This window comes from Tursiops truncatus, chromosome 16, assembly GCF_011762595.2.
Source record: "Tursiops truncatus isolate mTurTru1 chromosome 16, mTurTru1.mat.Y, whole genome shotgun sequence".
Classification (NCBI taxonomy): domain Eukaryota; kingdom Metazoa; phylum Chordata; class Mammalia; order Artiodactyla; family Delphinidae; genus Tursiops; species Tursiops truncatus.
Genome location: NC_047049.1, coordinates 82,682,015 through 82,754,103, shown reverse-complemented (window position 1 = coordinate 82,754,103; position 72,089 = coordinate 82,682,015). Strand labels below are relative to the sequence as shown.

The window sequence follows — 72,089 nt, the reverse complement described above, 5'->3', positions numbered from 1 at the left end:
TCAGACGCTCTCACATCCCTGCCAGCCTCTGGGCCTCAGGCCAAGGTCCAAAGGGACAGCAGGAGCCTCCTGGCCACACAGAGAGGGTGTGGCTCTGGCTTGGAAATGGAGAAACCCTCCCCCCACCACGAGACACGGATCCAGTGGAGCCGGGCTGAGCCCCCGCCTGCTCTGAGGAATTCAAGCCGATTGAGAAATGCGGCCCTGTTTCTTACAGGGAGAAGCCCGTCAAGAAGCCGCTTTGAAGCCTTTTCCTCTATCAGTGCCGGGCAGCTTTGCAACAGGAGGTTATCATAGCGGCCGCCCAGCAGCCCCTCTCGGCCACACAGCATGGAACGCTTTGAACTGTGTTGGCCTCACGTCCACTCACGCCCAGATCCTCGGGGGTCCCTGGTTTTGGACCTGAGCCCCTCTGATAAGGGTGCAGGGCCTGCCTCTCTGCTCCCATCCCCAAGGGCTGCTGCCACCAACACGGTTTTCTATAGCTGAGTTAGAAGACACAAAAGGCGGGTAAAATACAACTTGCAGTGTCACTTATACGTGGAATCGAAACAGATGATACAAATGAGCTTATTTACAATGGGGAAATAGATTCACAGACATGGAAAGCAAATTCACGGTTATTGAAGGGGAAAGGGAGGGAGGGATAAATTAGGAGGTTGGGATTAACAGATACACACTACTGTGTATAAAATAAACAACCAGGACCTACTGTATAGCACAGGGAACTCTACTCAATATCTTATAATAACCGATGATGGAAAAGAATCTGAAGCAGAATAGATAAAGATGTATATGTATAACTGAGTCACTTTGCTGTACACCTAAAACTAACACAACATTGTTAATCAACTATACTTCAATTAAAAATAAGCAAATAAGTACAAACAAAATCCTAAGCTTGAAACATGAGGTATCGGGAAGAATTAAAAAGATGAAGTGATGAGTTGCTGGAGAGGAGAAATGATTCATGTTTATACTGACCCCTCCCCTCTCCAGTTACTGCACAGACCCTTGTGAACACACGGGGCTGGGGTGAAGGGACCGTGTCCGACACCGTGGCCCTGGCTGACCGCCCCGTACGACACGGTGACCCCTCCCTCCTGTGGTTTGGTTGGAGCTGCTGGGCCTGTTGTCAGCAGATGGTCACTGCGCACAAGCTGTCCACGGGCCTTCAGAACTTCAACTCTTCCCAAAAGCAGGACAGTGCACTTTGACACAGGAAAACAAAAGTCCCTTAGAGCTGAGAAGCGGGTGGCTTTCCCAGGCCTCTTCCTGTCTCAGCTCGAGGAGGCCGCCCTGTGGTGCCTGCCCCCGGGTGGGAGCTGGGAGAGGCTTCTGCTCCCGGGCTCCCTCCAATACCTGAGTTCACCCTCTCACTCTCACCTGATACCTGCTGTGGATGCCCAGGTCCCGCCTGGGTCCATCTTCATCCCGCAGTGTCCCCACTAATGCCGCCTGCGGCAGCTGAGCCAGACCCACGGCCGGTCAGTTTCTCTGAGTCTCGGGGGGTAGGGGAGGGGGCCGGGCAGGAGCTGGACGCTGGGCTTCACTACGGAAACATGTGCTGGGCTTTAGGGGAATCTCTGTTTTTCTTCCTAAGCCCGTGCTGGTGAGCCAAGAGTCTTAACCATGGCTACGTGGGGTACAAAGGGGACTGAACCCCATGCCTCAGTTTCTCTGCTTGTAAAACCAGAAGCAGGAGCCTAAGTCTCTCAGCAAGTGGCCTGGTGTCTGCATGGGGGTTGTGGTCATGAATCAGAGCCTCAGGCCCAGGCCACTGGAGAGAGACACAGAGAGACAGAGACAGAGAAAGAGAGAAAGACAGAGAAGGAGAGAGAGGGAGAGGGAGAGGGAGACCGAGGGAGAGAGAAAGAGACAGGGAAACAGGGAGAGAGAGAGAGAGAGAGAGAGAGAGAAGAGAGAAGAGAGAGAGAGAGGGAGAGAGAGAGAGAGAGGGAGAGAGAGAGAGAGAGGGGAGAGAGAGAGAAAGAGAGAGAGAGAGAGAGAGAGAGGGATGGAGAGGGAGATGTTGCTTCCTGGAAGGATCAGCACAAGTTGTTAAAACGCTAAACGACCAGGCAGACAGCAATGTCCCTTTGGTCTCATTTATGCCTTTTACTGGAAAGCTCAGGCATGAAGTGTTCCCTGAAACAATAAAAAAGATAATTTATCAACCGGATTGGTCTCCACCTTAACTCTGCTTTTTCAGGATGCTGTCCATTCCCAGAACTCCAAGAGCCCCTTTTCCTCTTTTTGTTTATTTTCTTGGCTTGACTCCCTTTCTCTTACTTGCTGTGTCCTTTTCCTTTTGATGACTGACTTTTAGCATCTTTTCACTGTCTGTAACCACATGAGCGAAGCCTCTGGGTCCCTCACTGTAATTCTAAATCTTACCGTAAATACCAATGCATTGTGTCCACAGATTGGACTGAGCAACTGTAAAGCCCAAACAAGCCTTAGGCTTTGCTTTCAAGCCAGGCATTTATCCGTGGTCTTCTGCACATAGCGGGCACCGTGCCAGCCGAAGGAGGCACAAAAGATGCGAAGTACAGCAGGGAGATAACAAAGAGTGGTTTTGGAGGGACAAAAACAGGTATTGTTGAGTGTGGATTCAACTGAGACGAGCGGCAGTGAATTTACAGAGGCCTTGCATCACCCATCAGGAATGTATTAGACCTAGTTTTTGTTTGTTTGTTTGTTGTGTGGCCGCACCATGTGGCATGCAGGATCTTGGTGTCCCAACCAGGAATCGAACCTCTGCCCCCTGCAGTGGAAGCGCAGAATCTTAACCACTGCACCGCCAGGGAAGTCCCAGGAGTGTACTAGACTTAGGAAAGTGGGAAGTGTGACTGAGGCAGGCTCTGTGTTGGGTTCAGAGGCTCAGGGATGTCAGGGCAGCATCTGGGCCTGGCTCTCAGCCTCACTCCATGGTCAGAAGGTGCTGCCTCAGTGCAGCCTCATATCTGGGTTCAAGGTGGGAAAGGGGTGCAGGCAGGTGAGGGACTAACAACAGGGGCTGGTTTGGTCCACGCTTGCCGCGGGCTGCCCTGGACCAAAGGATGGGGGCCTGAGGTGGACCTGTTTGCAGCGAATGGCTGAAAGATGGAGGGGACCAGACGATGCACAGATGACAGCAACAGGGGATATAGAGGGCAGCCGCGTCCAACAGCAACCACCGCAGAGGAGCAGTGGTTTAGGAAATGGTGGATGCGAGAGAGCAGATGCCCAGTGAGTCCCAGGCTCATAGGACAAACCGCAGTCCCTGGGCAAAGGTGGGAGAGGTGGTTGCAGGGATTTGGGGAAGAGGCACCAGACCTCTCGGGCCGCAGCTGTGGAGACGAGTCCATAGTCCAGGCTGCGGCGTCATCTTGCAATGAGGCGTTTAGAAGTTCTGAAATTCTGGAGGTGCCTGTTCCTGGGGACAGGCATTCCCTCCGAGCAGCCCTGGTCTTCTTGGTCACCTAGAAGGGAAGCATGACTTTACCTTTTTCCCTCTGCCTCAGGCCCTTGCTGATTTGCTTCGGGCAGGAGGGCGGATGCAAGAGCATCCCTGTGCGGGCCCATCCGCTCAGCCTCTGCTTAAACGGACCAGAGCCAGACTCTCTGACCCGCACACTCAAAGTGAAGGAACCACTCTTTCGTTTTTCCTGCTTTGCTAAGAGACACTTGGCCCAAAATGTCACCCCTCTCTCTAGACTCTGTAAATCAAAGCCAGCAGTACTTGTTATCTGTGCCTCAGAAAAGTGTGTTCAAGATCAAGGTTATTGCAGCCAGCCGCCTGGAGGAAAGTGGGCCAGCTTGTAATTGGCTCCTTCTGGGTGCGCTGGGCGTCACGCTGGGCGGGGGGAGTCATTTCCCTGGATGAGCAGCAAACCCCACAGTCACCCTTGTCCTGGGTGGGTCCTTCCCCCACCAGACCAGGCAGTGGGGTGGGTGGTGTCTGAGGTCCCTGGGGATTCCAGAGTGAGATGGGATGTCTACAGCTGGTGTGGGTCATAGCTGTACCAGGTGGGGCAGGGGACACAGCACGAACACAGACAGTCAAGACAGGAGTGAGATGAGAGGTAGGGTGATGCTGGACCCTCCTCTCCAAAGCACCTGGAGCCTCGAGGCTGGGGTGCAACAGTGCAGGGTGGAGGCTGGGACAGGGGATGTCACCTGGTCACTGTGAGAGTGTTTTCCTGTCAACAACTTCTTATTTGCATGTGTCATTGTTTAAAAGCCTTTTTTAAGAGTTTGTGCTAACCTATGGCTAGGTTAACTCATCAGTTTATTATTATTAGCAAAACAGTAAAATAACATTAGGAAGTTTGGAAAATAAAGAAAAAAAATCACCTACAATCCTACCACCCTACTGCAACTTGATAGAAGATTGCTTTATTTAGAACAGAGGAAATCTGTTTGTTTTCTTCCCCCCATGCATTTTTTCTTTGGTGTTCAAACGTCTGAGATTTGAACAGTGACACAGGTCACAAAATATCCAGGGCCCTCCATCTTCAGGTTCTTTCTCCTTCTGTTACTTTCTTATTCTCTTGTGCAGTATCACTTAAAACTATTTTCCTAATTGAACATTGTTGCCAGTGGACTCAAATTTTTTGTTACTTTTATGAAGTGTCCTCATCTTAGGTTCCATATTTCTTTAAATGTACTGTCCCCTTAATGTGACAGCCATGGACATTTCAGGCCACAGAAATTTCAGAACCCAAAGTCACCATGGAAGAGGCACAGTGAGCTGACTCATGTGCACCCCAGGCTGGAAGTCTCTGAAGGCCCGTCTGTAACCTGTGTTTGGGAAACTTTCTTGAGGAAGGTTATTATTTACTCATTCCCACTCATCTTTAAAGAAAAACATTGAGTTAATGGTCCACAATATTGACCTGAACTGTCTGGAACTTAACACACCCCGTTTCAGGCAAAAGGCTCCTGGGGAGTTTCACTCCTAATGACCGAAGCTGATCACAGGATGAGATACAGAGCCGCAGACCCAGGCTCCTCCCTGAGGCTGGGAGACCCCTTTGTCCCCTGCGGTCCCTGATGGGAGCTGGGGCCGTGTTGTCATCAGCATTTGAAGCTCTCCACTTGTATAAAGGGGGTTTTTGATGACCCTTGGCGGGATGTTACATCCTTGGACTTCTGGATGAGATGATGATGCTAGTGGCAACTTGCCCACATTAACATGGCCTCTACTTTTGTATCTCGGTATAAGTTTTGCCTCCTGAAAAGGAGTTACATTTCACCCTTGTTTCTTTCCCCCAGTCCCTCCTCCGTCATTTATACTGCCTTCCTGGGAGTCTGGGCAGTTATTGAGCTCTGTGGGGTGCATTTTGTTCCCGTCCTGTTCAAACATTAGGGCCACATGAGTATCGTAGGGACCCTTGGAGGGTGAGCCCTGTCCCTGGACATAGGTCATGTCAAGATGCCTCGGGCTGTGGAAGTGCTGAAACCACAGAATCAACCAAATTAACCTGGGAGGAACACTCTGGATTTTTATAACTCATAACATGTGATTTTAATTGAAGAGACCAATTATGTATTCTACACATGTGTATGTAAGAATCATCCTTAACTTTTAGAAAACCATCCAAGTTTTGTGAGAATTATCATCTATGGAAGGAATCAGTCCAGTGCTGGAATGAGCACTTTCTTTTTCTTTTCCAGTTATAGTGAAAGGTAATTGACATACAGCACTGCATAAGTTTAATGTGCACAGCATAATAATGATTTGACTTACATATATTGTGAAATGATTATCACAATAAGTTTAGTTAACATCCATCATCTTATATAGGCACAAAAAAAAATAAAAAGCAAAAAATGTTTTTTCCCTTGTGATGAGAACCCTTGGCATCTACTCTCTTCACATACATGATATATTTCAAATATACTGTATAGCAGTGTTAACTGTAGTGAACTTGTACATGATATCCCCAGTACTTATTTATCTCATGACTGGAAATTTGTACCCTTTGGCCATCTTCCTTCAACCCACCCAACTCTCACCCCCAGCCTCTGGTAACCACAAATCTGATCTCTTTTTTTTCTATGAATTTGTTTTCAGATTTCACATAAGTGAGATCATATCATGTAGTATTTGTCTGTCTCTGTCTGACTTATTTCACTTAGTCTAATGTCCTCAAGACATGCTGTCACAAATGACAGAACTTCCTTTGTTTTTTTGTTGTTGTTGTTTGTTTTTTGCGTTATGTGGGCCTCTCACTGTTGTGGCCTCTCCCGTTGCGGAGCACAGGCTCCGGACACACAGGCTCAGCGGCCATGGCTCACGGGCCCAGCCGCTCCACGACATGTGGGATCTTCCCGGACCGGGGCATGAACCCGTGTCCCCTGCATCGGCAGGCGGACTCCCAACCACTGCGCCACCAGGGAAGCCCGAGAAGATGTATTCTTGATGACTCAGAATTTGGAGGAGGAGAGAGCTGTGCAGTGAGGACGCATCCTGCAGAAATGTGGGGAGAGAGCTGAGCTCGTGGCCTGGTGGCAGGGAGCCTCACAGACATGCTCACATTAGTGTGAGTCTTAATGAATAAGAAGGATTCTTAGGGGGAAAAGGTGAGAAAGGGCTCTCCAGGCCAAAGGAACAGTGTCTACAAGGACATGTAGGGATGTGGATCAGGGACCACACCAGGAAGTGTGAGCAATTTGCTTTGATAATAGTGTGTGATACTGTGTTTGGAAGGGCACCGAAAAAGCAGTGGCCACAGCAAGGAAAGCCCTGTTGCTTGTTATTCAGGTTTTTTCATACTTGCTAATGAACAACTTACTATGGCTTTATAGACAATAGAAGCAAATAAATTACTGTAACAAAACTTTGTGGCAGGGATGCAGAAAATCCAAGTGAATTTTCCTAGACTTTTCCTAGGCAGGAATTCTCCTCCCTTGAATTCTCCAAGGCATTAAACATTAAAAAGAAAAAAAGTAGACAAATAAGATGAAAAGGCAGACAAATGCGTTCACCAAGATCTTAACTGAATTGGAGAAATGATAAAGGCAAGAGGTAGAGGGGGCCTGTTCCAGATGGCAGAAGTGGTGTCTGTTAATTAATCATCAGTGTAGTTAATTAAACATTTGGAAGAACATAATGAAAGAACATTTGAGAATCTCAGCTGAAAAGTTAGTTAAAGCTAACCTCAGCTAAGAGAGTTGGCTTTGTTCCATATAATGAGCTATAGTCAGAGAAAGTGATAGTATACTTTTCACCTTTCATTATGATTGATTGCTATTTTGGAAAACTTGACAAAGAAGAATAACCTCACCAGACAAAGCTCCTGTTTTGTTTCTCAATTACAAACATTTCTTCTAGAAATTCATAAAAGAAGGATTATAGTCAGTGAACAAGTACATGAAGAGGTGATCAACCTCACTTCCAACCAAAGCCATGCAAACTGAAATATCAGGGAAGAATCACTTTAAGCCTATTAATTGCCAAAGACATGGTTTGTACTTTTGTATACAGTAGTAAAATAGTATACTATTACTTTTGTAATAGCAACAGTTAGCAAGATCAGTGGTGGCAAGTATTAGAAAGTATTCATTCAACAAAGTTCTGATGGCCAAATTCTGTATATCAGACACTAAGAAAGACACTAACACATGGAATAACAGAAGCTTTTATTTCCTTTCATTAGTAACAATGCTTAAGAAATATCCCAGGAAAAATCTTCACCCCTACTCTACTCCAAAGAAAACGGTGCACTAAGTGTATTACATAAACAAAGACAGTCATTGCAGCATCTTTAATTATAAACAACCGAAAATCCGGAAGTCACATAATCGCCCAAGGATCTAAAAATGTGTATTAAATCATGACATCGTAGTTCATTACTGCATTTGTCAGATAGAACAGGTTATCGTCACAATAACAATTCCATAAGTTACAGTCACATAACACACCAAAGGCTTGTCTCTTGCTCATGTGATGCCCAATGTATGTAAGATGAACAACTCACCAGAGACTCTCTCCTCGAAGCAGTGACTCAGGGACCCAGGCCCCTGCACGATGGGAGGCACCATCTCAACACGTGGCTTCCCAGAAGGGGAAGAGAGAAAACACGAGAAACGCACACCACCTCTTACGTAGTGTGACTGGCAGTGATGTATCGCTTCTCAGAGCCCTTTAAGTAAAACTAGTCACATGGCCTCAGCCTAGCTGCTCACTGTGTTTTGCCCATTTTCTGACTGAATTGTTTGTTTTCTACTGTGGAGTTTAAAAAAATATATTCTGGTTATTAGTCCTTTGTCAGATAGATGGTTCAAAAATATTACATTCCACTCTGTGGCTGTCTTTTCATCCTCTGAACAGGGTCTTTTGTAGAGCAAAAGTTTTAAATTTTGAAGAAGTCCGATTCATCAGTTGTTCCTTTTCTAGATCAGGCTTTTGATGTAAAAGTCTAAGGGCTCTTTGCCTCGCGCTAGTTCTCAAAGAATTTCTGTTACATTTTTCTTTTCCTGAAAGTTTTATAGTTTTATGTTTTACATTTAAGTCTATGATCAGTTTTGAGTTAACTTCTGTATACAGTGAGACCTAAGTTGATGTTCTTTTATTTGCCTATGGAGGTCCGGTTGCTCTAGGACGGTTTTCTGAGAAAGTTATCATTCCTCCATTGAATTGCTTTCATGCCTTTGTCACAATCAGGTGAGCACATTTCTGTGGGTCCATGTCTGAGCTCTCTGCCCTGATTCATTGACGTATGTGACTACTCCTCCATCAAAATGTCACAGCTGTAAAATTCGGTAAACTGATTCCTCCCACTTTATTCATTTTCAAAATCGTTTAGCTAGTCTAGTGCCTTTGCCTTTCCATATAAATTTTAGAATAATTTAATCTATAGCTACAAAAAATCTTGGTGGGTTTTCAATAGTAATTATGTTAAGCCCGTGTATTAATTTGAGGAGAACTCACACCTTTATCATGTTGTCTTCCAATCTATGAACATGGTATATGTCTCTTTATTTAGGTTTTTTATTTCTTTTATCAGCTTTGTGCAGTTTCCAGTATACAAGTCCTGCATATGTTTTGTTAGATTTATACCTGTGTTTCATTTTTGAGTGATATAAATGGTATTCTGTTTTTAGTTTCAGTCTCTTGTGTTCATTGCTACTATACAGAAATACGGCAGACTTTTGATCTTGTATTCTGTGACTTTCCTGAACTCAATTATTCTAGAAGTTTTCTTTTTTTCAGGTTCCTTGGGATTTTCTATATAAATCATGACATCATCTGCAAGTAGACGTTATTTGATTTCTTTCTTTTTGTACTGTATGCCTTTTACTTCCTTTGCTTACCTCAATGCACTGGTTAGAACTTCCAGGACTATATGAAGTAGGGGTGGTGGGTGTGTACATCTATCTCTGCTTTATTCTCAGTCTTAGAGGGAGATCATTCATTCTTTCACCGTTAAGTATGTTAGCTGTAGGCTTTTTGTAGGTTCTCTTTACCGAGTTGAGGAAGTTCTCTCTATTCCTATTTTTCTGAGGAGGGGTATTGAACTTTGTCAAATTATTTTTCTGCATCAATATATATGATCATGCGCAATACTCCAATGCAATTCCAATGCTAATTCCCTAAAGTTAGTGTAGATGCCAGTCCCCAACCAGGCTGCCCTCATTTCGATGCCAACAACGAATTCTGGTTTTTTCAGGCCACCCAAACTTCTGACCAGCTGGCTACAAGTTCAGCCAGAACTGAACTCAGGAAAGCCCTACATTTACTATTACATTTTTATGATAAAAGATAACAAATTAGGAGCAGCCAAAAGAAGGGACCCAAAGGGCACGGTCTGGAAGGGTCCCCAGTGCAGAGGTTCTGTGTCCTCTTCCGAGGGAATCAGGATGTCTCACCCTCTAAGCACATCAATGTGTTCACCAACCAGGAAGCTCAACCAAGTTCGGTGCCCAGAGTTTTTACTGGGGTTTAATTACAAAGGCATGATGGCTTGAATCACTGATCACATGGTTGAATTCAATCTCCAGCCCACTCCCTTCCCTGGACACTGGGAATTTGGGCTGATATCATGTAGTTCAAAGCCCCAACCCTTTAAAGGCAAGGTTGGTCCTTCTGGCATAGCCAGTCCCCATTCCCAAACTATCTAGGGGCCCATCATGAGTTACTGAATTAGCATAACTCAGGCATGGTCCCAGGGCCCACAATGAATGACCAAGACACTCTTGTCACGGGGCAATTCCAAGGGTTATAGAAGCTCCTTCTCAGAAACCAGGGACAAAGACCAGACAAATTCTTTATTACGTGACATCATGTGACTTTCTTCTTAGCCAGTTAATATGATTATGTTAATATCGAATGATTTTTTGAATACTGAAATACGTTTGCATCCCTAAAGACCACTTGGTTATGTATAATTTTAAAATATATTGCTAAATTCTATTTGCTAATATTTTGTTAAGGATTTTTGTTTCTATATTCATGAGGGATATTGGTATGTAGTTTTCTTTTTTTTCACTATCTTTGTCTGAATTTGAAACCAGGGTAATACCAGCTTCATAAAATCAATTAAGTAGTGTTCCTTCTTCTATTTTCTAGAAGAGATTGTGTAGAATTGGTGTTAATTTTCTGTAAATCTTTAGTATAAATCTCCACAGAAACTATCTGTACCTAGAGATTTTTTTCTCTGGGAGGTTTTAAATTATGAATTCAATTTCCATAATATTTATAGGGCCATTTAAATGATCTGTTTTATATTGGATGAGTTGTGGTTTGTATCTTTTGAGAAACTAGTCCATTTCATTAAGTTGTCAAATTTATATGTGTAGGCTTGTTTATAATATTTCCTTATTATATTTTTGCTGCCTGCAGGGTCTGTACTGATATCTCCTGTTTTATTCTTGAAAGCAGTAATTTGTGGCGTCACTCTTTTTCTTTGTCAGTTTTGCTAGAGGTTTGTCAATTTTATTGATTTTTTTTCAAAGAACTATCTCTGTTTTATTTATTTTTCCTATTTTTCTTCTGTTTTTAATTTCATTGATTTCTGTTCTTTGTTGTTTTCCTTTTCTGTTGGCTTTGGGTTTATTTTGCTCTTCTGTTTTTAGTATTTTAAGATGAGAGCTTAGATTATTAATTTGAGAATTTTCCCATTTTCTGATGTATACATTTTAGTGCTATAAATTTCCTTCCTGGCACGGCTTTAGTTGTGTTCCACAAATTTTAATGTGCTGTACTTTCATTTGCATTCATTTCAATGAATTAAAAAAATTCCTTGAGACTTCCTCTTTGAAGTGTGAATTATCTAGAAGAGTGTTGTTTAGTTTCCATGTGTTTGGAGATTTTCTTATGTTTCTATTTCCAGATTGATTCCATTGTGGTAGGAAAACACACTCTGTGTGACTGAGATTCTTTTCAGTTGTTTGAGGCTTGTTTTATGGCTCAGGACATAGTTTATCTTGGATATGCCAAGGGCACTCAGTCTCAGGAGCACTGAGAACAATGTGTAACCTGACGTTGTTGGATAGGGTGGTGTATAAATGCCAACTCGATCCTGTTGATTGATGGTGTGGTTGAGTTCTTCTGTATCCTTGCTGATTTTCTGTCAAACTGTCCTATCACTGGCTAAGAGTGGGATGTTAAAGCCTTCAGCTGTAATTGCATATTTGTCTAGATCTCTTTTCAGTTCTACCAGTTTTTGCTTCTTAATTATTTTGCAGCTTTGCTGTTTTGGTGCATGTACATTTAGGAACACTACGTTTTCTTGGTGGATTGACCTTTTAAATTATTATATAATGTCCCTCTCTGTCACGGGTAATTTTATTTGCTCTGTGGTCTGCTTTATCTGATATTAATATACACTCCTGATTTCCTTTAATTGTTGATTACCTTTTCTCAATCTTTAGCTTTCAACCTGCTTATGTAGTTATAGTAGAAGTGAATTTTTTTATTGGAGTATAGTTGCTTTACACTGCTCTGTCAGTTTCTGCTGTACAGCAAAGTGAATCAGCCATACATACACATATATCCCCTCTTTTTTGGATTTCCTTCCCATTTAGGTCACCGCAGAGCACCGAGTAGAGTTCCCTGTGCTATACAGTAGGTTCTCATTAGTTAACTATTTTATACATAGTAGTGTATATATGTCAATCCCAATCTCCCAATTCATCTTACCCCCCTTTCCCCCTTGGTATCTATATATTTTTCTCTACGTCTGTGTCCCTAGTTCTGCTTTGCAAATAAGATCATCTATACTATTTTTCTAGATTCCACATATATGCATTAATATATTGTACAATATTTGTTTTTCTCTTTCTGACTTACCTCACTCTGTATGACAGTCTCTAGGTCCATCCACATCTCTGCAAATGACACAATTTCATTCCTTTTTACGGCTGAGTAATATGCCATTGTATATGTGTACCACATCTTCTTTGTCCATTCATCTGTCGATGGACACTTAGGCTGCTTCCATGTCTTGGCTATTGTAAATAGAGCTGCCGTGAACATTGTGGTGCATGACTCTTTTTGAATTTTTGTTTTCTCAGGGTATATGCCCAGTAGTGGGATTGCTGGGTCATATGGTAGTTCTATTTTCAGTTTTTTAAGGAAACTCCATACTGTTCTCCATAGTGGATGTATCAATTTACATTCCCACCAACAGTGTAAGAGAGTTCCCCTTTCTCCACACCCTCTCCAGCATTTATTGTTTGTAGATTTTTTGATGATGGCCATTCTGACCAGTGTGAGATGATATCTCATTGTAGTTTTGATTTGCATTTCTCTAATAATTAGTGATGTTGAGCATCTTTTCATGTGTTTGTTGGATATCTGTATGTCTTATTTGGAGAAATGTCTATTTAGGTCTTCCACCCATTTTTTGATTGGGTTGTTTGTTTATTTTAAATTTGTTTATTTATTTTTGGCTGCATTGGGTCTTCATTGCTGCGCATGGGCTTTCTCTCATTGCGGTGAGCGGGGGCTACTCTTCGTTGCAGTGTGTGGGCTTCTCACTGTGGTGGCTTCTCTTGTTGCGGGGCATGGGTTCTAGGTGCGTGGGCTTCAGTAGTTGTGGCTCGTGGGCTCTAGAGTGCAGGCTCAGTAGTTGTGGCACTCAGGCTTGGTTGCTCCGTGGCATGTGGGGTCTTCCCAGACCAGGGCTCAAACCCGTGTCCCCTGCATTGGCAGGTGGATTCTTAACCACTGCATCACCAGGGAAGCCCTGTTTGTTTGTTTTTTAAAAGATTTAATTTTATTTATTTTTGGCTGTGTTGGGTCTTTGTTGCTGCACACAGACTCTCTAGTTGTGGTGAGTGGGGCCTATTCTTCCTTGCGATGCATGGGTTTCTCTTTGCTGTGGCTTCTCTTGTTGTGCAGCATGAGCTCTAGGTGTGAGGGCTTCAGTAGTTGTGGCACGTGGGCTCAGTAGTTGTAGCACATGGGGTCTAGAGCACAGGCTCAGCAGTTGTGGCACATGGGCTTAGTTGCTCTATACCATGTGGGATCTTCCCAGACCAGGGATTGAAGCCATGTCCCTTGCATTGGCAGGTGGATTCCTATCCACTGTGCCTCCTGGGAAGTCCTGGGTTGTTTGTTTTTTGATATTGAGCTGCATGAGCTGTTTGTATATTTGGAGATTAATCCCTTGTCAGTTGCTTCATTTGCAAATCTTTTCTCCCATTCTGAATGTTGTCTTTTTGTCTTGTTTATGGTTTCCTTTGCTATACAAAAGCTTTTAAGTTTAATTAGGTCCCATTTGTTTATTTTTGTTTTTATTTTCATTATTCTAGTAGGTGGGTCTTGATCTTGCAATCATAAATTGCAGATCTTGCTGCGATTTATGTCAGAGTGTCCTGCCTGTGTTCAGCCCTGCCCTCTTTCTCCTTTCCTTCCAGGACCCTAATGACATGAGTATTAGGTACTTTGTTATAATCCCACAAGTCCCCAAGGGTCTGTTTTTTTCCCCCCCGCATTTTCTTTCTTGTAAAGATTGAGGACTTTGTATTATTCTATCTTCCAGTTCACTGATTCTTTCTTCTGTCCCATCCTACTTTGAGCCTAGCTACTGAGCTTTCCATTTTGGTTATTGTATTTTCAGTTTTAAAATTTCCATTTGGTTCTTCTTTATATCTTTTGTTGCTGAGGCTTGTTCTCTTTAAATTTGTTCCAAGAAAGCTCATAATTGCTTGATGAAGTGTTAAAAACTTTCTTAATTGTGCCAAAATACGTATAACATAAAACTTACTATCTTAACCATTTTAAAGTGTACAGTGCAGTGACATTAAGTACATTTACTTTGTAATGCATTATTGAAACAACTTATCATGGTTGCTTAAAAATCCTTGTCAGATTTTTCTAACATTTCTCTCTTCTTAGTGTTGGATCTGTTGATTGTTTTTTTTTTTTTTTCATTTATTTTGAGGTCTTCCTGGTTCTTGGTATGATGAGTGATTTTCAGTGAACCATTACATTTTCATATTCTGTTTTGAGATGGTGGATCTTATTTAAACATCTGTTTTAACTGGCTTTCTCTGACACTGCTCTGGCAGAAGAAGGGGTCCATGCCTCCGCACTGCCAGGTGGAGATGGAAGCTTTTGTGTCCCCACATGGTCTCCACTGGCACTGTGGGGAATGAGGCTTCCTACCAGCCAGTGGGGATGAGTAGACCTGGCTCCTTATTGGTCTGCTCTGACAGCACCCCAAAGTGGTGCTGGGCATTTTGTTATACTGTAATGAGGATAGAAGTCTAGGCTCAGGCTTTGCTAGTGTGGGTGGGGCTGAGGTCACAGTTCTTCTGTGGTGTTGCCTGGAGAAGAACAGTTATTGTCTAAAAGTTTTCTGTCTTGCTAGGCTGCCCTTCCTGGCCTGTTGGCTGGAAACAGCAGGCTTCTGCTGGGACTTTTTTGGTCTTTGCCCATTGTCATATCTGAGTTGCCAGCTTCTCAGCTCAAGTGATGGGTTATAGATGGTGAACAAACCAAAACCAATAAACAAACCTAGAGAACTTATCACTATGTCACTTGTCAGGTACCGAGGTCCCTGCCTTCTTCTCTCCACCTTTTGGAGTCTTTGAGGTTTGTTTCATATACACTGTCCAGGGCTTTTAGTTGTGCTCAGCAGGTATAAGAGCTTGATGGAGGTCTACGTCATCTTCCTGGGCTGTCTGCTTACTTCTTACCTTCTGCTCTGCCTAGCTTCAGGTTTTGAGAAATTTCTGGAGGGAAAGCCTGGCAGAGTGACAGATCTACTTCTCTGCCCTTTCATTCTCATTGAACTAATTGACGCTTCAAGTATGCATGACAAAATCTCAATGCTCTGCTTATCCTCTGCCCCAGCAGCACCTCTGCCTCAACAGAGCCCAGCATCTCTGCCCTTGACCTGTCCTCAGCAACTATCCCAAGGGTTAATGTAGCTGCACAAAGCTGGCTCACTCATCCATGCTTCTTCCCTCTCTGGAATCCTGGACCCTCCAGTCCTCTCTGATTCAGTGGCTCTCTGCTGTGTGGAAAATGATTTTTAAAATGTTTAATCCAGCTTTTAAAGTTATTTTTGGCAGGAACATTAATCTGCTGCAAGGTACCCACTCATAACTGAAAGTGGAAGTCTGTTTCTCAGAAGTCATGTGATAGCATCGTACGTGAATGGCTTCATGTCAAAAGCAGTTTTCCATTGGCTAATATACTCCAAGTAGTAAAGGGTAGCATCACAGACAGTGGCTAGAAATGTGGGGTCCTGAGTGGGAGGGCCTGGCCTTGAACACGGGCCCGCTTACTAAACTTGGTCATTTTTCAGACTTCTTAAGCCTTGGTTTTCTCATCTGTAAAATGAAGTGATAAAATATCCATCTAAAGTTGTCATTGTAAGGATGAGATAATACAAGTAAAGGACTTAGCGTGCTCCTTACCATGTGATAAAGGAAGGCAAAATTGTTAGCTATTATTGAATACCAGTGTTCAAAATGATAGATTTGTATCAATCAATACAATTTTATTTATCCTACAAATACATGGGTCAGTTAGCTATTTTCTTACTTGTGACTCCTCTTTATGACTTTTATTCGGACAAGGAAAATACTCCAGATATTAGGTCCACACCTCTCCTTATCCTAGAGCTGGGAGACAGCCCATCCTGTGGTCAGCATAAACAGACACAGAATAGAATAGGATTCTGTCCTGCAGACAGGATGAAGTAGACAGGACAAAGCAGGCCAAATATCACTTGTCATTCTATGAACCAAGTGTAATATTATGTGGAAAGGCATAGCTACTTAAACAAAATTAAATAGACTGGAGAAGAGAGGAGGAACTGTGTGGGTCAGAAGATCCACACAACTCCTGGCTTGATGGCAGTGGAGAATATTTGGATCCGGAGAACAGGAGAGAAGAAGAGCGTATTTCATCCGAAAGTTCTTGCAGTTCTCTGGATTGTGCTTGTGACATTTACAGCTTCGTTCGTAGAAAACAGATCAATGATAAAGGGGTAGGTCAGTGCTTGGGAAAGAACTGTAACGTTTGCAAAAAGCAGAGTGTTTTCCTTCTATCTTCTCTATCGGTGAGGATGATCTCAAAAACAGGAAAGAGTACAAGGATGATTAAGAGCAAATGAAGCCCCAGGACAGGCAGAGATCCACCAAGGCAACATTAGCTGCAGTGTGTGAATCTAGGATAAACCAAGTGAGCTGCAAGAATTTATGCTTTCAAAGTCAGTGTTTGGAAACTTTAAAAAACCACAAAAGCAGGAAAGTATAATTGTTAGGAGCTTGGTTTTGGTATGACAACGTGCCTGGAAGTCCTAGCTCTATCACTTATTAGCTGAATAATGCAGGAAAAGGAAATTTTCTCTGGGCTTTATTTCTTTGTCTCTAAAATGAGGAAGGTCTGAAATTTTTCTAAATTTTTTTTTAAAAAAGAAAATATTAAACTGGGGAAAGTCTATGAAGTCATAATGATCATCAAAAAAGAGCGACGGAGAAGTCCTCCATCATTTTCTCGTTTTCACTATTTGTTGCAGCAAAGAATCGACTTATCAACTTCTTATCAACATCTTATCTTATCTTAGTATAACTGTTGTTCATCTTACCCGACACGCTGGCCAAGTGGCTTCAGTTGGTAAAGGAAAGCTTTATTTTACAGAAAATGGCAGGCAATAAATGTAGAAGGGAAGCTAGAAAATCATTGATTTGAAATTTCTAATGAAATTATTATCCAATAGTGCCCCAAAAGGGAAAAGTAAGAAAGGAATAAATCAATCGTCTTGGCATTAATTTCCTTCTAAACTCCAAACTGTGTCATGAGTTCTTAATTTTAGGAGACGACGATAAATGAAGGTGTTCAGAGCAGGTAAACGAAGTGGTGACGATTCTATGTGGGAAACAGAATTTCTATGGCTGCAGATAGAGCCGGCTTGGAGAGGAGATTGAACGTCTTCAAGCCCACGGGTCCACTTCCGTGGCAGACAGGGTAAGTTTACCGCTGGGTGGTTTCTGAAGGCAGGACGAAGGATGCCCTTGTTACCAACCTGGGTTCTTGGACTCTTTGATCAACAAAAACTGATAAAAGGCCAACAAGGAATTCAGGTGAGGCTTTACTGGGACTCATGCTGCATCACGAGGGGGCAAGAACAAGTAGAGGTGCCCTTGGTTGCTCCTAGAGGGGGTGAGCGGGTTTGCCCCTTAAATGCGGCGAGGATGGGAACAGATGGGTGGGTTGGGCTGGAGGGGTGGCTTAGGGGTCCTGCGCACCCCCTCGGTGCTGCTTTGTGCAGGGATCATGAGCAGGACCCCGCTTTGGCTCCACGCGCCTCAGAAGTGGCTGTTGGGCTTGTGGCCTTTCTGTATCTTGTCATCCATAATGTGCCCCAACTGTATGGGCACGCAGTTATTTTTAGCCCTTTCTAGTTTCTTTGCATCCATTGCTCGAGGGGATGTTTGTCCAGGTGCAAGCCCTGCAGCAAAGGGTCCCAGGTCCCAGGTTCCAGGTCCCAACCCATCTCATTCTGGGGAGTCAGAAAGGAAAGCTTCTGTTAGTGTTGAGGAGAGAAGCAGAGGTGGAGGGAGGTATGTGCTGGCTGAAAAAAAGGAGACTGAGTCACCAACACCAAGTCCTGGGACCATGTCCTCAGACACGGAGCGGGGGCCTGACGGCCAGTCCAGGGCCCTCGGGGCTGCGGTTGCAGGGGTCTGGCCTCGATCCCTGAACACCTCAGCTGGCTGTGCGCACCAGTTTCTGCTGACTTGCATGGTTGGTCTCTGTGTTCTTCTGTGAAATCGTGTGGGCTTGTTGGCCAGGAAGGAGGGCCCTGTGGTGACACCAGGCATGGTGTCCCCACCTCCGACTGCTTCCAGGGTACTACGATCTCCCAGTCAGATGGCAGAATAAACACAGACTGAACCCAAGAGCTATGCCGTTTCTTGGTATTGGTATCATTAGGGCACACTTTTATCTTTATCCCTCTTTCTGATTCTAATCTTACTGTGCCATTAAGACTCTTGTTTGTCTTAATAAATTTTTATTTTAGAACAGTTTTAGATTTATAGAAAAGTTACATAAGTAGTACAGAATCCCCATATGCCCCCAACAGTTTACTCTGTTATTAGTGAAGTACTAATGAACTTACTAAGTGAAGTCTATGTTCTGTTCAGATTCCTTAGTTTCTATCCAGTGGCCTCACCATGTCCCAGTGGGCCACCCAGGACACCACACTGCATTTAGTTCTCATGTCCCCTCAGGCTCCTTTGGCTGTGACAGTTTCTCAAACTTTTCTTGAGTTTGATGATCTTGCCTTTTTTTTTTAATAGTGGTAAAAAAAACAATCATTAAGACCATTTTAAGGTTTGTTTTTGAAATGGCTGAAATGCCCCCCAATATTGCCAACTGCTGTGAAGGTTTAGGAGCAACTGGGGGAATTTGGACTCTTCTTTTGAGCTCTGGCTCCCATAGGTCTTGTATATGGAGGTTACTTAGACCTGGGTCGGATGAGAGGTTACAGGTGTGCCCCATCTCGTGCTGAGCACTGAGCCCGTTCAGTGCTCCTCTGTTGAGAACACCTCTCCTTTTCCTGTGTATATTTCACGGAAGGTTCACCTTGGTGTGCCTGTCGGAGGGGCATCGTGGCTCCCGGGCATCCGCCTCTTTTCTGAATTCCTACAACATTTATAACAACAGTTTGTGCTGTGCTGCCCTGTGTCACTCAGCATCTCAGTCTGCCCTTGAAATCTCTCAGTTTGGCTTCCCAACCGGACCGAAAGGTCCTTGACATCAGTCATCATGCCTTTCACAACAGTGTTATTATATTATAGACTGGGCGAGTGGGAGGAAAGGTGAAGTGGCTTGGTTGAGGCTGCATGGAAGATCCACTGACATCAAGCCTGGTGACGCTGAGGGACATCATCTCCAGGGTCCTGGGGCCAGAGCTGGGGGGGCAGGGGAGGCACCCACCTCCCGTGTAAAATTTAAGGGGGCACTGGAGAGCTCAGTCCTCAAGCAGAATAATATTTTAATGCAATATTTTAAAATGAATGCAAAACATCCATGATGAGCAAAATCAAAATTTTAAATAAACACATGAGGTTGTCAGTCTCATGACCTGTGTTAATATGCAGTAAAGCAGTGGTTTCCAGTCGGCCCTTGCACCCCAGGCCTGCGGTAAAAAGCCCCTCCCCCCAGGTAATGGACAAAGTTGCCTATGGCAACACCGGCAGGAGCTGGAGTCATGTTTTTGATGGTAGAGCTTTAATTAGCTTTTTACCTTTGGTTCAAGATACCTGAGGGCACCTCCATAGGTGCACATACGGTTACACATTTTTCTTTTCTCTTTTCCCTTGGCTCCTACATGACTCTTATGGCAGTATAATTTACAAAGAGCTTTAGCATCATCATTTCATTTAACCCTCAAAAAAAAAAAAAAAAAAAGTCCTGGGTAGATGGTGTTATCTTGATTTTAGAGAAAAAGAAACTAGGCCTCAGATTAAGTTCCTAACCAATAATACTGTGCTGGCTGGTGGTGGAGCTGGGACTCTGAGGTCCCCTGACTTGGGCAGGTGGCCTTTGCAATCACAACCCAGCCTCTGCTTCCCCTTCTCAGCTGCGCACTCACATCCAGGGGGTGTGTGCCTGCGTGTGTGAGCATGTGGGTACACATATGTGTGAGCGTTCAGAGTGTGAGAAGATGGGACACCGAAAATGGAAGATGTCCAAAGGAGGGCCAAGGATCCTGTGGCCAGACTGGCCTCGTGCCTCACAGTTGGCAAGCTGGCCCTCGCCTTAAGAGCTCAGAGAAGATTTTACTTCCTCGTCCATCCTCAGGAACCATTGCCAGAGCCGGTGGCAGGGCAATGGTCTGCCTCCCGTCTCAGGCTTTAGGGAGAATGCTCAGAATCTTGGTGGGTGATGCAGAAGAAGTTGCCGACTCCGTAGTTATAAGAATAAAAATAGTGTGTGATCTGGGAGAACCTCGGTTTGCCTTTTCCAAAGTGAGTGCCTGAAAGACTCTTGCAAACATGCAGTCCAGCTTCTGGGGTGTGGGTGCAGTACTGGGGTTTTTCTTGGGAGGCATCAGGAATTGTTCCACATCAGGTAAACATCTCTGAAATACCCTCTCCCTCCCAAACCCGAGCCCAGCATCATAACCTGAGAAATCACGGTTAGCCCATGGCTCTGATACAGGGAGGACCACACACGGGCAGCATTCCACAGTTTCCCAGCTAAATATTGTTCTGCCCTGCTTTCGTTTGCACCGGGTTAGTCATGGAGTCCTGATAGAAAAGTCTCAGGACCCCGTAGGCTGGACAGCTTATTAAAATACTGTTTTATTTTCTTGCAGTTTGTAAGTTCCTGGAGCCCTGGGAGAGAGGTTAAGTGTATCACCTCTTGGCCAGCCTGTTCCAGAACACGCAGCCAGAAGGAGGAGAGCAGCTGAGTGTCTGAAGATGCTCCTTTAGGAAGGGAGGTGAGGCTGTCTCCCTGCGTGGCAGGCCCAGGCACATGGCTGGGTCCCAGCTGTGCTGTGGGCTTAGCTGGTGGGTTCGGGGCCTGCGGGGAGCAGAGGGACCCATAGGTAAGCACAGCTGTGGTGCAGGGAGGCTGTGAGGGGCCAGCTGGTGAGAGCTTTGGCAGGGCAGTCTGGTGCTGTGGACCATGGCGCACGTGGCTCCTCTGAAAGCTGGCGGCCTGTATCCCAACACCAGGTGGACAGTCCCATCACCAGTGGCTCTGCACTGCTTCAGGTATAGGACCTGAAGGAGGAGTGGCTGGTGGCTGAGGCAGGATCTCGGACCATCGGGAGAAGTGTTACTGGTTTTGGATTCTATCATGTCTGGGGTGTTAGTGTACAGATTTTATTGATTTGATGGAAAAATAATAGCTTTCATCAACTAATATAAATGAATACCCACCACGTTGTCATTTTTATTGCAGCAGGCTATGTGCTTTCTTCTGACTTTTTAGGCTGGATTTAAAAGATCACAAAAGAATGAAGCCAATATTATACTGGTTTTGTGTCATTTATTTATTTTTTTCTAATTAAAACTATCCTAAGCCTTGCTGTTTTATGTGTTATCACTTCCAGCCTCTGTTGTCATAGAAATATTTGCTCACATGGTCTCAAAGTTCCCCTCTTCAGATGCAGTTCTGAACCTGTGGTTGGCCCATTCCTGACCACCTGTCAGAGCTGCCCCACTTCTCGGCTGAAGGCGGACTCGAGACGGGCCGCTGGATGCCAGGCCTCAGTCACTGTGCTCAGTGGACAGACTACCTGGGGGCCACAGTCTACATGGACACGATCTTCCATGAGGCTCCCTTCCACTCACTCCATCCCCAGAAGCCTGCTGGTCCCAAGAGTCACACTGGAGAATAGGCCTTGTTGACTGGGATGTCCAGAATCTGACCTTTTATGATCTTACAAGGGGATGGATACACTACTTCACAGAGCTTTCCCTGAGTCACCTGGCCTAACGTTCATCGATCCTATATCCCACTGGGCATATTACTCACCCTGGTGAGTGTGCATTTCTTTATGCATGTTACTGCCTGTTACCTTTTTATGTGAATTTTGCTTGTCTCTTCCTTTGAAGGAAGATACCTTGGGGGGCAGGAATGCAGTCCTTCATTTCTTCTACACCTCCTTACGGGCTCTAAGAGTGTCTGCAGCTCAAAGATCCTTGGCAAACAGGGTGACTAGAGCATTTGAATGAACCGGAGCACAGATGAAGGCTGTACCAGCAAAGGGCTAAAATACCCTGAGAATCAGGCTTGCATTCATTCCTCAGGTTTCAGTATGTTTATAGGGCAGTGAACCTGGCAGTTTGGGATGCTCTGTTCAAGTTACGCCACGTCCAGCAGGACAAGGTGCTGACGGCCATCACTCAGCCATGTCAGACAGGGTGACTGGACATAAGGTGTTTGATTTGGTGGCGGTGGGGTGGGGGCAAGCTGTTCCTGTTTTTATTTGTTTTTAATAGGGTTGTGTATGTCAGGAACACACAGAAGCTTCCTCTGCTGGAAGAAAGATGTTGAGCCTGCCTTTCCAGGCCCATGTTTATTACATGTTCATTACATGTTTATGTTTACTACATGTATTATGTACTACATGGATTGTAGAAGCAGCATCAACGACTGTAAGAAAAAAGTGGTGAAGACTGGCATATACCCCATAATTTAACCCTCAAGAGAACATGCTCTAAATTGCTTGGTTTTGCAATTGCATTTGTTGTTTTTTTCTTTTTTTTTGAATTAAAACGAATTTGGAGAGGGCAGACAACAGAAGCAAGAAGAACGACAATCCTGCAGCCTGTGGAACAAAAACCACATTCACAGAAAGATAGACAAGATGAAAAGGCAGATGGCTATGTACCAGATGAAGGAACAAGATAAAACCCCAGAAAAACAACTAAATGAAGTGGAGATAGGCAGCCTTCAAGAAAAAGAATTCAGAATAATGACAGTGAAGATGATCCAGGACCTTGGAAAAAGAATGGAGGCAAAGATTGAGAAGATGCAAGAAATGCTTAACAAAGACCTAGAAAAATTAAAGAACAAACAAACAGATAAACAATACAATAACTGAAATGAAAAATACACTATAAGGAATCAATAGCAGAATAACTGAGGCAGAAGAACGGATAAGTGACCTGGAAGACAGAATGGTGGAATTCACTGCTGTGGAACAGAATAAAGAAAAAAGAATGAAAAGAAATGAAGATACCTTAAGAGACCTCTGGGACAACATTAAATGCAATAACATTCACATTATAGGGGTCCCAGAAGGAGAAGAGAGAGAGAAAGGACCCAAGAATATATTTGAAGAGATTAAAGTTGAAAACTTCCCTAACATGGGAAAGGAAATAGCCACCCGAGTCCAGGAAGTGCAGAGAGTCCCATACAGGATAAACCCAAGGAGAAACATGCTAAGACACATAGTAATCAAATTGGCAAAAATTAAAGACAAAGAAAAATTATTGAAAGCAGCAAGGGAAAAATGACAAATAACATACAAGGGAACTCCCATAAGGTTAACAGCTGACTTCTCAGCAGAAACTCTACAAGCCAGAAGGGAGTGGCATGACATACTTACTTACAGTGATGAAAGGGAAGAACCTACAACCAAGATTACTCTACCCAGCAAGGATCTCATTCAGATTCGATGGAGAAATCAAAAGCTTTACAGATAAGCAAAAGCTAAGAGAATTCAGCACCACCAAACCAGCTCTAGAACAAATGCTAAAGGAACTTCTCTAAGTGGGAAACACAAAAGAAAAGGGCCAACAAAAACAAATCTGAAACAATTAAGAAAATGATAATAGGAACATACCTATCGATAATTACCTTAAACGTGAATGGATTAAATGCTCCACCCAAAAGACACAGGCTTGCTGAATGGATACAAAAACAAGACCCATATATATGCTGTCTACAATAGACCCACTTCAGACCTAGGGACACATACAGACTGAAAGTGAGGGGATGGAAAAAGATATTCCATGCAAATGGAAATCAAAAGAAAGCTGTAGTAGCAATACTCATATCAGATAAAATAGACTTTAAAATAAAGAATGTTACAAGAGACAAGGAAGGACACTACATAATGATTAAGAGATCAATCCAAGAAGAAGATATAACAATTATAAATATATATGCACCCAACATAGGAGCACATCAATACATAAGGCAATTGCTAACAGCTATAAAAGAGGAAATCGACAGTAACACAATAATAGTGGGGGACTTTAACACCTCACTTACACCAATGGACAGATCATCCAAACAGAAAACTAATAAGGAAACACAAGCTTTAAATGACACAATAGACCAGATAGATTTAATTGATATTTATAGGACATTCCATCCAAAAACAGCAGATTACACTTTCTTCTCAAGTGTGCACAGAACATTCTCCAGAATAATCACAGCTTGGGTCACAAATCAAGCCTCAGTAAATTTAAGAAAATTGAAACCATATCAAGCATCTTTTCTAACCACAATGCTATGAGATTAGAAGTCAATTACAGGGGAAAAAAATGTAAAAAACACAAACACATGGAGGCTAAACAATACATCAATAAATAACCAAGAGATCGCTGAAGAAATCAAAGAGGAAATAAAAATATATAGAAACAAATGACAATGAAAACACGATGACCCAAAACCTATGGGATGAAGCAAAAGCAGTTCTAAGAGGGAAGTTTATAACAATACAATCCTACCTCAAGAAACAAGAAAAATCTCAAATAAACAATATAACCTTACAGCTAAAGGAACTAGAGAAAGAAGGACAAACAAAACCCAAAGTTAGTAGAAGGAAAGAAATCATAAAGATCAGAGCAGAAATGAATGAAATAGAAACAAAGAAAACAATAGCAAAGATCAATAAAACTAAAGGCTGGTTCTTTGAGAAGATAAACAAAATTGATAAACTATTAGCCAGACTCATCAAGAAAAAGAGGGAGAGGACTCAAATCAATAAAATTAGAAATGAAAAAGGAGAAGTTACAAGGGACACCGCAGAAATACAAAGCATCATAAGAGACTACTACAAACAACTCTATGCAAATAAAATGGACAACCTGGAAGAAATAGACAAATTCTGAGAAAGGTATAGCCTTACAAGACTGAACCAGGAAGAAATAGAAAATATGAGCAGACCAATCACAAGTAATGAAATTGAAACTATGATTAAAAATCTTCCAACAAACAAAAGTCCAGGACCAGATGGCTTCACAGGTGAATTCTATCAAACATTTAGAGGGAAGAGCTAACACCCATCCTTCTCAAACACTTCCAAAAAGCTGCAGAGGAAGGAACACTCCCAAACTCATTTTATGAGGCCACCATCACCCTGATACCAAAACCAGACAAAGATACTACAAAAAAAAGAAAATTACAGACCAATATCACTCATGAATGTAGATGTAAAGTCCTCAACAAAATACTGGCAAACAGAATCCAACAACACATTGAAAGGATCATACACCATGATCAAGTGGCATTTAACCCAGGGATGCAAGGATTCTTCAATATATGCAAATCAATCAATGTGATATACCATATTAACAAATTGAAGAATAAAAACCATATGATCATCTCAGTAGATGCAGAAAAAGCTTTTGACAAAATTCAACACCCACTTACGATAAAAACTCTCCAGAAAGTGGGCATAGAGGGAACCTACCTCAACATAAGAAAGGCCATATACAACAAACCCAGAGCAAACATCATTCTCAATGGTGAAAAACTGAAAGCATTTCCTCTAAGATCAGGAACAAGACAAGGATGTCCACTCTCGCCACTAGTATTCAACATAGTTTTGGAAGTCCTAGCCATGGCAATCAGAGAAGAAAAAGAAATAAAAGGAATACAAATTGGAAAAGAAAAAGTAAAACTGTCACTGTTTGCAGATGACATGATACTATACACAGAGAATCCTAAAAATGCCACCAGACAACTACTAGAGCTAATCAATGAATTTGGTAAAGTTGCAGGATACAAAATTAATGCACAGAAATCTCTTGCATTCCTATACACTAATGATGAAAAATCTGAAAGAGAAACTAAAGAAACACTCCCATTTACCACTGCAACAAAAAGAATAAAATACCTAGGAATAAACCTACCTAGGGAGACAAAAGATCTGTATGCAGAAAACTATAAGAAACTGATGAAAGAAAATAAAGATGATACCAACAGATGGAGAGATATACCATGTTCTTGGATTGGAAGAATCAATATTGTGAAAATGACTATACTACTCAAAGCAATCTACAGATTCAATGCAATCCCTATCAAATTACCAATGGCATTTTTTACAGAACTAGAACAAAAAATCTTAAAATTTGTATGGAGACACAAAAGACCCTGAAGAGCTAAAGCAGTCTTGAGGGAAAAAAACGGAGCTGGAGGAATCAGACACCCTGACTTCAGACTATAGTACAAAGCTACAGTAACCAAGACAATATGGTACTGGCACAAAAACAGAAATATAGATCAAAGGAACAGGATAGAAAGCCCAGAGATGAACCCACACACCAATGGTCAATTAATCTATGACAAAGGAGGCAAGGATATACAATGGAGAAAAGATAGTCTCTTCAATAAGTGGTGCTGGGAAAACTGGACAGCTACATGTTAAAGAATGAAATTAGAACACTCCCTAACACCATACACAAAAATAAACTCAAAATGGATTAAAGACCTAAATGTAAGACCAAACACTATAAAACTCTTAGAGGAAAACATAGGAAGAACATTCTTTGACACAAATCACAGCAAGATCTTTTTTGATATACCTCCTAGAGTAATGGAAAGAAAAACAAAAGTAAACAAATGGGACCTTATGAAATTTAAAAGCTTTTGCACAGCAAAGGAAACTATAAACAAGATGAAAAGACAACCCTCAGAATGGGAGAAAATATTTTCAAACTAATCAACGGACAAAGGAGTAATCTCCAAAATATATAAACAGCTCATGCAGCGCATTATTCAAAAAACAAACAACTCAATCCAAAAATAAGCAGAAGACCTAAATAGACATTTCTCCAAAGAAGACATACAGATGGCCAAGAAGCACATGAAAAGCTGCTCAACATCACTAATTATTAGAGAAATGCAAATCAAAACTACAATGAGGTATCACCTCATACTGGTTAGAATGGGCATCATCAGAAAATCTACAAACAACAAATGCTGGAGAGGGTGTGGAGAAAAGGGAACCCTCTTGCACTGTTGGTGGGAATGTAAATTGATACAGCCACTATGGAGGACAATATGGAGGTTCCTTAAAAAACTAAAAATAGAACTATGATATGATCCAGCAATCCCACTACTGAGCATATACCCAGAGAAAACCATAATTCAAAAAAGACACATGCACCCCGATGTTCATTGCAGCACTATCTACAATAGCCAGGACATGGAAGCAACCTAAATGCCCATTGACAGACGAATGGATAAAGAAGAAGTGGTACATATATACAAAGGAATATTAGTCAGCCATAAAAAGGAAGGAAATTGGGTCATTTGTTGAGACGTGGATGAATCTAGAGACTATCATACAGAGTGAAGTACGTCAGAAAGAGAAAAACAAATATCGTATATTAACGCATATATGTGGAACCTAGAAAAATGATACAGATAAACCGGTTTGCAGGGCAGAAACTGAGACACAGATGTAGAGATCAAACATATGGACACCAAGGGGGGAAAGTGGCGGGGGGTGGTGGTGGTGGTAGTGGTGATGGGATGAATTGGGAGATTGGGATTGACATGTATAGACTGATGTGTATAAAATTGATGACTAATAAGAACCTGCTGTATAAAAAAATTAATAAAATTAAATTTAAAAAACCCCACAAAAAACGCTTTTGGAACCTATGAACACTTCATACTACAGGAGGTCTCTGATGAGAGACTGCATTTCTGAATTATGCGTCATTTCCGATCGTCTTGTCATGGTGTCAAGGATATGTTAAAATGTGTGAATTTCCATCAATCCTCTTATCAAAAATAAGCAAACAGCAACACCTCTTGCGCTTTTTGTGCTGCTCCCAGAACGAGGCCGAGCTGGGTCATTTGTTCACTGTTCCGTAGGGCACTGGCTGTGGCCCATCGGGCGTCCCTGCAGCTTGTGGGCCTCCTCAAGACTCCTGCAGCGGAGCCCCACGGGCAGCCCGAGGGGGAGTGGCAGAGGTGCCCCCGCAGCAGGGGAAGCGGCGCACATGGCTTCCTTCTGCAGCGCGGTAGGATCTGGGGGCTCAGCAGCAGGCCAGGCCCCAGCCCGCTCTGACCCGGAGCCTCTCACGTGTACTGTGGGATCCCCTCCCATTTTACACACAAGCAGATGGAGGCTCCAGGAGGTTCGGGGAGACCTGGGTCAGGGTGCTGGCCTCCGCCTCGGGGTCTGGGGGCTTCTGTCCTTCCGTGGGCACCAGCCTGCCCCCCGACGGCACATTCACCCAGGACGGCTGGGTCTGCGGCTGCAGCCTGTTAACCTTCGCTGGGTGTGGACAGACTCTCCTGGGCTCGGGGGCTTCCGTTACAGAACCAGCTTCCACAGGTACAGAGGCCAGTGCCGGGAAGCTGACTGCGAGAAGGTTTTAACTCCTGTTCTGGGTCCCACCTGTTCTGAGTTCCGCTAAGGAATAAGCCCAGAGAGGATTATCCCCAGTGGGAGACGTAAGAGGACGGAAAAGAAGAGGTGGGGCCGCAGCTGGACGCACGGATACCTTCTGCCCATCGCCTCGTCAAGCGCGTTCCTCTGCACGGAGGCCGTGCTGCTGGGCTGGCCTGGACCACTCGAGTGAGCCAGGGCCGCGCAGGCGCAGACGGGCCAGTGCAATCTGAATATGCGCTCGCGGCTGCGCTCAGCATCTCAGCTTTTGTTGTTTCTTTTCTCTTCTCTTCTCAGCTGTATCTGCAGATCAGGCCTCTATTTGCTTTGAGTTGGAGCCAAAATGACCTCAGAGGTCAGAGGCTCATGCTACTGGCTCGTGAACAGTACCAGGTGACCCTTATGTAAGGCATTTTGCCACCGAGAGAAGGGACGGCTGGGTTGCTCTCCGTTAGAAGTGCTCGTGTGGTTTTGTTTGGTGATGTGTCCCCTGCGCTCAGTGTTCTAGGATTCTGTGCAGGAAGAAAACTTTCATTCAAGAGTTTAAAAGATTCTGAGTGGTAACTAAACTCTAACTGGACAAAAGAGCTAATTCCACGCCCCTCACCCCCCAGCCCTGACTCCCGCGCAACACACACACACACCCCTCTTGGCCTTGGGAGGTCACCCTTAAGGAAGGCCCCAGACCTGGGCTTGGCTCCCCGGGCCAAGCTTTGGTGGTTGTCTTATTTGTTTAAATCCAGTCACACTGCTGTGGTCTGAATGTTTGTGTCCCCTTCTAATTTCTATGTTGGAATCTTCACCCCCAAAGATGCTGGTATGTGGAGGCAGGGCCTTGGGAGGTGCTGAGGTCAGGAGGGGAGCCCTCAGGATGGGATTAGTGCCTCACCCCTTCCACCGTGTGAAGACAGGGAGAAGGCACCAGTGACGACCCAGGAAGAGGCCCTGACCTGAACATGCTGGCACCTTGATCTTGGACTCCCAGCCTCCAGAACAGTGAGGAATACGTTTCTGTTGTTTATAAACCAGTCTGTGGGATTTTGTCATAGCAGCCCAACTGGATTAAGACACCCACAGCAGCCACGCAAGTAGACACTTCCCATGGAAAAAAGACCTTGGGAAAGAGGCGCTCTCAGCTTTTATCTGACTTTCTTCTGGGTGCGGGGCTGGGCATTGCTCTAAATTCTCTCCCCTGGCCCAGCAGGGATGAGGCAGCCAGGCTCCTGTGGGTGCCGGTGCTGTCTGCCAGCCTCGCCCCATCTCCTCTCGCTCCTAGGCTTTTGTATGTTGATTTACCTCTCAACAACCAGGCCCCTTAGACAACATTATCAGTCCCAATTTACAGATGAGTAAACTGAGGCTCAGGGAGGCTAAATCGCTTGATCAAGATTAGGATTCTGCCAAGTAGCTGAGACTTGAGGGCATCTAGCCTCTCACACACATCAGCCCCCCACATCTGCTGTTTAGTTTTTCAATGGTCAGGAGCTCAGCTAAGATGCTGCTGCAGTGGGGTGGCGGAAGAGAGCCTAATCTTTCCAGAGAGCTTGTGGGGCAGAGGAAGACAGCTAAGCCCACCTTGTACGGAGGAACTGCCTCAGTCGATAGTGGTGCAGCACCCAGGGTTGGCAGGGGCCGTATGGTGTGGCCTCTGACCATCACGGAGGGGTGTGGGACTAGGGAACGAGGACAAGGGAGAGAGGGCATTTGAGAGCATCTTAGCCAAGCGTTTGTTCAGTTGGCCGTAACTGGGAGGGGAGGGACCAAATTACAGATGAGAAGCAGCTGATCCAAAGCCCTGTTGGGACCGCTGCTGACAAGGCCCCCGGCCCTCACTCTGTGCAGACGTCGAGGCTTGAATGCTCACACACACACAGAGTTTTGTTTTGCCATGTTTTGTTTTCACCACCGCCGAACATTTATTCTTCCATTAAATAAGACTATAGTGTGCTGAACTGTCTACCAGTAGCTGCAATTCTGCCTAAGACTTACGCTACTTTTTAAGATTTTCTTTTTTCTCATATCGAAACTGAGAAGACTGAAAATTTCACTCAAGGAAAAATCTTTTAACACTTTCCAAAATAATGGCAAGTTCATTCTGAACTCCATCGTCCTTATCACAATTGGAGTGAATGAGCTGCGTGATTGATTCGTTTGATGTCTGATTCTCCTGCAGACTGTCAGCTTCCAAGGCTGGGAGCAAGCCTGTCATTATTTCATTCGACAGATATTTATGGAGCCTGCCTGTGCCAGATACTGGTCCTTATGGTGGGGATAAAAGAGGGAATGAAACACCAAGGACTCTGGAGTGGACTTTCTCCACTGGTTCTGTGTCCCCAGCCCCTGGGAGTCCCTGGCATTTACACAGCAGGGGCTTACTGGTACCTCCTGGAAAAGAGGTGAACACATTTCTTCCCCACATAGTGAGAGACTTGGGGCCTCCCCCGTCCTCCTGGATGAACCTCTGCCAGCCAGCACCTCCCTGCTCCCTCGGCACACAGATCTGTACTGCAGGCCTGGGGTCAAGGCCTCTCTACCCACCCTAAGCACCGTTGGCAGACAGATGGGGAAAAGGGACACGGGCTGTCCCAGCGGGAGGAGGGAAGAGCAGAGAGGGCTGACCCACTTTTCTGGTCTAACCGGGAACTCCCAGCTGGGCCCTGGGGCTCCGGGGATTGGACAGCCTGGATAGCCGCCCTGACCCTGCTCTGTGTTGCATTATTCGCAGGACGGTGACGTGCGTCAGTGCAGCGGGTGAGGGTGAGTCACCAACGGAGCTGCTGTCAGCGGCTGGAGAAAGAAGGCGCCGGGAGATCAGAATCCCACGGGCTCAGATCACGGCTCAGGTCAGCCTGTTTGTTAGCCTGAAGACAGAGGCTACAGAGGCCGTGGTGCCACTGGGCTCCTCCCCTTGTCCCCAGGCTCTGGCCAGATCCCCAAACCTTCCCTCTGTGAGGGAGCGGAGAGAACCTGGGCTTTAGTGAGGGACAGATGTGCCTGCCGGCCCTGGAGCCGCCCCTGCCTGGAGCGACAACTTCTCTCCAATTCTCTAAACCTCAGTTTTCGTAGCTGGAGATGGGTTGATAATATCTACCCCAAGGAATTGTTGAAAGATTGGAAATGTCATATGCACAGCATCTGGTACTTAAGAAATGGTGGGCGTCATTTCCCAGGCCCCTGGGTTGGGACTTGACACGATGTTGTGCTAGCGATAAGTGCACGTCACAAATCACAGTCCCACGCCTGCCCCTCCCTGCCAGTGACCTACGACGGAGGGGTGACCCGCCCCAGCCGCCTCTCGCCCTCTCTGGGGAGAAGCATGCGCGCTGTGCTCTGCCGGTGATGGGCGAGGACCCGCGAGCCCATCCTCTGAGCCCAGCCAGCCCCTCGGCCGCCGGGTCATTTCCCACCCTTTCTCCACAGTCCTCACTCTCACCCCAACTCCCTCAATTTCCTTTTCTGCCCTTGGAAATGCAATGTCTTGGAATCTTCCCGAGTACTCCTTGGTTACTCTCCTCTTCCTTCTTGGCCTGGAGCAAGGGATGCCCGTCTTCACAATCAGACGCCCTCCCACGCGCCCCTCCTTCTACTGGTCCCTGCCCACCCACTCTCCTGCCTCCCTTCGGTTCCTTCCAAACTTCCAAATGCTGTGCTTTGGGGCAAGGTGAGTTAATTTCTGTACTGGGAGCTTTCTGTACAGTTTCTTTATCTGGGAAATTCAAGACCAGAACTTCCTTCCTCACAGCTTGGCCATAGGATGCCCTGACTGTGCCTCTTCCCTTCCCCTCTCGTGCGCACCAAGTGTCCAGCCCCAGCATTGGCTCTTCCTGTTCTGAGATCCCTAGTTGTCTTTGGGCAGCTCCTTCTCAGCCCTCTCACCTCCTCTCTCAGCTCATCTGTGTCACCTTCAGAATCTCGCCTCTAAGCAGGTGGTGCTCAACTTCTTAATACCAACACTGACTTCTCACTTCAGTTCATTTCTGAATTCCTTTTGACTATTATCTTAGTTTGTAGAGTTTTCTTTCTTAGTTATTTATGCTTTTTCTTCTTCCAAACAGGGTTCGGAGGGGCTCAGGCCTGGCTTTCAAGTTGTCTGCTGGGGGCTTGCCTCAGAGCTTCTTGCATTCTGCTGACCTGAAACACATAGATGGTCAGATGTTTCTCCAGCAAAGGTGGATTTACTCAAGATCAACAGAGAATTGCAGTTTGGGGTCTGCATCCATGGTGAGCCATGGGCAGGCCCCCACACAGCAAGGGAAGGATACACTTTATAGGAGGGAAAGGAGGTAGAAAGGTCTACAGTAAACAAAGAGTCCATGGCTTCTCACTGGCTGAATCCTTGCCAGGAAAAGGAGGAATCGTTCGTTCTTCTTCCTGTTGGGCTCTGGTGTCAGCTCAGGGCTTGAGAGCTTCCCCTTCTGGTCACTCTATTTAACTGAGGTTTCTGTTCATTCTTTTACAATTCCAAGTTCATTTCATGAGCCACACTTTCCCACGCGCACTTCTGCCTCTTTTCGGTTTTGTCTTTCAGCCTGGTACCAGCAACCTCTCCACAGTCACTCGGGTTGGAAACGCCAAAGCTACGACCTCCTCTTTCTCTGTCGCATCCAGCCAAGTGCAAAGTCCTCCACAGCATCCCAGTTCAGTGTCTCTCCAAGGCCCGGCCCTGCCTTCCCTGGGGCCCTCAGCAGCCTTGGCCAGGTGCCTACATCTCCTCTCCGATTCCGCTGTGATTCTTGCCCTTCCACGTCTCCGTATGCCCACCACACCGCTTCCCTGATCAAATCCCCTATGGCACCTAGAGCTTCTTAGAAGAATAGAGGAAGCTCTCCAGGTTCTGTCTATAAAATTTTTTTGTTTGTTTTCTATTTGTAAGATTATTTTGTTCAAATGTGTTTTAAAGTGATCGTGAAAGAAAACGGCTCATCCCTCTGAAGGAAGTTTGTTGACCTGATGGGAAAATGCAAAGGGGAGCAAAATATCCTTTCTTTGTACGTGTCTGCCTTTAAGGAATCAAGGCAGTTTCAGGGGATGGAGGTCTGGAGGGGAGGAAGTCGCTGCTCCCCCGACCCACTGGTCTCAGAACGACCTCCAGAGGGAGGACTTGCCTGGGACACAAAGGACCATCAGAAGAGCCAGGAAGGCAGTGAATAGGGCACCCAGAGTAAGGAAGAGCGAACGAACTAAAACCTTGTGCGTATTAAAGAATGACAGGTGACAGGTGAAGATTGGCAGGGACAAATTTCTATTAATAACACCATCTATTAATAGTGTGGCCACAGACTGAGTTTATTATTGGCCAGGTCCTGTACTAAACATGCAAAGGGCACTATTTCATTGCATCCTCGCTGCAGGCCAAGGGGGAGGGGCTGCAGGGCTCCCAGGTATCAGAGGGGAAAATTTCTCTGGGTGTGAAGTAATTCTCCTGGTCCTCTCGCTGGGGAGCCTGTGTGTTTCCTGTGTTGTGAGGCTGCTTTTCTGTAAAGCTGGGAAGATATCACTTAGTCCACGGTGAGAGAATGTTCTGGCGGAGGAAGAGAATCTTTTTCGAATCGCCCCAGAACTAGGGAGGATGCTCCCAGCTCACACTGCGGCACCTCCAGTTTCCCTCCTTCTCACTCCCTTTTCCAACTGTGCCTCCTGGGGTCTCCCAGGAATGAGACACCAGTGTTTTACGGGGTCCCACAATTCTTAGGGGGTTTTCCCAAAGACACAGTCGCCAAAGCTTTGAAATGACTGGCTCACCTCTTGCCTGAACCCAATTACATTTTTTTTAGACAAGAAACACTTCCTCCTGAGTAGGTGTCAGCGTGGTGGTGGAGTATTTCCATTTTCCCATTGCATTTAGACCCTTGAGGTGTGCGTTGAGTGTAAGACACAAGAAAGCTCTTAGGCGTTGCTGTTCTAGCTCCATACATTCTTGTTTTAATAAAATTGCACTTTCCTGGGGAAAGCATCTTATGGCGTTTATATTCACTGGCTCAGGTTCTGGTTATTCTTAGGAAAACCTGGACAGTTGGCTCCTTCTACCAGAGCCGAGATGGCCTTGTTTACCTGAACCGCAGGATGTGAACACACTGAAGCAGGATTGGGATAAAAGCTGCGCAAGCCCTTCTCACAGGGTGATGCCCACCTGTGGCCTCATCCCTCTGGGCCAAACCACCAACTGCAAGTCTTTTCTTGGTGGGTCTATTGTCCTTTGTAACCACCAGTCAAAAGCTCACTATTTCATCCTCTCCAGTCAGTGCAGTCCTCTAAAGATACGATCTCCAGTAAGGGCTACACCAAGTAGCAGTATTAGTTTGCAAACTTTGGGTTCCTGTGATATTACTGTTTACGGATATTTTGTAAATAGACTCTATTTAAATGCAGCAGAGGAACTTTCTATTTCAGTGAGCTCCTCCGGAATCCCTTTGTAAAGCAAAGAACCTTTGCGGTGTTGAAAGTGGGAATTGATCTGTTTTGTACCCATAGATTTTGTATACAGGTTTTCTTACAGTGGCCATAGGTGCAGCGATTGGGGAGCATTACAGTAACAATATGAGGGGACATCCGGCTGGCTGTCTCCAGCTTGGTTCCTGCAGGAAGAGATGCCTCCTCCCCCCCTCCTACCCCAGGCAGCCGGGTTTGGATGTGAAGAATAGAATTTGCCTTCTGACAGCCCACCGCTAATTTAAAAGATTTCTACTTAGGATTTTAAGTCCTTTGGGGAGTTCTTTTTAACCCTCTTATACAAGGAATGCTGCTCTTGACTCAATTAACCCAGAGGAGGATTTAAAGCTACAGTTTCCCAGACAGGGCTTAGCTGTGTGAAGACAACATTGGGTCCCATGAGGTTCGATATGGTTTACACAGTAATCACGTATTTTTAGGAAGTGTTATTAAGCCAAAGTGGATTAAGTTAGCTGCGTATTTTATAATTCTTTCCTCATTTTGGTATTTGATACTTTTCTGCCTTAACCATCAGGGAAGCCACAATTCTCCTGAACAGTTGTTAAGTGATAGATGCCCCATCCCCCACTCCCCACCCCCACCTTGCCCTTCAGCCAGGACAACCAGAGATGACGCTGGGGACATGGGCATTAGCCAGGCTTGTCCACACCTGTGTGAGACAAGGCTCCTCAAGGAGAGGAGTGTGCGAAGAGGCCTTGGGATACAGCCCCACCACACACAGGCACACAGAACAGTACACACACCGAAACACACCCACACCAGCACACGTTCACACATCCACGCTCACATGGACTTTGCAACATACACTCACATCCACACATCCCAACACAAACATACAGACCAACACACATTCACACACACAGCCTCCACCACACACCCACACACTGCAAGCACTGTCAGATACCCTACCCAGGCAACCTGGAGCGTTTCCTTGCCTGGGGTCATGATAGTATTAAATTAATTAAACAAAGAGGCTGTTAGACTAAGGGGTCTCTAATGCCCTGGCGCCTGTACAGGCAAACCCAAATCTAAGCCTGTAAATGCCTCAAGGTTACGGCCAATCACAAAGAGCTGACTAGGCTTTAAGTCACAGCCAATCAGTAACTTTCTCCCTCTGCTTCCACACCTTCTCTGTTTAAGTCTCTCCCTAGCTCCTCTGGGCAGAGTCTCCTAGGCATGTCCGGTTTGGCGAGATTTGAATTGATTTTTGCTCCAATTAAATTAAAATAAGAATTTAAATATACTTCAGTTTATCTTATTTTCAATTTAATTTAATTTTTATTTTATATTGGAGTATAGTTGATTTACAATGTTGTGTTAGTTTCAGGTGTACTGTAAAGTGATTCAGTTATACATGTACATATATCCATTCTTTTTCAGATTCTTCTCCCGTATAGGTTATCACAGAATATTGGGTAGAGTTCTCTGTGATATACAGTAGGTCCTTGTTGGTTATCTATTTTATATATAGTAGTGTTAATCTGTTAATCCCAGACTCCTAATTTATCCTTCCCCCCACCTTTCCCCTTTGTAACCATACGTTGGTTAACTGGACTAAATGCAAGTCCAGTCCTGGTGGGGTCAGGCCTACACTGCTTGGTCATTTGCTGGGTCAAGAATGATTCTAGGTCAATGGCCTTCAAATGCTTTGCTCACGTACTTCCTAACGTTTTTCTTCCATAAAGTTATGTACCCCTCATATATTTCCTCAAAGAGGAATTTTCAACGTATTTTAAATATTGACATTTTAAAATAAAACTGCTATATCATTCTTTTAAAGAACTCCAGTGAAATCATAATAATTTGATAACCATCAATACCCATTTTTATGGATAAATAACCAAATTACTCTTTAATTGTTGGAAATTTCACATGTTCCCTTTTCTATTTGAATACCTGTTTCCATTTTATTCCCTTCAGTTCTAATCTAATTCTATCCCTAAAATTCTAATCTAATCACAAAATTATTCTCTTTTGTTGATCATCGCATCTTAGTTCTCTGCCAATATATTTAAATTGAAACTTAAAGATTTTAACATTCTGGTGACCATGAAGCTCTATTTATTAAACTTATTTTTTCTGGGTTGCATTTTCATTATGATTGATCAAAACAATAATATAGCATACAATTCAACAAATTTAAATGAAAGATGAAATTAAGATTTAATTCAAAATATTTTTCTTCTTTCTTTATTTTTTTGGCCGTACTCGGGCCTTTCACTGTTGTGGCCTCTCCCATTGCAGAGCACCGGCTCCGGACACGCAGGCCCAGCAGCCATGGCTCACGGGCCCAGCCGCTCCGCGGCATGTGGGATTCTCCCTGGCCGGGGCACGAACCCGTGTCCCCTGCATCGGCAGGCGGACTCTCAACCACTGCGCCACCAGGGAAGCCCCAAAATACTTTTCTTAATGAAAGAATAGATATTCTAAAATTATTAGTACAGACAATCCCTACGGTAGTGTGAGACAGCACAGCATTGATTCTATTCCTATTTTTCCTTTTTATACAAGTAAAGAATAACAAGCATTGTTCATAGAGATGCATGGGAATGAAAGGAATTGCAAATTTCCCTCAATTCTTTGAACTCCTGCTGAGTTACATGCCCATGGTTATAAAATAATTTGACACATCAAAAATTATTTGTAATGGGCTTCCCTGGTGGTGCAGTGGTTGAGAGTCCGCCTGCCGATGCAGGGTACACGGGTTCGTGCCCCAGTCCGGGAAGATCTCACATGCCGCAGAGCGGCTGGGCCCGTGAGCCATGGCTGCTGAGCCTGCGCATCTGGAGCCTGTGCTCCGCAACGAGAGAGGCCACAGCAGTGAGAGGACCGCGTACCCCCCCCCCCCACACACACACAAATCCATTCTGCCAATCTCTTTCTTTTGATTGGAGAATTTAATCTGTATACAGTTAAAGTAATTACTGATAAAGAGGAGCTTACTTTGGTTATTTTGCTATTTGTTTTCTATATGCCTCATAGCTTTTTTGTCCCTCATTTCTTGCATTACTGTCTCCTTTTGTGTTTAGTGCTTTTTAATTTTTTTGGTAGCAAAACATCTTAATTCCCTTCTCATTTTCTTTTGTATAAACTCTATAGCTATTTTCTTTATGGCTATCATGGCAATTACATTTAACATCATAAAGTTATAGCACTGTAATTGAATTTATACCAGTTTAATTCAGTAACATAAAAAAAATTTGCTCCTGTACAGCTCTGACCTCATTCATTTCAGTTATTGATGTCACAAAATCGCACCTTTTTGCATCTTCTGTCCAAAAAGAGACTAATCATTGTTTTTTATGCATAGTCTCTTAAGCCGTGTAGAAAACAAAAGTGAAGTTACAAACCAAAGTTACAATAATACTAGTTTTTATAATTGCTCATGTATTTACCTTTACCAGAGATCTTCATTTTTTCATACAACTTCAAGTTACATCTAGTGTCCTGCAGCCTGAAGGACTCCCTTTATCATTTCTTTCAGGGCAGGTCTAGAGGTAACAAATTCTCTCACCTCTTATTTATCTGGGAATGTTTTAATTTCCTCCTCATTTTTGAAGAACAGTTTTGTTGGATACAGGATTCTTAGTTGACAGTTTGTTTCCTTCAGCACTTTGAACACATCAACTCACTATCTTCTGGCCTCCAAAGTTTCTGATGAGAAATCAGCTGATAATATCATGGGGATCTTTGCATGTGACGAGTTGCTTCTCTCTGGCTGCTTTCAAGATTCTCTCTTTGCCTTTTGCTTTTAAAAGTTTGATTATAAAGTACATGTGGCTCTCTTTGCATTTATCTTGCCTGGAGTTTGTTGAGCTTCTTGGGTGTTTGTACTCATGTCTTTCATCACATTTGGGAAGGTTTTGGTCATTATTTCTTCAAATAATCTCGCTGCCCCTTCCCCTCTTTCTCCTGCTCTGGGCCTCCCACAGTGTAAATACTGATCATTCTTGATGGTGCCCCTCAGGTCCCATAGGCTCTGTTCACTTTCTTTGATTTTTTCTTTCTGTTCCTCAGATTCAATAATTTCAATTGTTCTACCTTCAGGTTCGTTGATGCTTTCTTCTTTTTGTCAAATCTGCTTTTGAATCACTCTAGTGAATTTTTCACTTTGGTTATTGCAGTTTTCAGCCCCAGGATTTCTTTTTGGTTCCTTTTTAAATATTTTCTATCTGTTGATATTTCCATTTTGTTCTTAGGTCATTTTCTTGACTTTGTGCATGTCTTCTCTTAGTTCTTTGAGCATTTTTCAGACAGCTGTTTTGGAGTCTTTGTCTAGTAAATTCACCATATGGTCTTTCTCAGGGACATTTTCTGTTGACTAATTTTTTCCTTTGAACGGACCATATTGGTTTTGTTTTTTGGCATGCCTTGTGACTTTTTTGGTTGAAAACCGGACATTTGAATCTTATAATGTGGTAACTCTAGAGATCCAATTCCCCCCCTTCCCCAGGGTTTGCTGTTTGTTGTTGTTGCTGTTATGGGCTGTCTCTCTGCCAGGGATCAGCCTGAGGTGTAAACTTAAGGTCTTCTCAGGTCTTTTCTGAGCTTATATTTTCCCCTGGGCTTGCTCAATGACTTTATAAAATTTTCTCTTATACGTGTTTGCTTTTGGATATCCTAATCCTTAAATGTCTAGCTCCCAAAAAGGGAGAAGAGAAAAATGAATGGAAAAAAGGTCTCCAGGCCATTAAGTCCCCTTGAAGTCACTTTGGCCAGATAGGGAGGGGTTTGCAACAGTCCCTGCCTACTTCTCTGTCTGAATCTCCACAATCAGAGATGACAACTCATGATCAGAGCAAATTCTTGTCATTTGGAGAACAGGGTCCTTAGTGCCCACGAGCTCCCACAAGCTGTGTATAAGCTGCTCCTGGAATGCGTGCACAGCTGCTTGTTCTGGGGCTGGAGGTTGGAGGATGGGTGTCTGTTACTGTGCTTAGAGGTGAAATTGACCAAAATTAACTGCGATTCACTGTTCAAGTCTTTCCCTGGAAGTTGCAAACCTTCAGTAGTCTCTTGTTATAGACTGAATTATGTTCTCCCAAAATTCATATGTTGAAGTCCTAACCCTCTTTGTGACTGTCTTTGGAGACAGGGTTTTTAGGGAAATAATTAAAGTTAAATGAAGTCATAAGTATATGGCCTTAAACCAATAGGACTAGTGTCCTTATAGGAAGAGAAAGAGACACAAGTGTTCTCTCTCTCCTCTCCCCTCCCTGCACAGAGAAGAGGCCACATGAGAACTGCCATCTGCAAGCCTGAAAGAACAGTCTCACCAGAAACCAGACCTGATGGCAACTGGATCTAGGACTTCTAGCCTCATAACTGTGAGGAAATAATTTTCTCTTCTTTAAGCAACCAACTCTGTGGTATTCTGTTATGGCAGCCCAAGCTGACTAATACACCTCCAGAATTCCAAATAGTTACATCAGACAGATTCTGCCAATGCAGGTGCTGTCAAGGTGGGGAGATGGATTCCTGGTGCTTCCTGCCCCACCATCTTCCCTCTAGAAAGAACTTTTCAGTGGATTGGAAAGATTCCTGTTTGTCTTCAGCAGAAGCCACGTGTTACCTGGGGCACACCCTTGTGAGTTTTCTGATTCTGTGCAGTTTGCACCTTGCATTGAATTTGAGCTATTTTACAACTCTGTAAATTGTAGGTAACTGCAGCAAAGTAAATGATTCTTATCGCTAGGCATGCAGATAAATTCTATTGATTTTCTCCTTACATATGTTTCAGGATTAACGTATGTTGTATCTCAAGATTTTTTTCTCTATACAAATTATGTTCATTCATTATAAATCAGACTTAACTTTCACTGAATTCCTTGAAAATAAGTATAATCATTTTTCTTAAAAACATTTTGTCTAAAATTTTTTCTTTGGAATGGCTCTATTTTCTTTGCTTTGTATGCAGAGAAACAACCACATTTTTTGGTCAGATGCATTATTATTATTACAAACTCTCACCAGACCTTCTATTTTTAAAAATTATCAGTAATAAATTAACCATAGTTGTTAAGTCTTTGTCATGTATGGATAGTTTTTTATTATACTTTGAGGCTTGCCTGAGGCTCTGTAATAACGTTTAGAGTGATAGTATCTTCAATAAACACTATCTTGCTGACTCATGGAAAAGAAGTGTACCAGGTAATTCAGACTACTGACATTTCAAAGAATGGATGGTATAGGCTTTTGAGCTGACATCGCTTAGACAACTTTTAGACTATGCCAGCAGTCTGAGTCTGGATTTCTAGAACTTTCTAGTTGAGACGCATATGACTTCATGAGAGTAACAGCCCAAGATTCTGCAAAGCAGTAATAATTTCATAGGACTGAATGAATTAATGAGGGAAATTTTATTGTGGTTATCTCTTTGGTATGTTGTGGATTTGTTTTAAAGTTCTGCTTTCTAGACATACAAGTATATTCCTTCTCTTTCTTCTTAAGCTATCCTTAATCCACAGCAATTCAGTAAATTCCCTTTCTGCAAATTAAAATAAAACTTTAAAAAATGATACTAGATTTTCACTGATCTCATGGAATTCAGAAACTTACTAAGTCTCTTTACTACTCTTGGAAATAGAATTATTTGCATAGGCTCAGTAAGAAACTGTTTTCCTCTGCACCAGGATACAATTAAACAAATTGATGGTACCATCAAGGTTTATCTGGAGTGTCATATTTGAGAACAATGCTCACTACATCAGGTATGACAAACCACTTTTAAGGTATAAAGTTCTACTGTACTTTTGAAGACAATATCTGTAAAATACTTTAAGGAAAACTGACCTGGGGGCTGGCTTGAGGGGGCCAGCCTTTCTAGCAGGTCAAGAACTTTAGGATAATTGAGAAGCCTTCAGAAAAGAAGAATTCATCCACATTTATAGGACTGCAGGGCAAATCTGGTGGAGAGAGTTTCTTGGGCTTGGTTTCCTAGCCTCAGGATAGGAGATAATAGAAGCTCTTACAATCCAATCTGATCCCTTATGCAAACTCCAGATAGAAGGCAGTTGTGGGCGGGATGTTTCAAAGCTCTGCTGGGGAGGCCTTGGGGGTTGTTAGTTCTCTTGCTGTGCCCATGGAGATAACCAAGCCAAACCTCATGAAAGCCTTATTTTGTGGTCAAAAATTATCTTTCTTTGAGATTGTTATGATTGCAAAGGAGAGACAGTGTCAGGGGAAAAAAGTGAAAGAATTTTAAATGACCAGAAAGATTCCTGGGTGTCCTCCATGGAAAACTTCTGAGTTATCTGATTCCATGGGGTTGATACCTTTTATCGCCTCTGAGCTAGTTTTCAACTCTGAAACCTGTAGGTAAAGGACAGCAAAGCAAATTATCCTTGTCTGGTGGAAGACAGTTCCACTCTCATGGAAAAAGGCAGTTCTGTATCTATTTGATTTGTAAGTTCACTTCATGGCCTCTATTTCTGCTCCTGGAACTAGTGTAATGTCTTATTCCCTAACAAGTTAAATACTATCTTTGAACTGTGTTAAGTTTATATTTGTATGAGAGTAATGTTTTTGCCTTTAAAAGAATTATCCATAACACGACTACTACTTCTACTACTATTATTTAGTCAACATTCCACAAGCATTTGCTAGATGCGGGACACTGGGAATATCTAATTAGTCTGCTGTCTTCTTCCCAAGGAGCCTGTGATTTAGGAAAAGAGAAGGTAAACCACAGCTGCTGTGCTGTGTTTCAGGTCTGTGGTTGAAGAGGCTGCACAGGGTCTAGGAGCCTGGGGTTGAGTCAGGATGTGCGGTGGTGTGGCTGGAGGGGAGGGTAGTCAGGACACAGCCACCGGGGTGTGGCACGTCAAGGGCTCCCACCGGCCACTTGGAACAGCTGCTCGCTCTCTCCTGAGAGACTCTGGCTGCTCTGAAAATTGCAGGGATAATGTCTTCGTGACTCCTCACTGACCGGTGCCCAAGGACATAGGCCGCTGTGATGGCTGATTTTATGGGTCAACTTGTGTGGGCCGTGGGGCACCCTGTCGTTCAGTTAAACATTACTCTGGTGTGTCTGTGAGGGTGTTTTTGGATGAGGTGAACATCTGAATCGGCGGACTGAGTAAAGCAGACGCTCTCCCCAATGGGGGCAGGTTTCATCCAATCCACTCAAGGCCTGAATAGAACAAAAAGGCTGACCCTTCTGCTAATAAGAGGGAACTTCTGCCTGGCTGCTTGGAGCTAGGACAAGAGCATTTCCGGCCTTTGGGATCAAACTGAAACATCAGTTCTTCCTGCGTCTTGAGCCTGCTGGCCTTCAGAGAGCTATAACATCAGCTCTCCTGGGCCTCCAGCTGGCCGACCGGAGAGCTTGGGGCGCTGCAGCCTTTATAATTGTGTGAATCAACTCCTTATAATAAATCTCTTTATATATAAATATATAAGTATTATATATATAAGTATATACATATATACACACATACATACCTACCTACACACGTATATATGCACACACACATGCATACATATACACATACACGCGCGCACACACATACATACACGCGTGCATGCATACATGTATACACACCTATGCGCATAATGCACACAGTGCATGTGCGCATATGTACACGCAGTGCATATATATACACACATGTGCATGCATATATGCACACACACACACACGTGCATGCATATATACACACACGTGCATACCTATATATATCTTATAGGTTCTGTTTTTCTGGAGAATCTTAACTAACACAGCTGCCCTGGTCCTGACCGGCTGCCTCTTTTCTCTCCTTCCAGTCCTGGAAAATAAATAGCTCTCTTGCTCTTCCATTTGACAGCACTGTTTCCTGACTGACTGTAGAATAAACCCAAATGACAAGTTCTTGTCACTAGAACGAACTCAAAGTCCCAGGAACAGCTCTGCTCCCAGACCTCATTCACATGTACTTTGGATCTAGCTGCACCATGTTCTGGCATGCCAAGTCACCGTCTAGTCACTCCAGGCTAAGTCACACCCTTGGGGTCACCTGTCTGCCAGGTGGGGGTGATGGGCCACCACTGACCGGCAGAGGAAAGCTGGCACTTGGTGTCACAGCACCAGGCAGAGTGGCAGCAGGGCCTTGCTTCTGTGAACACATTCAGTAGCAAATAAAAACTACCCTGACAGGTTGAGAGAGACCGTGGGAGAAAGGAAAATGCTCTGTATTTTAGTACATTAGGGGAACTTTTATCTCGCTTTTTCAATCAAGGGGTCCTGCTGTTTCATCTCGCTCTGGGGCAGGTCACAGGGTGTCCTGACAGTCAGGCACACGGGACAAGTCAGCCCTGTGCCTGGGGGGTCTCGAATGCCTCTCAGCTTATTTGCCCCCTGCCCCCCCACCCCAGCTTCCCTTTCATAATTCATTCTTTAAACAAAGTGATGGGCTGTTTCTGCAGGTCCACGAGGCAGGAAAGCTTCATGCGTCAGTAACGGTAATGGATATTCCCAGAGCAGATGGCCTGTCGGGGAGAAAAGATTGACAAGAGGAAAAACCAGTGAGGGATGAATGTAGTTCACACAGTAAATCAGCATGGGTGATGCTTGTGAGTCTTACAGGAAAAAACAGACTTCAGAGAAGAGCGATCTTTAGAGGCAGAGTCAGCTAGCTTATCAATCTTTATTGTTGTTGTGGAAATAGCTTAATCCAATTCAAATCTTTCATTTGAACTGGAGTGTTACATAGCCTGTTTTGAATCTAATCAAAGCATGCACAGTGTTAGCGGAATAACAAAGGTGAAAACTGCTGGTGGTTAGACGTCTAGACAGGGTCCTCCCAGCCCCTCGTCCTTTCCCTTTTTGGTCCTCTGTGAGTGCCATGAAGAGTCACATGGAGACCTCAGCGGTCAGTGGGCCAGGGGGCAGCAGGGTCACACCAAGGACCAGGGGTTCCTTCCCTTTCCTAAGTCTGCACTGAATAGAGGGGGTGAGGCGAATCTAAGGGTCCCCCGTGGCCCCACCGTTTAGGAGTGCGGGTGGGAGAGGAGAGCGCACCCAGAGCAGCCCTGCAGCACGGCAGAAGCTCACGTGTCAGATCTCATTTGGCCCACGAAGCAGGGAGGTTATGGCTGCACTTTTCTTCCTTTTAAAGAACCTGGGAAAGGGACTTCCCTGGTGGTCCAGGGGCTAAGACTCTGCTCGCTCCCAATGCAGGGGGCCTGGGTTCCACCCCCGGTCAGGAAACTAGATCCTGCATGCTACAGCTAAGATCCTGCATGCCCCACCTAAGACCCAGAGCAGCCAAATAAATAACTATTACTAAATAAATAAAATGTTATTTAAAAAAAGAACCTGGGAAAGAAATGTGTGCAGAGAGGAATTTTTGTTGTAGAGAAGAACAGATGTGTCCCGGCTGCTGGCCTGACCAAATCTAACCTGACTATTGACCTGAACCTGCACTGCACATGGGCAATGTGTGCTACCCAGTGGTGGCTGACGTCCTCGGTCCCGGGCATGGGGTGTCTCCCTGCAGGACTTTCTGATACACAGGGCGAGTCTGTAGTCAGAGCAGCAACAAAAGCCTCTCCAGCGAATTGGATTCATCCCCATCACCCTGGCTGCTTGTCTGGATTGACCAGGCAGGGCAGGCCCAGGACGGCCTTCTTGCTGTGGCTCCAGCTGGGGCTGCAGGGCCCTGGGAGCCTGACCACTTGGCCTTGGCCAGCTCTCCTGCTCTGGCCTGTGCCTGCTGGAGCTCTGGGCGTCCCCCAGGGCCTCCCCGTCACAGCATCCCTGCAGCCCCGAAGCTCCCCATCCCGAGGCCATCTGTCCACAATCCTATCACAATCATGTCATCAGAGCAGACCCAAGGGGCAGGGACAAGGCTGGATTTTGAGACGCAAGACTATGCAGAAAGAAGAAGATGACTGAAAGGGCTTTTCTCACCTTGGTGGGCCTGAGAGCCGCCTTAGATGGACAGCGGGCGTCCCAGGGAGGGGAGAGCTGTGAGAACGAGAGAAAGGGCACACTTTTGGGAATGGATGCGACGTGAGAGCCAGGTTAGAGCTCAGAGTCGTGCCGTCCAGTTAATTAACTATTAATTTAAATTTAAAAAGTAATCAACTTAATTAAAAATTAGGCCCTCTGTTGCACTAGCTACTTTTCAAATTCACACGTGGCAAGCAGTCACTGTGGACAGCCCAGATCTAGAACGGTTCCCTCACCTGGAAAGTGCTTCTGTCAGGGTGGGGAAACTGAGGGCTGATGGACTGGGGCTTGGACCGCAAGCTAAGTGCTCTGATCAGCTTATCATTCAAAGCCTCCAGCAGACAAGGGTTCACACTGCACTTTCAGCAGCAGGAAGATGGCTGTAGTGAACGTGTTCCCCGTGGTTTTGGAGGAAAAGGGTCTCTAAGTTCTTGAGATGATTGAGTGGGTTTTCTGAAAGCTGATGGAAAAGGGAAGCTGTTAGTTTTTTTTTTTTTTTTTTTTTTTTTTACGACAGTCACTATCTGAGGACAGAGGGCAAGCTCAGAGGGCACCCGGCTTGGGCCTGCAGAGGTGCTGGTCAGAGGGTCTGAGCCCAGGAGAGGCTGGGACTTTGATAGGCACTGATTGCCTCCTGGCATGCAGGTCCCACCATCCTGTTTGTCATGTCTGCTCTGTGCTGACCCTTCCTTCCTTCTCCCATCACCCAAACACCCACTTCCGCTTCCTGAAACGCACACACCCACACCCCAAACAAGGGTGCACACCTTCCTGTGGCTCCCCCACTCTCCCACTGAACCCTGGCTTCATTGGGGGTTCCCTCTGCCTGAACCTCTGAAACCAGCTGCCTGAGGAGTATACCTGGGGTCCCCAACACTCCCCTTCCCAGAGATTGTCCCAGCTGTTAGGGTCTCAGAGAAACAGTGGCTGTAAGTCATTCAAATACTGGAGGAACCAGAACAGGTGAGTGATGCACACCTCCCCTGCTTGCTGTGGACCAGCTTCTGTCCAGCCCCTGCTCCTAAGGACCTCCTCTCCTGGCCAAGGAGAGAGACGTGAGGGCACAGACTCCAGCTTGCTGTGATGGGCTACGTGTGCAAACCACCCACTCATCTCTCTCTGCAGCTGTTACCTCCTGAGCTCCTGCTGTGTGCCCACCACTACGCCAGGGCCTGGGGCTTTGCTTTTTAGTAAGACCTGCTTCCTTCTTTAAGGAGCTTGCATCTAAGAGGGAAGCAGACAGTATCCAGGCAATTACCCCACGGTTTCATGACTGGGGCAAGCACAGGGGCTACGGGGATCATGGGAGGCTCAGATGTGCCCAAGACACAGCGGTGACCCAAAAGGAGATCGGTGCTGCCTGGGAAGGGGGCCAGAGCCGAGTCCTGGAGGATAAAGAAAGGTTCTTCAGGCAGACAGATTTAAAAGGAGTAGAACACACAGGGGCAAGGATGGGAAAACCAGCGTGAAAGGTGTTTGGGTGGGTGAAGTGGGGGTGGGTTTGGAGGGACAGGAAGGTATTAGATTGTGGGCTGAATGTTTGCATCCCCCCAAAATTCATATGTTGAAGCCCTAACCTTCGGTGCATTTGGAGGGGGTACTTTGGGGAGGTAGTTAGGTTTAGATGAGGTCATGAGGGTGGAGCCCATATGATGGCATTAGTGGCCTTGTAAGAAGAGGAAGAGATATTCACTCTGCCATGTGAGGACACAGGGTGAAGACAGCCACTCTTGAGCCAGGAAGAGCCCTCACCAAGAACTGAATCTGCCTGCACTTGATCTTGGACTTCAGCCTCCAGATCTAAGTGTCTGTTGTTAAGCCCCAACTTGTGGTGTTTTGTTACAGAAGCTTCAGCAGACAGAGACTGAGACTCATGCTCTGCTGAGGATTTTAATTCAACTCAGGAAACACTGAGAGGCTTAAGGCATGAGAGTAGCTCTATGGAACCTGTACTTGCAAGCATGCAAAAGGCCTGTGAAGAAGGGGAGGATGCCCTGGCTGAGGATCTGTGGCCAGAGCCCAGGATGCTTGGACAGAGAGCTCTCCAGGGGCCCAGGCCTGGCGCTGGGCACTGCCTGGATTTGGTGGTGAGGGTGAGAGGGTGGAGAAGGATGCTAGGAGTCTTACCTGGGGCTGGTGCATGAGTGATAGTATAGGAGATGCTGGAGGTCCTGGTGAGGAGGCCACATCCATGCAGGCAGGACCACGTCTTTGGGAGCAGGGGGTACTGCACTCTCATCCAGGATAATTTCTATGAACTATTTGTTTAATAAACCTCCCCTCCCCTCTCATTTTCCTTCTAACCTCAGGGGCGGAGGATTGAGTGACTCACATTCCCGAGACCACCCCTTTCATCTCCACCTCCCGTTCCCTCGCCCTCCTCCCGCAGGGCAGGCAGCCACACTTCCTTTGCACGTGGCTTGTGAAATAGATGCCTTTTATTTCAAATGCACTTACAGCTGGTGCCGTTGCATCCTGGTGGAGAGCTCACCCATTTCTTGCCTTTCACTCTGCGTCCCTGTGGCTCAGGGTGATACTCATCTGTGCTGATTCCGACGTCCCCATCTCCTGGGCCCACGGCTGGTGCTGCAGGAGGCTCGTCCCCTTCCCCTCGCCCCCACATGCAGCAGGGGCCCTCGCCCCCACCACAGACTGGGCACCATCCACCTTCTCGGCCTGCCCGCGTGTGTGCTGACATGTGTGCAGTGGACACACGTCACTGTGTGTGTGTGTGAGTCCGAACACTCAGCATGTGCTGGGTATCGTTTTGTGTTTTCTTTTCTGCACATTACTTATTCATCTTGGGTTCTTGCTTCTTTTTATTTATTCAAAATTATAGGGGCTTTTGCATATTCTAGATATTCGTTCTTTGTCAATTTTAGCCGTTAGAAAAAAAATATTATCTCTCAGTCTGTCACTGATCTCTTAACTTTGTACGTGGTGCCTTTTGTTAGACAGAAATTTTAATTTTCATGTAATTAAATTAATTTTCTTTTTACCTTATGGTTTTTACTTTTAAAGTTTTATTTCAGAAGTCTTTCCTCACTGGTAGGTAACAAAGCCATCTTTATATATAACTTTATAGGTTCCCTATTAACTTTATAGTTTTACTGTTTACAGGACCATCTTTAATCCGTTGGGAATCTAGTCATCATCATCATAGCCAACAACTATGAAGTACTTACTATGTTTCAGGCATTGTTTTAAATGCTTTAAATTATTATTATTTTGGCTAAACTTTATGAGACAATTTTAATTTTTTTTAATTTTTTTATTGAGGTATAGTTGATGTACCATATTATGTAAGTTTCAGGTGTACAACATAGTGATTCAAAAATTTTAAAAATTATACTCCATTTATAGTTATTATAAAGTATTGGCTATATTCCCCGTGTTGTACAATATACTCATAGCTTATTTATTTTATACATAGTAATTTGTACCTCTTAAGCCCTTCCCCCTTCCCTCTAGCTGCTGGTAACTACTAGTTTGTTCTTTATATCTATGTCTGTTTCCATTCTGTTATATTCACTAGTTTGTTTTATTTTTTAGATTCCATATATAAGTGATATCTTACAGTATTTGTCTTTCTCTGTCTGAGTTATTTCACTTAGCATAATGCCCTCCACGTCCATCCATGTTGTTGCAAATGGCAAAATTTATTGAAAATTGCCAAGCTATGGAAGCAACCTAAGTGCCCATCAATAGACAAATGGATACAGAAGATGTATATATATATATATATATATATATATATATATATATATACACACACACAATGGAATACTACTCAGCCATAAATACTTTTAACTACTGGTGGGTGGGAGGCTCTTACAGGCTCGCAATGGAGGGCCCCTCTCCTTATCTTCCCTGCAACAGCACTTGCATATTTCAATGAGCAATTCAAAGAAACACCAAGATTAGAGGAGTGCTAAGTTTTCCAACATTCCCTCAGTAAACGCTCTCTGTGACTTTTACAGGGGAGAAATGGGGAGAAACAGTGAGATGCCCTCACCTCGCACTTTAAAGTCGAGAAAACTGAGACCCAGAAGTCCGAGGGCCTGGCTTGAAGCACAGTCTCCTCAGTGGCTGCATCCACCGCATCAGCCCCGTTGGCTTCATCCCACCAGCCCCACCCACCAGCCCCCCCCCCCCCGCCCCCGCCAGCCCCCACCTCCGCCAGCCCCACCCCCCGCCAGCCGCACCCAACAGTCCTCCCACATTAGCTCCCCAGCGCTCCTGCTCTTCCAGGGCCACCAAGGAGCCAGAGGGATATGCCACGGACGACAATGAAAACAGATTCACTTTCCAAAATATTTTCCAATGAGTCTTCTTTCCCCCTCGGGGTTTCGGATGTGAAGGGAACCCCTCCTGCTGGCTGAGGCGAGGTGCGGTGGCCCTTTCTCCTGCCTCTGCTTGGCACCCACTGCGACTTCAGGTGAATCGTAGCCCCCTGGGCTCCGTCTTACCCCCGCCCCCGCCTGCTGCGGCAGCCACGCGGGCCCACATCGGTGCTGGAGTCCTTTACAGAAAAGGACAGGGGCCCCAGCCGCGTCCTAACAGCAGCCTCTGCACCGGCTCACGTGCTCAAGCTCTAACCCAAACTGATTTTGGTAGGACATCTCACAAAGGAAAAGAGAAAATGTCAGGAGGAGAGGATGAAAAGTAGAGGACGACCCCTCCCCCCGCCCAGGGAAACCTGTGGGAACATCTGGGCCCGCGCTAACCCTTGCCCGCCCAGGTGTTTACACCAGGTGTTTACATTCGCCTTCGCCGGCGCTGGTATCCCGACAGATTGTTTTTTGTTTGTTTGTTTGTTTTACATCTTTATTGGAGTATAATTGCTTTACAATGGTGTGTTAGTTTCTGCTTTATATCAAAGTGAATCAGTTATACATATACATATGTTCCCATATCTCTTCCCTCTTGCGTCTCCCTCCCTCCCACCCTCCCTATCCCACCCCTCTAGGTGGTCACAAAGCACGGAGCTGATCTCCCTGTGCTACGTGGCTGCTTCCCACTAGCTATCTATTTTATGTTTGGTAGTGTATATATGTCCATGCCACTCTCTCGCTTTGTCACAGCTCACCCTTCCCCCTCCCCATGTCCTCAAGTCCATTCTCTAGTAGGTCTGTGTCTTTATTCCCGTCTTGCCCCTAGGTTCTTCATGACATTTTTTTCCATAGATTCCATATAGATGCGTTAGCATACGGTATTTGTTTTTCTCTTTCTGACTTACTTCACTCTGTGTGACAGACTCCAGGTCTATCCATCTCACTACAAATAGCTCAATTTCGTTTCTTTTTATGGCTGAGTAATATTACTCAGCCGACAGATTGTTTTGCCCGCAGGGTCTCAGCAACATTTTGTAGGTGGTCTTGGAAAGGAAAGCAAACAAGTGAGGCTTTCCCCTTCCCTCTCCCTGATTGTTTACATGGGGAGAGAGGTACCACTTGCTCCTGATAAGAAGGGGCGGAGCCGGGTGGGCAGCCGTCCAGCACGTGCACGCGGGGTGGCTCTGACCCGCCGGCCGGGGGAGGGGCCCCGAGCAGCGGGGAAACAAACCCCAAGTCGATGGCTTCCAGGCCGGGACATCTGGGGGAAATATCTATGACATCATGTATGTCCCAGCTGTCTCTATATGCACCTGTTTAGGGAATCAGGATTTGACAGGCGGCACGAATACATACACTTTGCATCTCTAAGGATGCTTATATGATTAAATGTAAGTGGTTTGCATATTTGTATTCAACATGCCTTGAAGCAGAGAAGCTGACCATGTTGTAAGTTTACATATATGGCCATCATCATAGAAAACATCTATTGAGCACTTAGGAGGAGTTCAATGAGTTACTGTACAAAGGGCATGGCCCTTTTTAGGAATTTATGATCCAGGGAAAACAGTGTTACCTGCAAGGAGATTAAAGACCAGAACATCTGTAGTAACAACTGAGACTTGTATATGGTTTTACAAGGTACAAAGTCCTCTCACGTTATGTCACATGATCTTCACCAAGTCCTATGAAGGTAAGTGTCCCACTCAAGGTCACACGGCTGCTGAGCGAGTGGACCCGTTCTCTGCTGCCAGACACTGATGTCTTGGGGTGTAGCTGGGGGGATGTGAGAGCAGAGGCCTTGCTGTGAGTTGTTGAGGGGCTCGTGGGTTTCTGTGTGCGGCAAGGGTGGGTGCGGGGAGGACGGTGGGCTCTCGCTAGATGGAGGAGGCTGTGTGTAGGGGGCTCACCTCCAGGCCCACGCCTGCCAGAGCAGGGGCCCAAGTCCACCCAAGTGCGTGATTCCGGAGGGAGGGTGGTGCTGGGCAGTTCCCTGTGGGGGTGGTCCCTGGGGGGCTGTGGAGGAGGAGAGCCTGGCAGGAGGATGGGCAGAGGGTACCCGCCACCTTCAGGCCCAGGCCCAGGCCCAGGCCCAGGCCTGAACACCAGACTCACTTCACTCACGTGTCCATCGAGGGACCCTTTATTGCCCCAGCTCCACTGTTGAGGGGACAGACGGGCAGAGAGGCTGAGATCACGTGCAAGTCCACGCGGTTTCTCATCTGTAAAATGGGATAACAGCAAAACCTTTTTTATGGTATTATAAAGATAAAATCAGATAATGTATCTTAAAGTACTCTGTAAACCACGAACTGTTAAACAGATGTAGTTTTCTTAGTTTAACACTGGAAAGTTCATTTCGGTATTTGATATAATTTAAATGTTTCAAGAGACTTAAGGGACTACCTCATACACATTAGGATGACTACAGAAAAAAAAAAAAAGAAGGAAAATAACGTGATGACAGGATGTGGAGAAATTGGAACCCTGGTGCGTTGCTGGTAGGAATGTAAAAGGGTGCAGCTACTGTGGAAAACAGTGCGGTGAGTCCTCAGAAAATAAACATAAAATTACCATAAGATCCAGCGATACCATTTCTGGGTATAGACCCAAAAGAATTGAAAGCAGTGTCTGGAGATATTTGTACACCCATGTTCATACCAGCATTATTCACAAGAGTCAAAAGGTGGAAGTGTCCATTGATAGATCAATGGACCAGCAAAATGTGGTCTTATCCATACGATGGAGTATTATTCAGCCTTAAAAGGAAGGAAATGCTGACACCTGCTACAACATGGATGAACCTTGAGGACGTTATGCTAAGAGAAATAAGCTGGTCACTAAAGAACACAAACTGTATGAGTCCACTTATCCGAGGTCCCTAGAGGAGTCAAATTCATAGAGACAGAAAGCAGAGGGATGGTTGCCAGGGGGCAGGGAGGGAGGAAGGGGGAGTTTTTGTTAAATCGGGACAGAGTTTCAGTTTTACAAGATGAAAAGGGTCTTGGGGATGGATGGTGGCGACGGTTGCAAAACACGTACTTAATACCACTGAACCGCACACTTAAAAAGGGTTAAGATGGTAAATTTTATGTTATGTGTATTGTACCACAATTAAAAAAAAAAAAAAAAACCGAGGCTGATGGGAGCCACCTGGAGGCTCGCAGAGCAGAGGCCACAAGAGCGCCTTCTGTGCTGGACTTGGGAATGGCCACGATGCTTGGGGACCCAACCGATTCTCGGCAGAGTCCGAATCCTTTCCTGTGATGGGTTTGCCATCAAAGGGGACAGAGTGGCTGGAGACTCGGTCCCCGAGCAGGTTCTCCCACGCTGGCGGTGCCCCAGCGCAAGTGCGGGACCGGTCCCATGCCTGTGTGTGCAGCCTCAGAAATCGCAGTGCCTAGAGTGAAGTGTCAGGGCTTTCTTGCTTCCCTGGGATTCTGGGAATGGCCACTGTGCTCAGGGATTTACTGGAACTTTTCAGAAAGAGCCGTATTTTGTGCTTTTTTTTTTTTAAACCATTAGCAGCTGCCTTGACGCCTGGCTTTGACGCCTGTCCCTGGTTAGTTCTTAGCTAATTTTTGTTTGTCTTGGCCGAGAGGCTTGTGGGATCTTCGTTCCGCGACCAGAGATTGAACGTGGGGCACCGGCAGTGAGAGCGCTGAGTCCTAACCACTGGACTGCCAGGGAATTCCTTATTTTGTGCTCTTTTAAAGAATACTTTGTGTATAGAAGGTCACCAACTGGGTTTGGGGCAGAAATCTGCCTTATGTGCATCTCTTTCAGGCTCAAACTGGGGGCCTCTGTGGCATTGCAGAGGATGGGAGGGCATGCAGGGGGCCCCTTGGGGGGTCTTCCCACAGGAGGAAGCCCCAGGAAACCCGGCTGCAGCCACCAAGCCCTGGATGTGTCAGGGGAGGGGCAGTGCAGGGACCCAGGCAGCTGGGTCCCAAAAGAGAGGGTTCCTAAGCCCCCCGGGGAGACGGGCTGCGAGGACAGCTGTTCTGAAGATGCTCCTGGAGGCTGGCCTGGAGCTTCTCGGAAGCAGGTCTGGACTGGATAGTTCTGGAAGAGCACATAGGGCCCAAGTTCATGAAACTCTGCGGGCCGGGGTTGCTCTGGGCCCCATTCGGCCTCCCGCCAGTACTCTGCTGTTTGCTTGGACTGAAGGGCCCCGAGGGCGGTGGCTGAGGACAGACAGGAGGCCTCCTCCAGCAAGGCGGCCAGGGCCTTTCTCTCCAAGGAGCAGCTACCCCCCAAACTGTGTCCCTCCAGCTGCCCCTCCTCCTGTCAGTCCTCAGCCACTGTGGCCACCTGCTGCTCCCTGCTGATTCCAGGCCCTCTGAAGGTTGGGAAACAGCTTTGCTAAACCACACACCAGGAGTCAAGTGCCTTCCCCCGGCCATCTGCATCGAAGATGGCTTTGGCTCCTTTCTGGAGGGACATGCTGGTCTGTTCCCTTCAAGGAGGGGCAGAGGAGGCCCATGGCTCAGCATGGAGGCTGGGGGCGGGGAGGGAGGGAGCGTCTGGGTTCCTGTGCAGAGGGTTAAGCTCACTCCGCAGAGATCTCTGTGGGTCATGTGGGGTGGGGACAGGAGATGGAGGGTCCCACGGAAACAGAAAACAAGTCCTGCTCACAAGGAATTCGCCCGGGAAGGCAGAGATGACAAACAGAAATGAAGAAATGAGTGAATGAGTAGGTAAGGATTTCCTTCTCCCACAGAAGACCTGATCCTTGCCTAGGGCTTCAGCACGTTCCAATGCATGGCTGATTTCATCTCCACAGCCTTTGGGGGGGCTCCCTGGGTCTGCACGTACATAAGGGAGCGGTGAGGCTCAAGTTCATGTAGGCAGAGCTGTGGGCGACCGAGCCCCCCTGGAAATCCAGCGAGAGAGCTGCCACCTCTGTCCTGCGGGGCGGAGGCCGGCTGACTGAGGCCGGGGAGCGGTCCTCTGAGGGCTCACCGCCCCCACTGGGGGCTGTGGCCGGTGGGCCCCTGCTGGGCACCGGCCAGAACAACCTCAGGTGGCCTCTCTGAGTGGCACTGGCTCCTTACATCATGATGGCTGGGCTCCAGGGATGGGAACTGCCTTAGGCCTGGGCCTGGAAACTGCAGCAGCATCACCTCAGCAATACTCCAGTGGCCAAGGGGCCTTACAGAACCCAGGTTCAAAGGGGGACCCCTCCTCTCGGTGGGAAAACAGCTGAAGAATGTTGGACCATGTTTTAAACTTGCCACAGTGGTTTCTCTCCCAGTCATGGAATCGGAGTTCACTGCATGGAAGTCGCCACATTTTGCAGGAATCTTGTGTATGGCATACTCGGCCTCGCTTCTCTCTGCATCATGAAGCCATCCCACCCCAAGGAGGACGCTGAGACCTCGAGAATGTAAGCAGGAACATGAGAAAAGCTCTTCCATGCAAGACCCTTAGCCCCCGTCCGGGTCCCTAGCAGGCCCACCCAGAGTAGGCCTCACCTACCCGTGCCCTTCAGGTGACCCAGGGACAGAGGGGGCGCTCTTAGCGGTGTAGCCACAGGAGCCTGGAGAGTGCATTCTGCATAAGTGGTAGTGCCTTAGAATTTGTCATCACCATTATCACTGTCATCGTCATCTTCATAGCACTTCTCTACACAGCTGCACTTCTTAGCACTTCCCACTTGACATCTTTGTTCTGTGGGTGCACATATGTGTGTATGTGAATATGAAATCCATCTCTCCCACCAGAAAGTAAGCTTCATGAGAACCAAGGCTTTGGATGCTTTGCTCATCACTGGTACCCACTTCCAGAACCGTGTCTGGACTCCAGAGGCATCCAATAAATAGTTGCGAGGGAATAAAGGAATCCCCACCATCAATTTCATCTCCTCATGACTCTCTGTTGATCACCAGCCTTCAGTGTTTCTTGAATCTTATACTTTCTTTTAATCTTTTTTTTCTTCCTGCTAAAGAGACAGAAGTTGCTGAAATGGTTGATAAGCAGTTAGCTGGGAATGTGCTTCTCTTTTTTCTGCCAAACAAACAAGTGATGAGACCCTCCCCTGTTCTTGGCTTTGATGGGAAGGAGTGTTGGATTAGCTGTTCTCTCTAAGTTTACTTCTAGTTCTGAAATATGAACATATAAACCCAAGATGATTGCAGCTTTGGCTATCTATGCCAAAAATTCCCTTTGCAAATTCTGATGACTTAATCAGTGTGCATTAGTTACAGCAGGCTTAAGAATGAGAGAAAACTGTGTTCTTTATGGGCCTTTAGTTTAGAACCACAACCTAGTAGGATGTGAATTTCTTAAAACCAACATGTTTTCCTCTTGAAATGAAGCCATCGCTAAGCTTAAATTATGATGAGGAAAAAATAGAAGGAAAGAGAAATTCCGTTTCTTATGAACTAACACTTAGACTCTCCCCTCTTTGGCTTCTTCGAGTGTTCATCACTCTCCCCGTGCTGTCACTTCTGTCTTCAGGAAGCCGCGTGCCTGCTGTGTCTGTCCCCAGTGACATCACGGAGCTGCACATGTGAGAGCACATCAGGCTCCAGTGTCTGCCTGTTCCATGCACCCTCCACCCCATGACTGGGATTGGAAGGTGTCGCGCTGAGGTTGGTGGTGCTGGAAGAGTCCACGGGCATCCGTCCCCAGCCCACAGGCTACGGCTCCACATGGCACCAACTTTATTTCCCTCGACTCACACAGCCACACTGGTTTACTGTCTTAAATCCTCCGAGAGCATCCCTGTGCCTCAGCCCTGAGCCACCACATTTCCTTTGGGATGAAAACCTTCCTTCATTATTTAATATGTACCCTGGGGAGTACTGTGGGCAGGGAGAGCTGACAGGAAGACAAATTGTAGAGTGATATGGGCAAACACAAGTGACCACATCTTTCTCTAGTGGTTTATTAGACCAGCTCTGTGGTGGGATGGGAGTCCGGTCCATTTCTAGCACTGAGTGATTTGGAGTCAGTGACTCAAGCCTATTTTTGCCTCAATCTCCCCATTAGTGAAACGAGGTAATAATAAACACTTGTCAAATTCTTGCTAAGAACCAGGCACCATTCCAAACGCCCAGTGGTGTCACATTTACTCATCACGGCCGCCTCCTGACAAGGGTTCTGCTGTTATTCCCGTGTCCTGCATGAGGACACGGAAGGATCAGGGAAGCTACCAAGTTACTCACTGATGGTCACTCACGGTGACTCAGGTGGCTGTGCTCTTCCCCACAACCAGGTGCTGCCTCTTGAGGAGGAAACTCCTATTGCACGTGGAGACCGTGGAACAGCGCGCGGCCCAGAGTGAGTGCCAGGAGCTGTGGGCCACTGATGCCCGTCCCATGCTCCCTTCCAGCCCTGCTCAGGTTTGCCTGCTCCCCGAAGCTGTCCCTTAGCCCCAGAAATGGTGACATCACATCTACCAAATCCCTTGAGCTCTGACTTTCTGAACTCTTCTTTGCATCTTAGGTCATTTCCTTTTATTCTTAGTTATCTTCATATACTCATGACTTATCTCTCCATCCAGAATTCAAGCTGCAACTGTTTAAAAATACAGTGTATGAGTAGAAAACTTGAGCCATAATAAGGCCTGCAGAGCAGGAGACAATGGCCACTGAAGAGAGAGCCCATTACTCAGAGTTCCCAAAAGGAGGGGGGCAGGCCATGCGGTAAGGGTCCAGGGGCATGGGGAAGCTGGTGTGTCGGGGTAATTTCCCCGGAAGAGTTTGCTTATACTGGCAATGTTCTAGAAGGGTGGATTGCCTACTTCCAAAGTTCAATCCATTTATTCCCTTTAAATGTTCAGAAGGGACCTCAGTGGAGGGACTTCAGGACTTAGTGCTGTATTTGGGGCACCGTTCCTGGATATGTGGCCTGTGGCATGAGTCTTTGACTCTCTCAGGGGTTCTATGAGCCACCCACGAACCTTTGATAAACCTGCAACAGCCCAGACTGATACACCTCCAATGAGCCAGTTACTGAGAGATTACCAAGTGGATTCCACCCAATTGGAGACCCACCCAAATGCAACTTTCCTTGTGACTTTGAACACAGCTCCTATCCTCTCCATGCCTCGGTTTTGCCCCTTCGCTGCCCTAGAGTGGAACCTGTACTTGTTTCGAAGAGTCCTACCCAATTCCTTGGAATGAGGGTTGCTGAGAAAGTTTAATGCTGGGTGGTGAAGGACTCATCATTGTATTACTTGTAAGCAGAAGTCATCATTGTATAACCTGTAATATCCCCTTTTCTCCCGAACTGTTCTGAATTCCCGCCCTTTTTTGTGCTAGCCTGGGTGTGTCCAATTCAGGTCAGACTGCAGCCCAGACCCACCATTCACGTGCAAATGATGGGGGTAAGAAGTTGAAGGCATCCGGGTGTGTAAGAATAAAGTCAGAAGACAATGGAGAAACTCCTCCCTCATCACTGTAACCCCAGGGCCGTCCTCAGTGTGACAGTAGATGCCAGCCCTAAGTCCAAATTTTAATATTAAAATCAGCAGCTCAGCTCATATTAAACTTGAGAAGTCTGTGGCTTTTCTGGCTCCGTTCAAAGCAGATGAGCATTTTCCTTTCCGTCTTGTTTAGACAGTTGTATAAATGGATCTGTCAGTCGATGGTACAAAACATACAGCCCTTTTCCTCTAGATGATGGTGAGGATGGTAAGAACGATCATGATGATTGATGGCCCTGAGCTGCCTCCTCTGGGTGGCTCCTGCCGAGCGTTGCTAGGGGTTTTTCAGAGGAACATTCCTTTTCCTTTGGGAGGGAGGAGCTGGGCTCATTAAGTATGAGGGAGACACGATTTGAAGAGTTCTACTTGGTCTCCTGGGAGTTCCCCCCCCCCGCCACACACACACCCCCCACACCACCATGAGGTAAAGCTGGAGTTGGTGATCTGGCCCAGAAACATCACCCACATTCTCGGGGATACCACGGTGGGTCCCACCACTTGGCATCTCGGGGCTGCCGAGGAGGACACAGGGCTGGTCAGATGCAGAACCAGGTTGTGACGTGGGCGTGATGGGTATGCCCAGGAGTCCGGAGCTGCACATCACTCTAAACCGTAGACTTCCTCCACTGTGTGTCTTCCCCATCCTGTTCCACTCAGGGCACGTGCGAACACCAAAGGAAACACGCTATGAAACACCAAGTCACCAGGGAAGTGTTAAGTATTTTAAGCTTTCTCCAGGGATGCAGTGCACTATTTTCTCATCAAAAACTGAAACTGAGAGGCGGTGGCTGACTTGAGTTGATGGGGGTGGCCAGGCAGAAAGCACTCCCATGACCCTGATGGCTACGGTACCTTCTCACCGGCACTTGTCCTGACTGCTGTGACCTTGACCTTCTTCCTCCCTTGGGGAGCGCTGACCGGCTGGGACTCCTGGGTCTGGGCCAACACTGCCCTGTCCTTGTATTTTACATGTGTGCTCTCTCTTCTCTCCAATTAAATCATAAGCCACGCAAAGGACAGGGTGTCTGTCTTAGGGTCTCCGTCCCTCAGGAAGTGCCGCTGCTGCTGGACACCAGGCTCAGAGCAGCAGCTGGAAGGGCCCTTGGAAACCTCGAGTTGAAGCCAGGTAGGGAAATCCACCAAAGAGGACAGAGAGTTCAAGGCCTGTGGCAATGCTGCTGAGCTGTTCTTGGGGCCAAGGCTGCGATCGCCCTGACCAGACGGCTCAGGGCCTTTCCCAGTGGCTGGGAGTCACTGTGATCAAAGAAAAAGCATATTTTCCAGGCAGAGCTTCTTAGATTTCACTGGGCCTGGTGACGTGTGGCCTGTGTTGGTTTTTTCATTTGGGGGTTTAATTTCCAGGCATGGCTGAGGGCAAGAGTACAATGTGCCCGCTAACTAAACCCCGGGATTCAGGTCCTTCTCAGCCAGTCACAGACCCCACGAGGCCAGGCCCTGAAGGCAGATTTGTTAGGTTCAAACCTCAGCTCTACCAGCTCCTACTGCTGTGTTAACTGTGCTCGGGGCCAGAACCAAGTCCCACAGGCTGGGGGGCTTGAAAACGGAAATGTATGTCCTCACAGCCCTGGGGACTGGAAGTCTGAGGTCAAGGTGTGGGCAGGGCCGTTTCCTCCTGAGGCCTCTCTCCTTGGCGTGTCGATGGCCGTCTTCTCGCTGTGTCCTCACACCGTCCTCCCTCTGTGTGTGTCTGAGTCTTAACCTCTTCTTATAAGGACACCAGTCAGATTGGATCAGGGTTCACCCCAGTGGCCTCATTTTACCTTAGTTACCTCTCTAAAGACCCTGTTTCCAAATGTAGAGTCCCATTCTGAGGTCCTGGGGTTAGGATGACAACACATGACTTTAAGGCGGACAATTCAGCCACAGCAAGTGCCTTCTCTAGGCCTGTGTTCTCATCTGTAAATGGAGATTGCCCAGAGGCTGCCTCGAGAGGCTGCCCTATTTCCTTATGGGATAGTGTCTGTCATGACACCTGGCCCTGCCCTGCATGCCCCTGGGCTGGTGGGGAGGTGTCGCCCCCTTTCTCTGTGCAGCCCTGGCCCTGCAGGCAGGATGCTCTGGAGAATTCGCTGGGATCCTTCCAGCTGAGTGGCTACAACATTAGGAGGCAGGTCCCACTATTTACTTTTTTGGCTCTAAGGGAAACTCAGAGATTGCATTTGCCTTCCTGGGGTGAAGGGCTGTTACCCTGGTGGCTCCCCTTCCTGCGGCCAAGGCATCCCCACAGGACCACTGCCTCAGTCTGCCTCACGCGACAAAGAACTGGTGCTGCTGGCGACCCGAGGTTCTGGCTCTTTCCCCTTTTCCTACAAACGCTTATCTCTACGGTGAAGGGATTTTCGAGGTTGAAGAGAAGCAGTGGGAGTATTGTAGTTACAAGAGGGAGACTGAATGACTAAGAAAGAGGATAATCCCACCACATCTGTCAGGCGTTAAGAGTGCAGTTTCAAAAGGGGAGAGATAAAGGAGTCCTCTGAACCCAATTCTGATGTAGATTCTCTACTGCAGATCAGAGAATATCACGCACACTCATTTAATCGATCTTGGTTTCATAAGAAAGTGTGAGCATGGAGGGTACATTCTATTGCTCTAAGAAAAAAAGCATAATTTGCTGTCTTTAGATATTTCTTTTAGACCCTGGATAAAATATTTGAATGAGGATATTCTCTCAATCAGAGAACATGATTCATGCATTTATTTATTTACTATTTTATGGAACTGCTTTATGCAGGAAATAGAACTAGTCCTGTGAATGATGTAAAACTGAATAAGAATTTCTGCCTTCAACAAGGTGAAGTGTGATGAGGGAGACAGAACACACACATTAACATGAGCGTTTGTAGGTGAAACGCCGAGGAACCTCAGAGGAAGGTGCAGGCTCCGAGGAAAGGCTCCTGGAGGTGGGCCCAGAGGAGTGGCAGACTTGCAGCAGACAGAGCCTGGCAACCCGGCCAGGCTGTAGGCACAGGCGCAGGGACAGCTGGGGTCGGGTGACGGGCAAGCCCAGCAGAGTGCAGGACGGGAAGGCGCTGGGAGGCCGCCCAACTCAGGACCCAGTCTTGGAGGGTGAGAAGTTCTGATTTCCCTGTGTGGACGGGAACCACAGAAACACACTCATCAGTGGAGTTACCCAGTGGGCACTTCCCTTTCAGGAGGATTGATCTGAAGGGCTCACTGGGGCGGGTCAAGGTTGAAGATGGAGTCCACGCAGTATTTTAGCCAAGATGGAGGGAGGGCCTGAACCAGGGACTGACTAAGAGAATGCAGAAGCACTGTCAGGATAAATAAAAACCTTTTAGAAAAAATAACCTTTCATCATTATAAAAGCCTGGTCCATAAACCAGTTCTTTGAAAAACTCTTTCTCTCTCATCCCCTTCTGCTTCCACCTGGGAGGCCTTGTGTCAGGGCCGGTGGTTCCCCAAGGTGATAGGAGCCAGATCTCTGAACAGCTGTGGGTAGCAGACCACCTCCCCCCAACTTCCAACCACAGTGTTTCTCATATAAACCACTGTGTGTGTGCCTTGTAAGGAATAAGTTTTTAAAAGTTAAAAATAAAAATAAGATAAAAATAATGTATCCTTTTAATAGATACCACACTTTTAATAGATTAGACATATCATCCTGGCTCTTTAATGTATGTACATGTACACACACATATTATTTATATATATGTATATATACCAAAATAAGACAATATATATGCATGTATATACTGTCAACCTAAGTAAAGGAGGTAAGTTGAGGCAAGCTCAAATGACCAGAAATTGAGTTTATTGGGGAAATAGCAGAGGACTTGCAATTCAGGAAGTCGGTTGAGGGTTCGGGGCAGCTCTGTTTATGGGCAAGGAGTGAAAAGATGGGGCGTCCAGTCAGAGTCCAGGCAGTGAGTTCATTGGCTTGAAGATGGGGAGGGACTCTTGGCTGGTGTTCACTGGTCAGGAGACAGGTTTCTGTCTTCTGTAAACCAGGCACTTAGGGGAAATCAGTCTCTCGGTTCCTCAGTTTGTTTCCTGGGGGTGCATGCGTGAGAGTCTCCAGTTCCATTTCAGATGGAGATCCTTTCACGCTATGTAGGTAGTAGATATATGCATATATACACATTACCTGTATGTTTTTTTTTTTTACCAAAGTGAGATTTTACTGTAGTCCTATCTATCTATACACACACACACGCAGCACACGTATATATGTATCTTTAAACAAAATGAGATTAAACTCTATGTCCCGTATTGTAATTTTTTTTTAGTCAAAGATCTCCACTTCTCCATTTTAGTAAATTTTGAACTCATGTAGAATAACCACCATATTCAATTTTTTCCAATTAACCAAATTTTTAATTTACTGCTGCTTTATCTTAACAGTGTGCAACCCACTGTTGATTGTGACAGCAATTTGTTTTTATGTCCCTTAAGACTCCTTTATTTTAGAAAGGTCCCTCTTAGAATTACACTGATTTGTTGATGGGACTAGCCAGCTGCCTGCAGGATACCACATTTTCTGGGTTTTTCTGGTGACTGTCTCCTATATTTCATGGAACTTATATCTCAACATGGTTAGCTATAATACGTCACAGCTGGTCAGAAGACACATAACATTTGTTTGGCCCGTGATCGATTAGGATGATCAAAGCCTGATCTCTCTATTTTATAGTTTTATTTTCCCCTTGTGACTATATTCATGTGATATTCCTGAAGGTGCAGTTATTTCTCCATCAACTATTCACATAATGGTTTTAAACATCAATTGAGAAAATCTAAAGCTTATGAAATGATTTTAAAAATAATTCTATCATGAATTCTACATTTACTATCTCATCAACTGAGGCTACTTGAATATCCCCAAATACCCATTTTCAAAGTGAGACAGCATTTTAATAGCTACTTCAAATGGTGATAAATGAGTTTTTCTGACTTTATATATTTTTAAAAATATCATTGGGAATTCACAGATTTTCATTGATCCAAAGTGTTTCAATCCATCATAACCATTATGCACTTTGATATTTAAATTGTCATGACTTTGGCAAGCTGTCTCCTCTGTTCTTTATATATGACCTCATTAATATTGAAAGTTTTCTTTCAATACAGCAATGTGTCCCAGACTCATCCTGGACCCAATTCCGATGGAAATTAGCCATGTCTCCAAGGACTCTTGATTCCTTCAGTGGACATGGTGATAGAGACCATGTTCTGGTCTTTTAAAATCAACTTTATTTATGACATCATTTATATATTATAAAATGCATTCATTTTTAACAAATGTATACACCCATGTACTCATCACTACGATCAAGACTGTACCTTTTCAGAACATTTCCATCACCCCCAGAAGTTCCCTCCTGCCACTTTGCAGTCAGTCTCCTCCCCATCCCCTCCCCAAGCAAGCAATGATCTGTTTTCTGTCATTATCGATTACTTCTTAATGTTCCAGAATTTAATATAAATGGAATCATATAGTAACTGCTCTTTTGCATCTAGCATGTTTTCTCTCAGAAAAAATTTTCCCTTTGGGGTGGGGATAATTAAAAATAAAAATAGGGCTTCCCTGGTGGCGCAGTGGTTGACAGTCCGCCTGCCCATGCAGGGGACATGGGTTCGTGCCACGGTCCGGGAAGATCCCACATGCCGCGGAGCAGCTAGGCCCGTGAGCCACGGTCACTGAGCCTGCGCGTCCGGAGCCTGTGCTCCCCAAAAGGAGAGGCCACAACAGTGAGAGGCCCGCATACCGCAAAAAATAATAATAATAAATAAATAAATAAAAATAAACAAAAACTTACGCAAAAGTTGCAAGTATAGTCTAAGAAACATTTTTATTCTGAATCATTTCAAATTACACTGCCAACATGATACCATTACTCTGAATACTTTAGTGTGTATTTCCTATGCTACACCATGAAAATCAGGGTATTAATATTGATACATTACTACCATCTAATCCTTGGGTTCCACTGAGTTCCAGTGCTGTCTCAAAGTCAAAACAATATAAAACAGAATTATACGTTCCATTTAGTTATCATATGTGTTAGGTCTCCTTTATTCTGGAAGAGTTTCTCAATCTTTGACTACAGTATTTTAGGATTACAGGCTACTTATTTTATACAATAACCCTTAGTGTGTATTTCTTTGGCATTGCTTTACATCTGGATTCAGATTATGCAACTCTGGCAAGAATATCATAGAAGCAACATGTATTCTTTCCTATTTTAAAAATTATTTATTTATTTATTTATTTATTTATTTATTTATTTATTGGCCTGGTCAGTTCTTAGTTGCAGCATGTGGGATCTTTCATTGCAGCGCATGGGCTTCTCTCTAGTTGCAGTGTGAGGGCTTAGTTGCCCCATGGCATGTGGGATGTTAGTTCCTCCGCCAAGGATCAAACCAGTGTTCCCTGTATTGCAAGACCTATTCTTAACCACTGGACCACCAGGGAAGTCCTGCAACACTCATTCTTATTGTGTCCTGTATCAAGTAGCATAGGATTTCTATTTACACCACCACTGAAGTCTAGTTGATTCATGCGGGCTCTGCTAAGTTTCTCCACTGTGAAATTATTTTTAACAGAGTGATAATAAAAATACAATGTATCAAAGTCTGTGGCAAGCAGCTAAAGTTTATAGGGAAGTGTGTAGCTTTAGGTGTTTATATACGAAAAGTAAAAAGGTCTAAATCACTGAGATTAAGAAGCTTAAAAGGGGAGGGGCAAATTATACTCAATGTAAGTAAAGGAAATATTAAGAAATCAACACAAGGGGAATAACACAACTAAATAATCAATGAGACCAAAATGTCGGTTCTTTGAAATGACTAATACACCTCTTGTTCGGCTGATTAAGAATAAAGAGAAAACAGATGATCAATATCAAGAATGAGAGAGGCCACATCACAACTGACCCTACAGACATTAAAAGGAAACTAAGAATGGTATGAACTACTTTATGACAACATATTCACCCACTTAGATGAAATAAACAAACGCCATGAAAGACATATTTCCACAACAGTCAAAAGAAAAACTAGAAATTCTTAACACCCCTATATCTATTAAAGAAATTGAATTCAGAATTAAAACCTTTCCCATAAAGAAAACTTTAGGCCCAGAAATCTTCTGCACTGAATTTCATTAAACCTTCAAGGATGGAGTGATACCAAGCCTATACATATTCCTTCCAAAAATGAAGGAGGAGAAAACATTGTCAGCCTAGCATCACCCTGATACCAACATTTGACAAAGACATTACAAGAACAGAAAACTACAAGCTATTTTCCCTCATGAATATAGATGTAAAAATCCTTACCAACATATTAGCACCACGCTATGGGGAAGACCATGAAATTATCTCAATAGATGCAGAAAAAGCAACTGGAAAGACTTAGCCTTCCAGGGTTCAACAATGTTTAACAAACTTCTCCACTCTTTCTGGTTGGGGCTTGAATATGTTGTTGACTTGTGTGAGCTCAGCTTACAGCATCCTTATGGTTCTTTGCCCTGTTCATGGAGGTGTTTTAATATTTGCTCTGATTAGTATTGAGTAATGAACTCAAGGAGGCCCCTAGGCAAATAGATGGGCTCTTTCTCTTCCTGGCTCCTCCAGTCTCTCCTCCCTGCCTGCATGACTTTCAGAAAGCCAACCCTCGTCCTGGCCTCATCTCCAAGGCCTCGTCTCTGCTTAACCCTTTCCAGCTGTGGCAGAAAACTGGGGGGACTGGTGGCCTCACATTTCTCAGGGATCCACAGCCCTACCGCCATTGGCCAATGTCTGAAAACAGCTGTTTCATATATTTTTCTCGGGTTCCTGTTTGTTTACTCTGAGATGGTCAGAAGTGAGATTCTTGGCAAGGGATTTTGAAGGTGGTTTCACAATGACAGTTGAGTAAGGATTCACGAGAACTTGGTGATTTGTTCCTTCAGAACACAGAAGGAACACAATATCCCTTCCGAGTAAAGGAAGGAGATTTCTTTTAAGTGCCAAGCGTTTGAGATGGATGCCTGGACGAGAAATGCTGAATAGTGACTGAGGCACGTACAAGAAACGTTCGAACGGTCAGAAATGCAGCCTCTGACCTGGGAGAGATATTCAGCCCAGAGGGGACCACTCGGGATGGGCCCACAGCTGTGAGAGGAGAAACTGTTGGAATGGATAAAATTGCCAAGGAGATAGAAGAAAAGGGGGGGGGGGAAGAGGGCGGAGGACAGGATCTTGGGAAGAACTATCATTGTATTGAAGTAGGAGCCAGTGAAGATGCAGAGGATAGAACTTAATGGGGAAGCCAAGGGGTGAGCATTAAAAATTACACCTGGCACTGAAAAGGTCATTTGCTGAAAGAAGAGTTCCAGTCAATAATGGGGCGTGACCTTGACAGCAGTGGGTCAATGGGGAGGGGTGTCGAGGAAGTGAAGGCAGGGACAGAGTATGTGAGGGGAGAGACGTGAGCTCAGGGCAGCTGGAGGGTGGTGAGTAGGTGCCCTTCATTTAGGGGAGACCTAGGCAAGCCTTTTGGCAAAGGGAGTCATTGTTCCTGAAGTTCTGTGTTAAATCTAACTTGCCGGTGGTGTGGGTGTTTGGATAATAGAAATTCCATTTCTGTTTATTCATGGACAGGTGTTCCTTACTTTATTACCCTTTGCAGATAGTCCATTTTTTACAGATTGAAGGTTTGTGGCAGCCCTGTGTTGAGCAAGTCTATTGGCACAATTTTTCCAACACCATTTGCTCACATCGTGTCTCTGTGTCACATTTTGGTAATTCGAGCAATATTTCAAACTTTTTCCAATTAGGACTGTATTTGTTATGGTGATCTGTGATCCGTGATCTTTAATGTTACTGTGATTATTTTGGGGTGCCATGAATGGTGCCCATATAAGACGGCAAAAGCTTAATTGATAAACGTGTGTGTTCTGACTGCTCCACTGGTCCTTACCCCATCTCTCTCCCTCTCCTTGGGCCTCCCTATTCCCTGGGACACAATAATATTGAAATTAGGTCAATCAATAACCCTACAATGGCTCTAGGAGTTGAAGTGAAAGAAAGAATCGCACATTTTTCACTTTCAATCGAAAGCTGGAAATGATTAAGCTTAGTGAGGAAGGTAGGTCAAAAGCCCAGATGGGCAGAAAACTAGGCCTCTTGTACCGAACAGTTAGCCAAGCTGTGGATGCACAGGAAAAGTTCTTGAACGAAAGTAAAGGTGCTACTCCAGTGTACACATGAATGATAAGAAAGCAAAACGGCCTTATTGCTGATGTGGAGAAAGTTTTAGTGAGCTGGATAGAAGATCAAACCAACCACAACATTCCCTTCAGACAAAGCCTAATCCAGAGAAAGGCCCAACTCTCTTAGATTCCATGAAGGCTGAACAGGTGAGGAAGCTGCAGAAGAAAAGTTGAAGCTAGCACAGTTTGATTCATGAGGTTTAAGGAAAGAAGCCTTATCCATAATATAAAAGTACAAAGTACAGCAAGTGCTGATGTAGAAGCTGAAGCAATTTATCTGGAAGATCTAGCTGAGATCATTCATGAATGTGGCTACACTAAACAGCAGATTTTCAAGGTAGAAGAAATAACCTTCTATTGGAAGAAGATGCCATCTAGGACTTTCATAGCTGGAGAGGAGAAGTCAATGGCTGGCTTCAATGCAGAGGCCGACTCTCCTGTTAGGGACTATTGCAGCTGTTGACTTTAAGTTAAAGCCAATGCTCAACTTAAAAATCCTATGGCCCTTAAGAACTATACTAAATCTTCCCTGTATGTGCTCCATGAATGGAACTACAAAGCCCTGATGACAACACATCTGTTTACAACATGGTTTACTGAATATTTTAAGCCCTGTTGTGATCTACTGCTCAGAAAAAAAGATTCCTTTCAAAATCTTACTGCTTATTTTGTGTGTGTGTGTGTTTTTTTTTTTTTACATCTTTATTGGAGTATAATGGCTTTACAATGGTGTGTTAGTTTCTGCTTTATAACAAGGTGAATCAGTTATACATATACATATGTTCCCATATCTCTTCCCTCTTGTGTCTCCCTCCCTCCCACCATCCCTATCCCACTCCTCTAGGTGGTCACAAACCACCGAGCTGATCTCCCTGTGCTACGCGGCTGCTTCCCACTAGCTATCTGTTTTACGTTTGGTAGTGTATATATGTCCATGCCACTCTCTCGCTTTGTCACAGCTTACCCTTCCCCCTCCCCATATCCTCAAGTCCATTCTCTAGTAGGTCTGTGTCTTTATTCCCGTCTTACCCTTAGGTTCTTCATGACATTTTTTTTTTCTTTTCTTACTGTTTATTGACAAGACACCTGGTCACCCAAGAGCTCTGATGGAGATGAACCAGGAGATTAATTTTGTTTTCATGCCTGCTGACACAACATCCATTCTGCAGCCCATGGATCAAGAAGTCATTTTGAGGGCTTCCCTGGTGGCGCAGTGCCGATGCAGTCCGCCTGCCGATGCAGGGGAAACGGGTTCGTGCCCCGGTCCGGGAAGATCCCACATGCCGCGGAGCGGCTGGGCCCGTGAGCCATGGCTGCTGAGCCTGTGCGTCCGGAGCCTGTGCTCCACAACGGGAGAGGCCACAACAGTGAGAGGCCCGTGTACCACAAAAAAAAAAAGAAGTCATTTCGACTTTCCAGTCTAATTATTTAAGGAATATATTTTGTAAGGCTACAGCTGTCATAGACAGTGGTTCCTTTGATGCATCTGGGCAAAGTAAATCAAAAACCTTCTGGAAAGGATTCACCATTCTAGATGCCATTGAGAACATTTGCGGTTCATGGAAAGAGATTAAAATATCATTGTTATGATACAAATGAACTTATTTACAAAACAGAAACAGACTCACAGACATAGAAAACAAACGTATGGTTACCAAAGGGGAAGCAGAGATACATTAAGAGTTTGGGATTAACAGATACAAACTACCATATGTAAAATAAACAACAAGGTCCTACTGTATAGCACAGGGAACTATATTCAGTATCTTGTAATAACCTACAATGAAAAATAATATATAGGTATAACTGAATCACTTTGCTGTATACCTGAAACTAACACAACATTGTACATCAACTATACTTCAATAAAATTTTTTAAAAAAATATCAACATTAACAGGAGTTATGATTCCAGTTATTATTCCAGCCAGGAATAAAGAATTTGATTCCAGCCCTCACGGGTGACTTTGAGGATTCAAGACCTCTGTGGAGGAAGTAATGGCAGATGTGGTTGAAATAACAGAACTAGAACTAGAAGTGGAACCTGAAGATGTGACTGAATTGCTGCAACCTCAGGATACAACTTGAATGGATGAGGACTTCCTTCTTATGGGTGAACCAAGAAAGAGGTTTCTTGAGATGGAATCTACTCCTAGTGAAGATGCTGTGAAGATTGTTGAAATGACAACAAGAATTTAGGATATGATATAAACTTAGTTGATAAAGCAGTGGCAGGGTGTGAGGGGACTGATTCCAATTTTGAAAGCAGTTCTCCTGTGGATTAAATGCTATCAAATAGCGTCACATACCACAGAGAAATTGTCCATGAAAGGAAGAGTCAGCCAATGTGCTGTGTTACTTTAAGAAATTGCCATAGCCGCCCACTCCTCTGGTCAGTCAGCAGGCGTCAACATCCTGGCAAACCGTCCACCAGCAAAAAGATTATGACTGGCTGAAGGCTCAGATGTTGGTTAGCATTTTACAGCAATCAAGTATTTTTAAAGTAAGGTGTGTACCTTGTTTTGGGGACATAATGCTAGTGCGCACTTAACAGACTACAGTACAGTATAAACATAACTTTGATATGCACTGAGAAACCAAAGGCTTGTGTGACTCACTTTATTGCAACATTCGCTTTATTGCAACTAAGTCTGCAACATCTCTGAGGTCTGCCTGTGTGTATTTATTTACTGCCTGCCTTGTTCCAGAAGGGATCCAGTTGGCCTGGTTTCTGGTCTGTCATGGACCCCTAGAATCAGCCTCCCTTCTGTACCTGTGTTTCGTGCTACGGAGGCTGGTGAAAGAAACTATGCCAGTTTCCAAAGTTAGCAAGGACCCCCAGAGCACAGGAGCCAGGGGGTGGTCACTGTAACACTCAGACACCACTTTCCATCTTGGGGAGGTCATCTCAGCAGATGGACTCCTTTTGGCTGAGCTGCTGCTACAGATCACTGGCCGGCCAGCTCCACACCGGTCCAGCCCTGGGGTCCCTAAGGAGCCTCACAAGTGCTGGTCAATGCTATGTCCTGCTGCCCATGGCGCCTCCGGCTGCGCTGGCCCTGGTGAGGGTGCCTGACATGCTGAGGGAGCCCAGCCCCCAAGGTGTTTCTCACTGTCTTTTTTTCTCCACTTTTATTTTTATTCAATATATTTAAACTAAAACCAAACCAAAAAGATGCACCCATTTCTCCACCTCCCTGGCAGCCCCCAGTCTGTGGAGACCACAGCTCTGCTCTGGTTTCACAGCTGAGGGCATTGCTGTCCCACCATGGGCCCTGTTTCACCTCGGCTGTCCTGTCAGGGCAGCACGTGGGTGTCTGAAGGGGCTGTGGGGTCACCTCAGCAGACCCCAGGCCTCGTGAACAAACGCTACCCTTTAGGGCTTTTTTTTTTTTTAATTTATTTTTTTTATTTATTATTTTTGGCTGCGTTGGGTTTTCATTGCTACTCTACGTTTTGCTGCACGGGCTTCTCACTGCAGTGCCTTCTCTTGTTGTGGAGCATGGACTCCAGGCACATGGGCTTCAGTAGTTGTGGCACGCTAGCTCAGTAGTTGTGGAGCCCAGGCTTAGTTGCTCTGCGGCATGTGGGACCTTCCCGGACCACAGCTCGAACCCGTGTCCCCTGCATTGGCAGGCGGATTCTTAACCACTGTGCCACCAGGGAAGCCCCCTTTAGGGCTTTTTTATCCAGGAGACTTCCAGACCCCCAGGCAAGGCTCCCTGCCTTCCAGGCCTGCTGAGACAGCTTTAGGTCGGCTTTTCTGAAAAACACAGGCAGTTGCTAAGAGCGCCTTTGCTTTCGTCCAGTTGAACTGGCCTCCCTTCCTGTTCCCGTTGTCAGAGGGGTCAGCTCAGCCCTGAGAGGTCAGATGACATGTCCACAGTCACAGGGACGCACTGTGACGGAGGAAGGGCTGGCGTCCAGCTTCACGCTGAATGCGATGCCCTTGCAGAGGACCTGTATCTCCCCACGAGATGGCATATTTCTTCCAAGTCACCAACGTGCTCTAGGTAAATATCCAGTATAACCCAAACACAGCCCCACAGCCCTGTGAGGCCTTGAGGAGAGTTTGGTCCACGTGAAGACGCCGAGGGGCTGAGTGTCAAGTCCACGGCCGAGCGCACAGCCCGCCTCCGCCTCAGTACACCCGAGCC

General features: G+C 45.4%; 1 long non-coding RNA gene across 1 annotated transcript; it reads left to right on the top strand.

Moving 5' to 3' along the window:
* The first annotated feature begins 31,302 nt into the window (after positions 1-31,302).
* LOC141276762 (uncharacterized) lies at positions 31,303-33,334 on the top strand. Its single transcript, XR_012326759.1, has 3 exons — positions 31,303-31,396; positions 32,609-32,774; positions 33,082-33,334. It is a non-coding gene; the product is annotated as an uncharacterized lncRNA (long non-coding RNA).
* Positions 33,335-72,089: the final 38,755 nt, after the last annotated feature.